The sequence below is a fragment of the Entelurus aequoreus genome, linkage group LG10 (assembly GCF_033978785.1).
Source record: "Entelurus aequoreus isolate RoL-2023_Sb linkage group LG10, RoL_Eaeq_v1.1, whole genome shotgun sequence".
Classification (NCBI taxonomy): Eukaryota; Metazoa; Chordata; class Actinopteri; order Syngnathiformes; family Syngnathidae; genus Entelurus; species Entelurus aequoreus.
This window is the reverse complement of record NC_084740.1, coordinates 43,595,957-43,656,904: the sequence shown is the minus strand read 5'-3', so window position 1 is coordinate 43,656,904 and position 60,948 is coordinate 43,595,957. Positions and strand designations below refer to the sequence as shown.

At 36.6% G+C, this 60,948-nt stretch overlaps 2 protein-coding genes across 3 annotated transcripts in view; one reads left to right on the top strand and one right to left on the bottom strand.

Moving 5' to 3' along the window:
• Positions 1–317: 317 nt before the first annotated feature.
• rasgrp4 (RAS guanyl releasing protein 4) lies at positions 318–43,107 on the bottom strand. 2 transcript variants are annotated; one of them, XM_062060912.1, is made up of 17 exons: positions 42,935–43,107; positions 31,566–31,741; positions 27,834–27,945; positions 27,667–27,729; positions 27,462–27,587; positions 25,894–26,035; positions 25,651–25,824; positions 25,069–25,185; positions 24,591–24,866; positions 24,432–24,512; positions 20,012–20,116; positions 19,815–19,924; positions 15,658–15,808; positions 15,557–15,587; positions 4,859–4,990; positions 4,599–4,777; positions 318–3,023 (listed from the first exon to the last, which is right to left on the bottom strand). In XM_062060912.1, exons 1-17 carry the CDS (start codon positions 42,949–42,951, stop codon positions 2,910–2,912), a joined length of 2,106 nt encoding a protein of 701 aa, XP_061916896.1. In that variant the 5' UTR covers positions 42,952–43,107; the 3' UTR covers positions 318–2,909. The 2 variants fall into 2 exon arrangements, with proteins under 2 accessions (XP_061916896.1, XP_061916895.1); XM_062060911.1 differs by lacking the exons at positions 27,834–27,945; positions 31,566–31,741; positions 42,935–43,107 and having other exon boundaries at positions 25,894–26,032; positions 27,667–27,724.
• Positions 43,108–49,103: 5,996 nt separating this feature from the next.
• ryr1b (ryanodine receptor 1b (skeletal)) overlaps positions 49,104–60,948 on the top strand; it is a 297,504-nt gene continuing 285,659 nt past the window's right edge. Inside the window, exons 1-2 of the mRNA XM_062060917.1 lie at positions 49,104–49,211; positions 51,587–51,660. Coding sequence (XP_061916901.1) covers positions 51,613–51,660 — 48 coding nt within the window. The 5' untranslated portion in view covers positions 49,104–49,211; positions 51,587–51,612. The remainder of the gene's footprint in view (positions 49,212–51,586; positions 51,661–60,948) is intronic.

Sequence of the window (60,948 nt, the reverse complement as noted above, 5' to 3'; positions counted from 1 at the left end):
CAGCTACTGTGTGTGCAAACCTGGTAAAGACCTATAGTAATCCTTTGACCTCTGTTATTGCCAACAAAGGTTATATTACAAAGTATTGAGTTGAATTTTTGTTATTGACCAAACTCTTATTTTCCACCATAATTTACAAATAAATTCTTTAAAAATCCTACAATGTGAATTCCGGGATTTTTTTTTCACATTCTGTCTCTCACAGTTTAAGTGTACCTATGATGAAAATTACAGATCTCTGTCATCATTTTAAGTGGGAGAACGTGCACAATTGGTGGCTGACTAAATACTTTTTTGCCCCACTGTATATACCATATTTTTCGGAGCATATAGGGCACAGGATTAAAAGGCGCACTGCCGTTGAGCGGGTCTATTCAGGTCTTTTTTTATACAAAAGGCTCACCGGATTCTCGGGTGCATTAAAGCTGTGTTTTTCAACCTTTTTTGATTTTTTTTTTTCCTCTGCCTGAACTTTTAACAAGGAGGATTACATACCGGTATCTAAAATAAAACAGTTTTCTAAACTGGACTTTCAATGGAAGCAGGAGGTAATAATTAAAGGAATATCTCCATCGAGACAGAGAGACTTTTAAAACGGAAGAAAGAAAAAAAGGAAGACTTCTATAAACAAGTTATTGATGCTTTTGGTCAGAAGGAGCTGCAAATGGACTCCATTTATAAGTACAGGTAAGACCATAATAACGTTTTTTTTATTAAATGTGCTTTTCGTGATGGTATGCTTACATCACACTCAAAGCGCACGCCTAAATTTACCACATTTCTTTTGGTAAACGCCGGAGTGAGAAGAGGTTTTAAAATAATTACTGCATGCACGGCCATCCTGCCGGTTTCCAGTAAACGCAGGAGTGACAGGAGGTTTTAAATTAATTAGCGCCCCTGCGGCTATTCAAGGAAATACGGTATTTACATTGTTGCTATCCTTCTTTGTGTGGACATTGTTGATTGTCGTGTCATGAACGGATGTACTTTCAAGAACGGATGTACTTTGTGGACGCTGTAAGTTTTTGCTGTCGTCCAACATTCTGTTTCTGTTTACTTTGTAGCCAGTTCAGTTTTACTTTCGGTTTGCATAGTCATTGCCTGTCCCTTTTCCCTTTTGTTCATTTTTGGTTTAAGCATTACATACCTTTTTACCTGCACGCTGCCTACCGCTGTGGTGTGCATATTGGGATCACAACAAACCATCCTCGTCCCACCCGACACATTCCGACTTTTACAAAGCAATGAACTACCTGCTGCCACCTACTGACATGGAGTATTACGTGGTTACCCTGCCCAGTTTTACACAGCACAACGGCACATTATTTGCAGATTATAATTATTGATTTGCAAAAAATATTTTTTGGACCAATTAGGTGAAGTTGCATAATTTCCCACGGCACACCAGACAATATTTCACGGCAACACTAGTTGAAAAGCACTGCGTTAAAGGAGTTATATTATGATTATTTTCTAAATGTAAAGGACTTCCTTGTGGTCTACATAACATGTAATGCTGGTTCTTTGCTCAAAATGTTGCATAGATGATGTTTCACACATCATCTTCAAGTCGCTTTCTGACAGTCTCTTCAGGATGCGCCGTTTTGTGGGCGCTCTTATTTACGTGCCTCCACTTGGACAGCATCATCTTTGTTGTAGCGGTGTAGCGTGCAAGGACGGGAGTGGAAGAAGTGTCCAAAGATGGAGCTAACTGTTTTAATGACATTCACACTTTACTTCAATCAATAACGGAGCAGCATCTCCTCATCCGTGGCTCACTAGTGCAACAACAACAACGCCCGGAATGTGTCCCGTGAAAAACCGTCCGATCGGAACTCTCTAATATCAAAAGTTTCTTAGGTGAATAATGTAAACTCACTACACCGGTATGTTTTAAAGCTTCCACGGCGAGGGTAGCGGGGGGTGTATATTGTAGCGTCCCGGAAGAGTTAGTGCTGCAAGGGGTTCTGGGTATTTGTTTATGTTGTGTTACGGTGCGGATGTTCTCCCGAAATGTGTTTGTCATTCTTGTTTGGTGTGGGTTCACATATTTGTAACAGTGTTAAAGTTGTTTATACGGCCACCCTCAGTGTGACCTGTATGGCTGTTGACCAAGTATGCCTTGCATTCACTTGTGTGTGTGAAAAGCCGTAGATATTATGTGACTGGGCCGGCGCGCAAAGGCAGTGCCTTTAAGGTTTATTGGCGCTCTGTACTTCTCTCTACGTCCGTGTACACAGCGGCCTTTTAAAAAGTCATACATTTTACTTTTTGAAACCGATATTTTCTGATATTACATTTTAAAGCATTTATCGGCCGATAATATCGGCAGTCCGATATTATCGGACATCTAATTTGTTTACATCCAAGCGCTCTACCTTGTGGTCAGTTAGCATATCCTCTACATGTGCAGCGCGGCATGTTTAGCTATTCCTCGTCCACCAGTGATAATGCTACTTGCACTTGACCATTTCACACACTTCAAAGGACTTACATGTTTTTTTTTAATTGGCATTGTTGTGCTTGAACACAATAACGCGAGTAAAAGTCACTTGAGGTGCTGAATTGGCTCTGAAATCCAAAGTTTGAAGGCAAAATTATTCGATTGAAGTTCCCATCGGACAAAAGTCAACTTCTTTAAGGAGCCTCGTGGACTTAGCTGCCAAACGTGTGAGTGGATGCCAACTCAGCTGCGGGTTTTAGTGTTCATTTCCCTCCATTGACTGGTCCTGGATCAGGAAAGCGCTCACCTGACCTCCCCAAGATTCTTAGCACCAGAAACTACGTGAGGAATGGAAAGAAAAGTCCCTCGCTGGAAACAGTCCCACGTGGACGCTTGCGGAGGAAAGGCCACAAGCGATTAAGGCGTCCTTTGACATCTGCAAAGTTTGTCCCTTTTTGAGGGCGGCTCAGTCTGGCTCCCGGCTCTTCTCCTTGCAGAGGTGCATCTCCTCCAGCTTCTCCTGCAGGAAGGAGACGGGCATGGAGCAGCCTCGACTCCTGGGAGAAGGCAACGTGTTGGCCTGCAACACACACCATTATTTTAGCATGCTTGATTTTTTGTTAATTTAGCAGGTAAACACAGCAGTCAAAGTGTCAAGTATTTTAGTATCTCACTAATGCTAACTGTAAGAATGCTATTATTAGTATTTTAGCATAGTACTGTAAGCATGCGAGTTTTTGGGGTTTTTTTAGCTCATTTTGCTATTTATTGTTACTTGACGCCATTTGGACAACGTGCTAACTGGTAGCATATATCTATTAGCATGCTAACATTATTATGCTAGCTTTTTTAAGCCATTTGTTTTAGGTATAGACCTCAGTCATGTTTTGGTACTTAATCCATGTTAATGTTAGCAGGCTAGCGATTTAAACACATTTTTCAAATCCACATTTCAGAGTAAAATATTTTGGTACTTGACGTGTTACAGTTAGAATTTTAGCATGCTTGAGTTTTTGTTAATTTAGCAGGTATACACATCAGTCAAAGTGTCAAGTATTTTAGTATCTCACTAATGCTAACTGTAAGAATGCTATTAGTATTTTAGCATAGTACTGTAAGCATGCAAGTTTTTTTTTTGTTTTTTTTTAGCTCATTTTGCTATTTATTGTTACTTGACACGCTATATGGACAACGTGCTAATTCATAGCATATATCTATTAGCGTGCTAACAAGCTATTTGTTTTAGGTATAGACCTCGGTCATGTTTTGGTACTTAATGCATGGTAATGTTAGTAGGCTAGCAATTTAAACACATTTTTCAAATCCACATTTCAGAGTAAAATATTTTGGTACTTGACGTGTTAAATTTAGCATTTTAGCATGCTACATTTTAAACTAATACAGCAGGTGTACACCTCCAGTCAAATTGTCAAGTATTTTAGTATTTCTCTAATGCTAACTGTAAGAATGCTATTATTAGCATTGTAGCATAGTACTGTTAGCATGCAATGTTGTTGTTTTTTAGCTCATTTTGCAAATATTGTTACTCGATGCTAACTGGTAGCATTTCAGTTCTACTTTGGCTCTTCAGCTTTCACACAGAATTTTTTATAGAAATTGCATTTTTTTGTTAATTTTAATACATAAATAAATACTGGTTTTGAAGGTGGAAACTACCAAAATGGCTGCCGCATCCTTTGATTTGTCAGTCTGTGGCCCCTCAGTGGAAAATTGTGTAAAAACCACCGCAAGTTTTTACCGTAAAATATCTCGTCAATTTTACAGTGTACAATTTGATGGATAACTTGCATTAACAAACATGTGTCAAGCAGATATTTAGGTATTTATTTTTGTTTTGACTAAAATAATTATTTGGAAATACAATAATATAGTATTTGGATACTATCAAAGTTTAAAAGGTATGTCATTTGTACATTATGTACATATTTTTTACTGTAAATATGGGGAAATGTATACAGTTAGTCATATGGCCCCATTTGTTGCGGTTTACCTGACACGTGAAACGTGACGAATTTGAGGGGTTGGATTATCCAATTAAAATGCGGTTTTTGGCAATTGCACAAAACACAAAGAGGTAATAAAAAAGGTAATGGTTAATAAAAGAAGGTCATATCCCATTAGATGTGGTCTTGACCTGTCCAGGAGCGCCGTGGTTGTAAATCCTGCGCTCCTTCTTCTCGGGCGTCCACACTCCAGGCTCCGTCTGAGTGGAACAGTCGGACAGCGGCGAGTCGGCGGTTCTCCCGATGGCCGCACCCTTGTTGTTCTCCCCATCGTTGCCGTGGGGGAAGACAAAGGCCTCCTCCTCAGAACCTGATGGACGCCAGACAACACCAGACCGTGAGCGCTTCACGCGCCATAGATGGAAGTTTGAAGACCGTGGGGTGGACTTACTCCACACCGTCCCCTTGGGCCGGGAGTCCGGGGCAGGCGTGCATGGACAGGAGCTGCTGTTGTTTTTGTGTTTCTTCACACACTCCATTCCCACCAGGTCCCTGCAGTGCTTGTGGCAGTTCATCCCGCAGTCTGATTGGACGAGGACGGGTCACATGACCAAAACAAACTCATGTTTACCAATACATCGTTCTAATAACAAAGTTGAAAAATTACAATACATAATTTTCTAAAATGGTGACATAATTTGACATAAAATATTAATGTCATCGATAAATGAATAAATAAAAATGATAGAGTGGAAAAGGTTTTGCGTGTCAAATCACTTCCGTGTTTTCAACCGCCAAAACTGGCAATTCTCGGACCAAATCTCGCGGGATTTTCGGTGTAAACAGAAAAAGGGAGAAAGGTGTCATGGCTGCTCGCCGGCTCTGTCACGCCAATATTCTTCCATCACAAAAACCTTCCCAACCCCCATTTACTTCCGGGGTCATTTCCGCTTACGTCAGTTCCTCTTACGTCATTGACAGCGATCGATAGCACTTCGTTTGACTCTTTTTTTATATTACAGCGTTAACAAAACGTCTGAATTATCAACAATAATGTTGATTTAAAGTACAGACATTTAACATTATATATTAATTAATATTACTGAAATGTTTCAACAATAATGTTGATTTAAAGTACAGACATTTAACAGTATTATATATTAATTAATATTAGTGAAATGGTTTCAACAATAATGTTGATTTAAAGTAGTACAGACATTTAACAGTATTATATATTAATTAATATTTTTTGCACGTTACCACGAAGACAGAAGTTCGCAGCAGCGGCCCTAACACTCCGCTTGAAATGTTGCGAAGCCTGCTGGTGTTTGACATAAGTCCCCTGGGACAGATAAAGACGAATATCATCCAGTGACACCACCATTTTCAGGAGATTTGGATTTATCGATCGCTGGCAATGACGTAAGAGGAAATGACGTAAGTAAGAGGAACTGACGTAGGCGGAAATGACCCCGGAAGTAAATGTGGGTTAGGAAGGTTTTTGTGATGGGAAGAAAATTGGCGTGACAGCTCCTCATCACCACTTCAAGATGGCGGCCGAATTTCTCGCGTCACAGCAGCCAATGCTGCGTCTACTTATAAGATGTCTATGTAGAACACGTCCCGAAGAATCGCCCGTAAATTCGGCTACATTTTTGTCCATCAACGCTAATATGAAGAGGTCGACTAAAATGTACATGTGACCCATATTGTTATTCCTCAAAACAAACTACTGTTACAAATACATCGTTCTAATAAAGTTGAAAAATTACATTACATCATTTTCTAAAATGGTGACATAATTTGACATTAAATATTATAATTTGACATAAAATATTAATGTAATCGATAAATGAATAAATAAAAATGATGCTGAGATAGGCTCCAGTGACCCCTTGCGACCACAAAAGGGACAAGCGGTAAAAAATGGATGGATGGAGTAAAAAAGGTTTTGCGTGTCCAATCACTTTCGTGTTTTCAACCGCCAAAACTGGCAATTCTCGGACCAAATCTCGCGGGATTTTCGGTGTAAACATAGAGTATGATCACGAAGGCGGAAGTAAACTAAGAGCGGTGGCTAAACACGTGAGAGTATCCAAATCTTCTTGGCGGTTGTGCATACACTGTTTTGTGACTGGATCGAGATGGAAGGGGATAGTGACAGGATGTATGAGGAAGGTATGGACGTGGATAGGACTAGAGGGGAGAAAGGAAAGAAGGGGAGCGGAGAGCATGAAGAAACGTCGAGTGCTAAAAGAGCCCATGAAGAAGATGAAGAAGTAGAAAAAAGGAAAAAGACTCTGGAAGATAATTATAGGATTATATATACATTTAAATCAAGTCAAGACATGAATGACATAAGTTTAATGACACTGGTTAAGGGGTTAAAGAAAGACATCGGAGAGGTGGAGATAGCGAAGGTGCTTAGGGACGGGCGACTTTTGATTAAATGCAAAAATGGAGAGCAAAAAAAGTAAAGCAATGCGGTTGCAAAAACTGTGCAATAAGATAATAAAGGAAAAAATCGAAGTGGGAGAACGAAAGGGGGCAAGAGGAGTAGTGACAGGAATTCCAAGAGGTGAAAATTTAGAAGAATTGAAAAGACAAATAAAAGGGGGAACTGTCAAGATGTTGACAAGAATGATGGCATATAGAAATGGAGAAAAGACGGAGAGCGAATCAGTATTAGTACTGTTTGTCGAGGAAGTCCTCCCGCAGAGAATCATGATTGGGTTTTTAAGCTTTTATGTTAGAGCTTACGTCCCACCCCCAGTACGCTGCTTCAAGTGCCAACGCTATGGGCACATAGCTAGTGTGTGTCATGCTAAGTTGAGATGTGGAAGGTGTGGAGGGGAGCATGAATATGGACAATGTGGAGATAATGATCTGGTCAAGTGTTGTAACTGTGGCGGGAATCACACAGCAGCGTATGGGGGATGTGTCATTAGGAAACAGGCAACAGAAGTACAGCAAATCAGAGTAGAAAGAAATATTACATACGCAGAGGCAGTTAAAGTAAGAAATCAAGAAAGTGCAGAACAAGATAGAAGTGAGAATAGTTCAGAACGAGACAGAAGTGGCAATAGTTCAAGTAATAAAAAACAAGAGGCAACAAATACAGGACTTTCTATGGACAAGCTAGTTGTGTTCCTGGCATATGTCATAAACTGTACAGAACAGGCAAGAAATAAAACTGAGAAGATGAAAATAATTGTCAAAGCAGCAGCAAAGTTCTTAAATGTAAAATAACTATCTTGGGAACAGGTGCAGAGTAGACGAGACAGAGTCATGTTACCACAATCCAACGCCATGTTAATTATTCAGTGGAATGCCAGAAGTTTAGTAGCAAAAGGACAGGAACTAAAGGGATATATTAATAATATGAAAAATAAACCACATATAATATGTATTCAAGAAACCTGGCTGAAGCCAAAATTGAGCTTTATAATAAAAGGATACGTAACAATACGTAAAGATAGGAATGATGGGCAAGGAGGAGGATGTGCCATATTTATTAAAGAAGACATGCATTATACAATATTAAAAGAAAAACAAGAACTAGAAATAGTAGGGGTAGAAGTATGGAATAATAAAGAAAGATACAAAGTGCTAAACTTCTATAATCCGTGCAAGAAATTACAAATTCATCAACTAGAAAAAATAGTCGAGCACTGGAGTGGCAATATCATTTGGTGTGGTGACTTTAATGCACATAGCACAATGTGGGGTGAAAGGGATGACTGGAATGGGGAAACATTGGAAGCATTTTTGGAGGAAAAAGAACTGGTGTGAATGATGGGTCGGGAACAAGATTAGATGTAGTTACGGGTAAAGAAACAGCAATAGATTTAACACTGGTGTCACAAGGGTTAGCAGGAAAGGTAGAGTGGGAAGTAAATAAAGACAGCACTATAGGAAGTGATCACTACCCAATCTTCATTCACATAAACATAAACCAAAGGACAGAAAGCACTAAAAAAGAAGGAAGATGGAAGTATAATCACGGTGATTGGGGACAATTTAGGGAAAGTACCGACATGACATTAAAGGAAGTGGATATAAATCAAGATATTGAACAACTAAATACAGATATTACAAAGTGCATAATAGAAGCAGCTAAAAAAAGCATACCAAGGAGTAGTATAGGGAAAAGAAGGAAGATAGTGCCGTGGTGGACACAAGCGTGCACAGACGCAATAAAAGAACGGAATAGAGCATTTAGAATATTGAGAAGAACACATAATTTCCAAGATATGATCTAATATAAAAGGCACCAAGCTAAAGTAAGGTACGTTATTAAAAAGACAAAAAAACACTATTGGAGAACGTTTTGTGAATCATTAAATAGAACTACTCCTTTAGGCCAAGTGTGGGGAATGATCAAGAAAATGTCAGGGATCAGAAGTGAACATAAAAATCATGTGATGAAAGATGGGACACGGTGTGTGGTAGAAAATAAAGAAAAAGCAGAACTTTTAGCAAAGACATTTGTTAAAGTGCACAGTAATGATCATTTTAGAAATGTAGAAAAACAAAAGAGAGAAGAAACAATTAGTTTAAATATTGGGGAAATGGTGGAAGACAATGATAATAGTTTAACCAACACTATAGATATGACATTTTCTTTGAATGAAATGGTTCGAATATTGAAAAAGGTTAAAAATACAACACCAGGAAAAGACCAGGTGAGTTATCAGATGATCAAAAACTTAAGCAGCATTGGCAAAGAAGTGGTCTTGAAATTATATAATAGGATATATGAAGAAGGGAAATTACCAGCAGAGTGGAAAGAAGCTGTAATAATTCCGAAATGCAAACCAGGGAAAGACCCGGAAGAGGCAGGTAATTATAGGCCGATAGCATTGACCTCAAATTTGGGTAAAGTAATGGAAAAAATGATTAATGAAAGACTAGTGTATTATTTAGAGTCAAAAGAAATAATAAAAAACTACCAAAGTGGATTTCGCAAAGCAAGAAACACAAAAGACCCAGCAGTGCAGCTGGAAGAGGAAATTAGAAAGGGACAAATAAATAAAGAAAGTATAATTGCAGTATTTTTTGATATAGAGAAAGCTTATGATATGTTGTGGAAACAGGGGTTGCTGATAAAACTAAATATAATTGGGATTAGAGGGAAAATGTATAGATGGATAAAAGACTTCTTAACAAGTAGAAAAATATTAGTAAAAATAGAGAATGAATACAGCAGAGTATATGAAGTGGAAAATGGGACCCCGCAAGGGAGTATAATAAGTCCAGTATTATTTTCAATAATGATAAATGAAGTTTTTAGTGAAGTGGAAGGGTTAGTGGATGTGGCACTGTTTGCTGATGATGGAGTGATGTGGAAGAGAGGTAGAAATACTAATCATATAGAAAAGAAGATTCAAAAAGCGGTAAATAAAGTTCAAGAATGGGGAACGGCGTGGGGTTTAAGATTCTCTGTTGGAAAGACAAAAGTCATACATTTTACAAAGAGGAAAGTACAAAACAAGATCCAAATTAAACTCTATGGAGAAAATATAGAAGAGGTACAAGTATTTAAATATTTGGGTATATGGTTTGATAAAAATATTAACTGGTCAACCCACATCAGCAAAATAGTGGAGAAAAGTAAAAAGGTGTTAAATGTAATGAGGGCTTTGAGGGGTAAAGACTGGGGGGCTGATAGGCAGACATTGAAAGCAATATACATCAGTTTAATACGATCTGTTATTGATTATGGATGCATTATTTATCAATCTGCTGCAAAAACATTATTTGGGAAAATAGACAGGATCCAATCACAGGCTTTAAGATTATGTTGTGGAGCTACTAAATCAACCCCAGTTGCAGCATTACAAGTAGAGATGAATGAAAAACCTTTAGATATGAGGAGAGATCAACTGTCAGTAGTTTATTGGGCAAACTTAAAAGGGTCCAAGCAAGGACATCCAACCCATCAAGTACTATTAAACTGCCAAGAAAAAGAGAAGAAAAAAATGAATAGTTTTGGGTGGATAATAGGAGACAGATGTAATAAAGTTCAAATTGATAATATTAAAGTTAGCCCTACAGTACCAATCCCCGCAATACCACCGTGGATGTATGAAAACCCAAATGTAAACATGCAATTACTAAAGAATAGAAATTTAAATAGTTACCAGATAGAACAATGGATTGAGGAAATGTTTTTAGACAACAACATGGTGTACACAGATGCATCAAAAACTATAAATAATAAGGTAGGAGCAGCAGCTGTTATTCCACAAGGAAACATAGTATTAAATAAAATAATTAGTGATAAATTATCTGTTTTTACGGGAGAATTGGTAGCAATTTATATGGCAATTAATTGGATAGAAGAAAATAAAGCAAGAAAAGCAGCCGTGTGCTCGGACTCCAGCAGTGCATTGACTAGCATAAAAAACATAGCGTCAGAAACAAGACAAGATTTAGTTTATGAAATAGTTCAGGCAGTCTACAGAATAAATAAAGCGGGAGGTGTGGTAACATTTCTTTGGGTTCCTGCTCATGTAGGAGTTGAGGGGAACGAATTAGCTGATAAGTACGCAAAACAAGCAAGCACTAAAACAGAAGTAAACATGGAGATTAAGCACAGTAAAGAAGAAGTGAAGAACATCATTAAGATAGAACACAATAAAAAGTGGCAGGATAATTGGAATAAGGAAACAAAAGGTAGAGAGTATTACAAAGTCCAGAGGAGAGCAGGTGTAATGAGAGGAGGCAATAGAAATAGGAAGGAAGAAGACATTATTACTAGAATGAGATTAGGACATACATATCTAAATAGTTCATTGAAATTGATGGGGAAACATGCTACAGGACTGTGTGATTCTTGCCAACAGATAGAAAATGTAAGACATGTTTTATACATTGTAGAAAATATAATAGAGAAAGGGAAATACTGGGAAATAAGTTAGCGAAAGAGAATATTAGGTTAGCAGTGGAAGATATATTAGGATTGCACTCAGAACACACAGGTTATAAAGCAATACACACATTTTTTAAAAACACTGGGTTAAATAAAATTATTTAGAGTAGGAATCCACCTCGATCCACACTCCATTACAGTAGGTGGCGGTAATGCTCACCACAAGGTTGCTTGCCAACCGCCATAAAATCACAAGAAGAAGAAGGTGTAAACATAAAAAGGGAGAAAGGTGTCATGGCGGAAGTAGAGGTAGGACACGTCCCAAAGAATCTCCCGTAAATTCGGCTACATTGTTGTTCATCAACGCTAATAGAGGTCGACTTAAATGTACATGTGACCCATATTGTTATTCCTCAAAACAAACTACTGTTTACAAATACAACGTTCTAATAAAGTTGAAAAATTACATTACATCATTTTCTAAAATGGTGACATCATTTGACATAAAATATTATGCATCGCTTCCAACGTCAATGTAATCGATAAATGAGTAAATAAAAATGATGGAGTAAAAAAGATTTTGCGTGTCGACTCACTTCCGTGTTTTCAACCGCCAAAACGGGCAATTCTCGGACCGAATCTCGCGGGATTTTCGGCGTAATGAGAAAAAGGGAGAAAGGTGTCATGGCGGAAGTAGAGGTACAACACCTCCCGAAACATCTCCCGTAAGTTAGGCTACATTTTTTAAATGTGCTTTTCTAGAAATAAGATTCATGTGAGTATGGTGTGATTAAATAAACAAACAACTTCAATTATGTAAACACGATTTGTCGACAGCTTCCGGCCGAGCAAAGAATCACAATAATATCGCTAATAGCTTTTTAGCTATCAAACGCTGTTAATCATTCTTGTCTTTACATGTTTGTCACAGCTAGTACACATAATGGTAAAAAAAACAACTGACAGTAAAAAAGGAGAAGTAGTGTTGGATGGTCAACACTTAAAGGGGAACTGCACTCTTGCAATGTTGCCTATCACAGTGTTTTTCAACCACTGCGCCGCGGCGTGAGATACAGTCTGGTGTGCCGTGGGAGATTATCTGATTTTACCTATTTGGGTTAAAAATATTTTTTGCTAACCAGTAATTATAGTCTGCAAACTATGTGTTGTTGTTAAGTGTCTGTGCTGTCTAGAGCTCGGCAAAGTAACCGTGTAATACTCTTCCATATTTGTAGATGTCGTAAACAGCGGGAGGCAGCGTGCAGGTAAAAAGATGTCTAATGCTCAAACCAAAAATAAACAAAAGGTGAGTACTCCTAAGAAAAGGCATTGAAGCTTAGGAAAGGCTATGCAGAATGAAACTAAGACTGAACTGGCTACAAAGTAAACAAAAACAGAATGCTGGACGACAGCAAAGACTTACTGTGGAGCAAAGACGGCGTCCACAATGTACATACGAACATGACATGACAATCAACAATGTCCCCACAAAGAAGGATGAAAACAACTGAAATGTCCTTGATTGCTAAAACAAAGTAGATGCGGGTAATATCGCTCAAAGGAAGACATGAAACTGCTACAGGAAAATACCAACAAAAGAGAAAAAGCCACTAAAATATGATGATTTCTGCTGGTGGTGTGCCTCCGGATTTTTCCAACGCAAAAAAATGTGCCTTGGCTCAAAAAAGGTTGAAAAACACTAGCCTATCATTCACAATCCTTATGTAAGACAAGTACACGAGTTTCTAAAAAATACAAAATAAAAAAAACATTCTAACTCGTAAATAAACCCTAGCAAAAGTCATCTAACAATGTCATTGTGTCTATATCGCCTTTAATGCCCTCTTTAAAAAATGCCCACAATACTCCATACACATGTCGTGACCTGAAGATGAACCAAGTATTAGCGATATTGTTATTTTATTGATTTTGTGCGTGGCATAGATTTGCCGTGCGCAGAGGACGCTTGAGCAGTGCACAATTGCACAGGCGCGCACCTTAGAGGGAACGTTGCTGCCAAGTATTTCTTTACAGAAATTAAAGGTAAAGCCGTGTGCTTAATTTGTGGTACACATGTTGCTGTGTTTAAAGAATATAATTAGAATCGCCACTACACGACGAAGCACGAGGAAAAATACTGTAATCTGTCTGATGAAGAGCGCACAAGGGAGGCTGATGCGTTAATGGGAAAATGGACATTTTTGCATTGTATTATACATCAGGAAGTGTTGTGTAAGACAGTGTTAAAAATAAAACCAGCAAAAGCAATCTGCTTTTGTATAAAGTTAAGTTAGGTTAAATGAAATTATTATTATTATTATTATTAATTATTATTATTTATTTTACGGTATATCAAAAATAATATTGAGCTAAATTTAATTGAAATATTGTCGATGTGGCCCCCGGTAAATATGAATTGCCCACCCCTGTTCTAGATGATAAATCGTGCCTCTCACCTGGATAGTAGAAGGTTGTGGACATAAAACAAGAAGTTAGTAGTTGTCGTTGAAGGGAAAAGCGAATGTAATGATGTGTTTGTGAAATTAATACGCCGCCTTATGCTTAAAATGTGCAAAATATGTAAATGTTACATGTAGGGATGTCCGATAATATCGGCCTGCCGATATTATCGGCCGATAAATGCTTTAAAATGTAATATCGGAAATTATCGGTATCGTTTTTTTTATTATCTGTATCTTTTTTATTATTAAATCAACATAAAAAACACAAGATACACTTACAATTAGTGCACCAACCCAAAAAACCTCCCTCCCCCCATTTCTTTCTGTTATCAATATTCTGGTTCCTACATTATATATCAATATATATCAATACAGTCTGCAAGGGATACAGTCCGTAAGCACACATGATTGTGCGTGCTGCTGCTCCACTAATAGTACTAACCTTTAACAGTTAATTTTACTCATTATTATTAATTACTAGTTTCTATGTAACTGTTTTTATATTGTTTTACTTTCTTTTTTATTCAAGAAAATGTTTTTAATTTAGTTATCTTATTTTATTATTAAAAAAAAAAAGTACCTTATCTTCACCATACATGGTTGTCCAAATTAGGCATAATAATGTGTTAATTCCACGACTGTATATATCGGTTGATATCGGTATCGGTTGATATCGGTATCGGTAATTAAAGAGTTGGACAATATCGGAATATCGGATATCGGCAAAAAGCCATTATCGGACATCCCTAGTTACATGTATAAATGATGTGGGGGGCCACATTAAATTATTTAGCGTGCCACTTAAAATAATGTGGCGGACCGTATGAAAGAATGGCGGGCCACATAAAATATAGTGGTAGACCACTTTCAATGATGTGGCGGGCTATATAAAATAATGTGGTGGACTACATTAAATGATGTGGCGGGCCATGTCAAATGTGGTGGACCACATAAAATAAAGTGGTGGACCATAAGAAATGTGGCGGGCCACATTAGATGATGTGGCGGGCAATGTAAAATAATGTGGTGGACCACATTGAATGACGCACGTAAAATGATGTTGTGGACCACATAAAAGATGGTCCGCCACATTATGGTAAAATAAGGTGGTGGACCACAAGAAATAATGTGGCTGGTTACATAAAATAATATGGTGGACCACATTAAATGATGAAGCGGGTCACATAAAATAATTTGGTGGACCATAAGAAATAATGTGGCGGGTTATATGAAATAATGTGGCGGGTCACATAAAATAAAGTGGTGGACTACATTAAATGATGTGGCGGGTCACATTAAATAACGCGGCGGACCACATTCAATGATTTGGCATGCCACTTAAAATAACGTGGCGTAGTTCAGTTCACAGGTTTGAGATCTGCGAGAGGCAGTAATGAGTCATTATTGTTTCTATTCATCTTCTATTACTTCATCAACAGTCCTTTCCTGGCAGCTAGTGATGTGAGTGGTCAGTAGACAATGTGCAGTGGCAGCTAGTGATGTGAGTGGTCAGTAGACAATGTGCAGTGGCAGCTAGTGATGTGAGTGGTCAGTAGACAATGTGCAGTGGCAGCTAGTGATGTGAGTGGTCAGTAGACAATGTGCAGTGGCAGCTAGTGATGTGAGTGGTCAGTAGACAATGTGCAGTGGCAGCTAGTGATGTGAGTGGTCAGTAGACAATGTGCAGTGGCAGCTAGTGATGTGAGTGGTCAGTAGACAATGTGCAGTGGCAGGTAGTGATGTGAGTGGTCAGTAGACAATGTGCAGTGGCAGCTAGTGATGTGAGTGGTCAGTAGACAATGTGGATGCTCACCTTTGCAGTGGTAGCCTTGCTTGCCCCACAGCTGCAACACACAGCACAACAAGTCATGTGACCGCGGCTCAGGCGCCAGCCAGGCAGACACGTGCACTCACAAAGCCCCTGCAAGGGTCGCAGAAGGTGGGCCTCTTGTAGGTGGTCTCCTGGAAGTTGTGGCCGTCGTTGAAGTTGTAGCCCAGCTTGGCGCACACCGACATCCCCCGCATGAAGTAGGACCTCATCTCCTGCCGGCTGATTTCACCCTGCCTGAGGGCCACAGGTGCAAGGTGTCATGCTAGGTAGTGATGTTGCCGTGTATGGCGTCCTGAGTTCAGCACGTAGTAGAATTGCGCGATAGAGACTTCAATTCTATGGCCAAAATATGGTGCTAATGGATGTTGACAGTGACGAGCAGTATTTAGCATCCCCGCTAGCGGCTAACATCCCTAATCAGTCACTAATCCATCCATAAGCTGTTCAGTGTTTCCCATAAACTGCCAAGATACCTGTGGCGGTGGGGGCGTGGCTATGAGCGTGGTCACATGACATCATTGAGTAATTTGCATAATTTACTACAATGATATGATTTTCTCTAAAAAGGCTCAAAAAATGTATACTTACTAATTAATAATAACAGTTTTGTTTTAAACATCCATCCATCCATTTTACAATATAATTACAACACTTTATGTACATATTTATATACAGATTTGAACAATAAGTTATTCACTGAAATATATTTATTAATTGTGGTTCTTACAAAAAATATATCTTATAAAAATATAAAAGCTAAAATGTCTCTTAAAGCTCTGCCCCTTTAATTAGTGCATACTAAATAATTTAACTTTAGCCTACTACTACAACCATATTATTTACCAGCAACATAAAGTGAAACAGAGGCAGAGGTGTCCTGCCACAGTCAGTAACAAATAAACAGAAAACAGTAGTGGTGGCAGATAGACACAAAGCTTCATCAAACATCTGATCCACTGAACAAAGAGCTCCAAAAATCTTGATCCTACACTTCTCTTTTGTAAAGTAAATCTGAACAGCCTATATGGGCATCTACATCAACTATATGATTTGCCTGAGAAGCTGGACAGGACAAAAAAAAAAAAAAAAAAAATTTTTTGTTGCGGCCTTAATTCTTTCGTGGCGGGCCACCACAAATAAATGAATGTGTGGGAAACACTGCTGTTTCTTACAAGTACAAAACCCAAAACCAGTGAAGTTGGCATGTTGTGTTAATGGTAAATAAAAACAAAATACATCCATCCATCCATTTTCTTCCGCTTATCTGAGGTGGGGTCGCGGGGGCAGCAGCCTAAGCAATGAAGCCCAGACTTCCCTCTCTCCAGCCACTACGTCCAGCTCCTCCCGGGGGATCCCGAGGCATTCCCAGGCCAGCCGGCAGACATAGTCTTCCCAACGTGTCCTGGGTATTTATTTGTTTACAATAAATATATCGATTATTGATGTTTACTAATCGATTTTATAATCGTCCATGTCCGAATTACAATGCATCTAAAATCGATTATTTCCCCACCTCTACCTACTACACATTAGAAGAGGATACAAGAAGCCATGCTAACCGCTAAACTAAAGCTCTTGAATGTAAACAAAGGTGGGCGAATCGATACAAATATCAACAAGTGCATTATTAGTATACGGTCGATAGTATGGTGATTAGATTGATCACTTTTATCATCACAAATTCTCACAAAAATATGATTTGGTATATAAAACCTTTGCAAAACCGGTTACAGGTTACAAAAGGTCCACTTGGCTGCTGACCTATGACTTACACCTCACCTACAACTTACACGCCTAAAAAGCATCATTTTATTTACAAACATCACAGAATGGTAGTCAATTTAATAAAATAAAAGAAACTATTGCACCGATAAATGTGAGGATTTTTGCATGTAATTGAGACACATTTTATAAAAATTTGACACAAAAATCACACACTCTACACTGCAAAAAGTTAGTGTTCAAAAACAAGAAAACGTTAGGGGTATTTTACTTGAACTAAGCAAAATTATCTGCCAATAGAACAAGAAAATTTGGCTTGTCAAGACTTTTCAAAACAAGTAAAATTAGCTAACTTCAATGGACCCAAAAATACATTAAAATAAGTATATTTTCACTAATAACAAGTGCACTTTTCTTTGTAGAAAAGACAAATATCAATCAATCAAATATGAGGCCTTTTTTCTCAATATGCTGAAAAATATTCTTAAATGTAGTAAATGCTAGTGCCATTATCTTGCGCTCCAAAAAATTTTTTTATTGTAATTTTGAAGAATGTATCTGAATGTGCATGGACTATTTCTGTTCAAAATTGTTAGAAATGTCACATGTTGAATGTTTAAATATTAACCGTGCTAACTGAGTATGGTACGTATTTTCTATTGTTTCATTGAAAATAAAACAGCAAAGTCCATTTGGCTGTCATCTGTTTTAAATATGAGACACAATTGTGTTAAAGTCATGATTTTGTATTTCATGCTTGAAATAAGAAATGATGACTTTGAAAAAGTAGTTTTATACTTGTGAGTGTTGATGACACAGCTTTGCAACAGTTGATATTCTAGTTTCAAGCATGTTTTACTCAATATAGCTCATCAAATCTCAGCAACAAGCTGTAATATCTTACTGAGATCATTTAGGACCAAAACACATAAAACAAGTAAAACACTCTAACATAAAATCTGCTTAGTGAGAAGAAGTATCTTATCAGACAGAAAATAAGCAAATATCACCCTTATTTGAGGTATTTAATCTTACTTAGATTTCACTTTTTGCAGTGTATAGTGGAGAAATAGGTGTAAAGGGAAAAAAATGGAATTAAGATGGAAAAACTGAATTGTATTGTTATTTAAATGTATTATTCTTGTACTTGTGTCATTTCTAATTTATATCCGTTTCTTCACTATATATAAAGTTGAGAATACTCATATTTTTAAACTATATTGAGTAATGGTGTAATTAATCGTGATTACAATATCAATCAAAAATTAAAGCTGCAAGCAGCGTTGGTCGGGTCCGCATTTTGGCTGGTGCTAGTCCTAGGTGTCCCAATACTTTTGTCCAGTGGTAGTCCTGTGTGAGACCTACATATAGGTTTTTGTTTCGTGTCTCTACGATATTCGTTCAGGGAGTTAGAGGAAGTTGTGTCTGTGTTTTTTTCCTAGGTGTTGCGGCACAGTGGTTGTTTTCTTTGAAGGCGCGTAAAATCACAGCAGCGGAGCAGCTTTAGTGCTGCGGGTCTTTGAAGGCTCGCAAAACCAAAACCGTACTACCGATCAAAACGCTTTCGTCAACTTTTAATCAGAAGGGTTCAATCTCTCTCCTGTAGTAGTTTGAAGCCGAAACGACAAACGCGCTCAGAGGAGATAATGTTTGATGTTTGGTGACCGGTTTTAACAAAAATTTAGTTTTCAAGGAGGAATAGCAAATTTCCTGTTGATTTTTGCTGAAGGATGTCAATCTATGAAATGTAGGTCTAGGTGAGACCTACGTAGAGGTTTTTAACCGGAAGTTACAAACAGTTTTGTCTGTGATTTCCTTTGAGAAGCAGTTTTGTCTCTGTTTTATTCAAAAATTGCGCTAGAGCGCAATTTTGAGTTTTGGGGTTCGGTTTTTGTTTTTAGATCGCAATTTCCACCAGTCCCGATGTGTGTGAGAAGTTTGGTGAGTTTTGAAGTATTTTAAAGGGGTCAAATCACAGGTCAAAGAGGCAAAAATGAGTGTTTTTAGTAATTTTTTGTGTTGAAGGGGAAATTGCCAATTTCCTGTTGGTTTTTGCCCGAGGATGTGAAATTATGAAATGTAGGTCTAAGTCAGACCTACATATAAGTTTTTGTTTCATGTCTCTACGACCTTCTAATGGGAGTTACAGGCAGTTTTCTTTCTAGTGTGCGCTAGAGCGCAATTTTGATTTTTGGGGTTAGGTTTTTTTACTAAAGTGGTTGGGGCACGTTTTTCTATGTGTGTGTCAAATTTGGTGAGTTTTGAAGCATGTTAAGGGGGGCAAAGTAGTGCGCAAAGCTGCGGAATAATAAACCTTACAATAACAATAGTGTCCTTTGTCCATGTATAAAGGACTCCCATTATTTTTGCCCTAATGGTCCAGTCTTAATATGGCAATACCGATTTCAGGCCATAGTGCGTACCTCGGGTCATATTTTGAGTACAGTAAGTATCCTAAAGGACTTTTTTGGCACACATTTGACATGATTGACAAGTGGTATCATGTGTGAGGCGTCACCTGTCAGTTTCATGCGTGCAGAAGGAGAAGGGGAAGTTGGCGGCGATCTTCTCAAAGTCTTCCAGCGAAATGAAGCCGTCCTGCTTGTGGTCGTAGTTCTTCATGATGGACTGAAGGGGGCGACAGAGCAAGCGCAGGCATGGGACCGGTTCTGCTTTGTCCTACCAGGTAATAGAGAAGTGAGAACCGCTACTCACATCCACCATCTGTTTGACGTGTTTGGATATGGTGTCGGGGTCCAGGCGATGCGTCACCCCTGACCCCCATTCTGCCACCACCGGCGCTTTCACTGGGGCGACGGGCTGCAGCGATCACAAGCCACCACACAAATGACACAGCTGCACCGCACTTTGATGTGGCAGAGTGACAGTTGTTCTCACGCAAGCGTGGAAATCACACGTTATTGCCACACATGCAGCGCTTTCAATTCATGCTCTCTTGTTTTGGACTGACTTACTGCTCGACAAAGACCGTTTGTAACCACCTTCTGCACAAAACTAGTCAAAATAGGAGCACCGTAGTCAAAGATCCTCTATATCAGTAGTTCTCAAAAATAAGTACCACTTCAGAAAACTCTTGGCTCCAAGTACCACTGTAATGACCAACATTGAAATACAGTAGCAAAGTAGACCTACATATTCATAAAAAAACTTGGCACAAGTTTTGTATAACAAGTATATTTCTGGCCACAGTTTGAAGAGTAATACTGCGTTTAAATTTTTAATTTTTAATTGTATTTAATTCATCTGCTGTTTCCAACGACTGACTGCAAAAATGCTAGTCAAAGATTGTCTAAGTGACAGGAGCGCAGGGCCGGCCCGTGGCATAGGCCGTATTAGCAAATGCTAAGGGCGCTGTCCATCAGGGGGCGCCACGCCAGTGCCACAAATGTTGGAGAAAAAAAAAAGAGGAAAAAAGTTGGTACTATTATTTCTAAATACAAAAAATAATCCCACGTTAATTAAAATGCAAAGTAAAGCCTATTTAATAGAAATATTATTTGTTACAACATTACGCCACCCGCCCCCCCCAAACGACCCCCCCCCCCCCCATCCCCCCCCCCAGTCCCCCCGCACGGTGCGCCCCCTCCCTTCCCGTATCATGACTCTTTTTGGACGTCACCACATCAAAAAATTAACACAAGATGTCAAAACGGCCAAAACTGTCAGATGCCCAGGGAAGAAAAAAGAGAAAAGAAGAGGAGAAACGAGAAAAAAGAAGAGGAGAAACGAGAAAAAGACAGAGGTAGCAGGTAGGTAACGTTAGCCTACATGAAATTATTTGTCTGTTACAGAATGTGATAGTAACCTGGCTTTTTAGCATTAAGCTAATGTTAGATGATTCGGCAATTGCTAATCAATAAATAGCTAGTCCTGTTTTGACGTCGGGTTAATATTGTGGAGGGGGCTAAATTGTTATGGAAAATAATAATGTAACGTTAGATAATTACAGTACTCCCACCTTACATTCCTCAGGGACATTTGTATTACATCTTTTAAGCAGGTGTTTTTTGTTGACATTGTTATTGCCTTCTGGTTAGCTAATGTTTGCCCTGCAGGTAATAGTCACTTTTCCACCCCTTTATATATTAGGTATAGTTGTAAGCCTAGTTGTTAAAGTGCACATTATTAATGTTAATTAAGCAATATCACATGAGAGGGAATGCTGTTTTTTAATTTAAGCACTGCTGTGATTCGGTTAAAGATAATCATAACATAACATTCTCATATAATATGTTAATTTGCTTTCTTTAAGTAAAAAAAAAAAGGTCAAAGACTAAGCTATTCGGTTTCTTGTGAGTCTATACACTTCACTGCCGATGTGGGGGGGCGCCACCTAAAATCTTGCCTAGGGCGCCAGATTGGTTAGGGCCAGGCCTGCAGGAGCGCTTTGCTATTTTTTTGGAATGTGTTGCAAAAATGCTCCTCAAAGTCCCTTAATATAACCACAAGGACCTACTGGAAAAGATCTTCTGTATGCTCTGCTGTTTTTAAGGATCTGCTCAAAACAAATCCATCATATGATGAGTGCTCTGCTGTTTTGTTTTGTTTTAGAATCTGCCACAAAACACCGCGTCAAAGATCGTGCATACTGTATAATAGAAGCACTCTTCAGCTACTGCAAAAACGCAAAACTTATTTTTACTGACGAAAAAAGCGTTGCTGTTTTTAAAGAGATACTGCAGAAATGTTTGTCAAATTTTCTCTATATGACAGGGAGCGTTGCTATTTTTTGGAATCTACTGCAAACATGCTTGTCAAAGATCCTCTATATGACAGGGATAATCGGCTGTTTGAAGGAAGAACTGCCAAAATGCAGATGAAAGATCCTCTATATAATGAGTGTCCTGCTGTTTTTAAGGATCTAGTCAAAACACCTATTAAGGATCCTTTATTTGATCTGCGTGCTGTGCTGTTTTTAAGAATCTACTGGGAAAACAGTAGTCAAAGATCCTCTATATCAGTGGTTCTCAAAAACAAGTACCACTTCAGAAAACTCTTGGCTCCAAGTACCACTGTAATGACCAACATTGAAATACAGTAACGTAGCAGGCCTACATATTCATTAAAAACTAGGCACATGTTTTATTTGACAAGTATATTTCATATTTTTGGCCACAGTTTGAAGAGTAACACTGCGTTTAAATTTTTTATTTAATTTAATTAATCTGCTGGAATCTACTGCAAACATGCTTGTCAAAGATCCTCTATATGACAGGGACAATCTGCTGTTTGAAGGAAGAACTGCCAAAATGCAGATCAAAGATCCTCTATATAATGAGTGTGCTGCTGTTTTTAAGGATCTAGTCAATTTTAATTTTCCTGAGGGAACTCTCCTGAAGGAATCAATAAAGTACTATCTATCTATCAAAAAAAAAAAATCACTTTTCAAGGATCCTTTATTTGAGCCGAGTGCGCTTCCTTGAAAAAAATCTGCTGTTTTTAAAGACCTCCTGCAAAAATCTTTAGTCAAAGATCATCTTTATGATGGGAGCACTCTGCTGTTTTTTTTAGGATCTACTGGTGAAACAATTGTCAAAGATCCTGTATATGACAGGAGCATTCTGCTGTTTTTAAGGACCTAGTGCTGAAAAGCTTGTCAAAGATTATTGATATACAGGAGTGCTTTGCTATTTTTGGGGGTCAAAGATTCTCTATATAATAAGAGCGTGCTGCTGTTTTTAAGGATATGGTCAAAACACTTTTCAAGGATCCTTTTTTTGATCTGATTTCTTTTCTTTAAGACAATCTGCCGTTAAAGACCTCCTGCAAAAATCTTTAGTCAAAGATCATCTGTATGATAGGATTTCAAAAATCTTGGACTAGCATTTCTGCACTATGTCCCTAAAAACAGCAGAGTGCTTCTATCATAGGAGCACTTTTTTTAGGATCTCCTGGGGAAACAATTGTCAAAGATCCTGTATATGACAGGAGCATTCTGCTGTTTTTAGGGACCTAGTGCAGAAATGCTAGTCCAAGATTTTTGAAATGACAGGAGTGTTTTGCTATTTTGGGGTGTCAAAGATCCTCTATATATTGAGAGTGTGCTGCTGTTTTTAAGGATCTGGTCATAAACACCTTTCAAGGATCCTTTATTTGATCCGAGTGCTGTGCTGTTCTTAAAATCTACTGGGGAAAACAATTGTCAAATATCCTGTATATGACAGGAGCAATCTGCTGTTTTTAAGGACCTAGTGCTGAAAAGCTTGTCAAAGATTCTTGATATGACAGGAGTACTTTGCTGGTTGTTGGAACCCTCTTTATGATAGGAGCACTCTGCTGTTTTTTTAGGATCTACTGGGGAAACAATTGCCAAAGATCCTGTATATTACAGGAGCATTCTGCTGTTTTTAGGTACCTAGTGCAGAAATGCTAGTCCAAGATTTTTGAAATGACAGGAGTGTTTTGCTATTTTGGGGTGTCAAAAATCCTCTATATATTGAGAGTGTGCTGCTGTTTTTAAGGATCTGGTCATAAACACCTTTCAAGGATCCTTTATTTGATCCGAGTGCCGTGCTGTTTTTAAAATCTACTGGGGAAAACATTTGTCAAAGATCCTGTATATGACAGGAGCAATCTGCTGTTTTTAAGGACCTAGTGCTGAAAAGCTTGTCAAATATTCTTGATATGACAGGAGTACTTTGCTGGTTATTGGAACGCTCTTTGTGATAGGAGCACTATGCTGTTTTTTTAGGATCTACTGGGGAAACAATTGCCAAAGATCCTGTATATTACAGGAGCATTCTGCTGTTTTTAAAGACCTAGTGCAGAAATGCTAGTCAAAGATTCTTGATATGACAGGAGTACTCTGCTGGTTATTGGAACCCTCTTTATGATAGGAGCACTCTGCTGTTTTTTTAGGATCTACTGGGGAAACAATTGCCAAAGATCCTGTATATTACAGGAGCATTCTGCTGTTTTTAAAGACCTGGTGCAGAAATGCTAGTCAAAGATTTTCGAAAAAACAGGAGTGTTTTGCTATTTTTGGGGGTCAAAATTCCTCTACATACACAGTAAGAGTACTGTAGTTTTTGTGCAGACCTAAGTCAGCCTGGCACTATAAAGTGCATGGATGATTGGAAGTATATGATGCATGTTGTATTGTTGCGTGACTGACCTGGATCCTGGGGTTCTTGGGTTCCTTGGTGTAAGAAAGTTCATAGATCTGGTCCTCGGTGTAGTAGAGATCTAGAGAGAGCTGAAGCATTAAAAGACATCATTGGAGGCGTCCCTGCGGCAGACTCCCGGCAGCGTGGGCGGGCGGGCGGGGTCCTACCGTCAGCAGGTGCAGGAGGTCCTTGTTGGCCTCGAAGGGCGGCGTGCGGCCGTGCAGAGCGAGCAGCTCGTTGATGTTGCAGTAGAGGTGCTGCAGCTTGCTCAGGTTGATCTTGTCCTCGTCCACGTAGTCGGGCAGCGCCTCGTTGAGGGAGATCAGGTCCTTGAGGTGCACGCCCAGGATGGGCACCTTGAAGCCAGCGCACTCGCTGTAGACCCGCCGGTAGTTGCTGTAGTTGCTGCGTGACGACAGCAGATCTGTCATCTCACTCAGGGCCTGGCAGGACCGTGGAGGACCAACAACATCATGACACAACAAGCACACGTTCTGTCTGCATCGTTGTGGATCATGCGACGGCGGTCTTTGGCGAGCACGGCAGGTGTACCCGGTTGTAGCTGGTTAGTTCAGTTGGAGCTTGCCAGAGAGAACAACCAAAACCGCCGGAGGTTTGCGTTGCCTGGGGAGAACCTTAGAATACCTTGGTGACGTCAGGAGGCAGCAGGTTGTACGTGTCTTTGAGGCGGGAGATGGAGCTGTGGCATAGGCCACCGGTGACGGCCATCAGCGTGTTGAAGTTCTGCAGACCTCGAAGTCTCTGAGCACAAACAAACAATGAACAAGCCAGCAAAGAAGCAAGCGAAGCAGGCTTGGGGTCTGGGTTTGGTTACTTGGTTTCACTTCTTAGTTTGGGTTAGTCTCTTGGTTTGAGTTCTTAGTTTGGGTTATTTGTTTGGTTTCTTAGTTTTGAGTTCCAAGTTTGGGTTATTTTTTTGGTTTCTTGGGTTGAGTTTTTAGTTTGGGTTAGTTGTCTGGTTTCTTGGTTTGAGTTCTTAGTTTGGGTTATTTGTTTGGTTTCTTGGTTTGAGTCCTTAGTTTGGGTTATTTGTCTGGTTTCTTGGTTTGTGTTGTTAGTTTGGTTTCTTGGTTTGGGTTATTTGTTTGGTTTCTTGGTCTGAGTTCTTAGTTTGGGTTATTTGTTTGGTTTCTTGGTTTGAGTTCTTAGTTTGTGTTTTTAGTTGGGTTTCTTGGTCTGGGTACCTATTTTGGGTTCTTGGTGTACCTGAGCCACATGGATGTACTTGGTGAAGACCTCTGCCCTCTGCTGGGCTGTGTGCCTGCTGAGGATCATCAGCTGGACCCACTGGGACACGCCGTTGCACATCATGACCGAGCGCTCCAGCGCCGGGTTGTCCCTCACCGAGCCTCGTACCACGTAGCTGCGGTAGTCCAGGAACTGACCGGCCAATCAGAGAGCGCACCTTGTCAACGGGACAAACGGTTAAACAGTCAACGCTGAGCTCACCGTAACATTGCAGAAGTTCTTAAACTCCAAGTAGCTGAGGTGCTCGGCCATCTCATCCGCCTCCATGTGGTCAAAGATGAGGGACACCTTCCTCTTCTTCACTGAGGGCGAAGGAGCCTGTGACACGTTGGCGTGAGGGCTTCTGGGAAAAACAAGGACAACGTTGTCATCCATCTTCTATTTGCTTATTTTGTTTAGGGTCACAAGGGAGCAGGAACCTATGCCAGCTGACTTTAAACAACAAAGTACATTTCGTCATTGTTAAATGCTTCTAACAGGCTTTTTTCAGTAAACATCAAAGGTGATGGTGTTTTGAAAATCTAATAAACCAACACATGCATTTGTCAAAAAACCGAAGCAACCGTAGTGTTTTTATGAACACCGAAGACAAGGTAGCTATCGACGAAGCTAACGTTCTAGTTCAAATCCAAGACAATATCTTGCACAAAGAACCTAAGTGCAGTTTTCCCAACACTGAAGACGATTTAGAAACTAGCTAAGCTAAGGTGAACATCTAACATAAACATCAAGTCTGCAGTCTCAAAGGAACCTAACGTATCGCGTTTTAAAAATCTAATAATTTAGTACCCAACGTATGCATTTGACGGAAAAAAAATATTTTCCCGACTCTTCAACGAACCCAACATATGTGTTTTTTTAAACACTGGAGACACTTTAGAAATCAAGTAGGTAATCTAAGGTATGTTCTCTCAAAGACAAGTCAGTCTATTAAAATAACATATGTGTTTGCTTCGCATCCAAGATCCTTTTTCGTTTCTAATTTTGAACGTGTTTTTTTCGTTATCAGAGATGATCAAGAGTCTTGAATGAACCTAACGTAACGCGTTTTTGTTCAGAATGAACCTAACGCAACGCGTTTTTGTTCAAATCAAAGCGTTAAGTGTGACATTACAGACAGTGGTTTTTGTTCAAATCAAAGACAATGAATGACGTGCGCACCTTAAGTCTATTCCGATACCTCAACCAAGCTAACGCACATGTTTTCACTAGTGTTTTGTAAACAATAAAGGCAAGTTAGCATTAAATTGACCTAACAATATTTGTAAACAATTGAGTAATATACAGTACGTAGGGATGGGTACAGAATTTGTTACTTTTAAAGGTACCAACCAATCCGTCTGTACTACTGAGTCCTGATTCTATCAAACAGCACCAGTCAAGCACTTGGCGTACAAACTGCCTCTAAGTAATGTTGTATTTTTATAATGCCAACAAACAAGTAAGGCTACGCTTTTCAAAAAGCGCTAGATCGATTGCTAATTTGCTGCTGATTAGCATTAGCGATTTTACATGAACACCTTGCAGGACTCAACAAAAGACAAAACTGGCACATTTAACTTAATGGCAAAGACTACTTCCCGACAAACTGAAAGGAATGAACCTAACGTAGTGTTTAGTGCAACGGTGGTTGAAGTCTTCAGTGACTAACACGTGACCAAGAGAGAACCCACACAAGAAGGAGACCTCCCCAAAGTGAGTGCGAGGCGACAACAGAATGTGGATTTAAAGGCGAGGCCTTGTGAAAGCCCAGAAGAGAAAAAGCTCACAAGCTGGAGGTGTCGATGAGATGCGTCTCCTCTCCGTCAGAGCGGACCAGCGCCCACAGGTCCCCCATGGTCTGCTCCAGGAGGGGGTCAGCCTCAAACACGGCAGGGAACTGGCCGATCCAGGTCCTTTTCAGCACGCGGGGAACAGAGCGTGTTTAGTAAGCACAGGCACGCCGGGAGAACTGGTTCTGTCAGTCAGACTCACCTGACCAGGTGGCAGACCTGACTCCGCCTCAGTCCTCTCTTGTCGGGCGGGCAGTCCTTGTACGTGAGAGACGAGTCAAGGAGCAGAATGTGGGTCAACTTTACAGTACTTGGCCGGAGATTGGGACAATGGCAGCTAACTCTGATTACAGGAGCAGGGCAGGATATGAGGCCAGGAGCTTCTGGGCGAAGGTCTGGGACGGGACCACCCAGCTGTGCATCATCAGGGTCATGTGGACCACCTGGGAGCCTCGCGGGTTGCATACCTTCCCCTCACAGTCTGTGGGTGCAACACAGGACCATTATGGATAAATAATTGCTTTTTGGATTGGGTGGAAGGATCATCAAGTAGGATTTATGCAGGAAATAAGCATTCATTATACATATACTGTATATACATATATATATACATCCACACTCATGAAATCATCACTTCAGCAGACCTCATATTTCAACTTTTTAAGGTCAAGGCCTTAAAGGAGGGCTCATATTTAATTTATATATATATATATATACAGTATATATATATATATATATATATATATATATATATATATATATATATATATATATATATATATATATATATATATATATATATATACATATGTATATATATATATATATACATATGTATATATATATATATATATATACATATGTATATATATATATACATATGTATATATATATACATATGTGTATATATATATACATATGTGTATATATATACATATGTATATATATATATACATATATATATATATATATACATATATATATATATGTATATATATATATATATTTTTTTTTTTAAATTTTTTTTTTATAGTCTTTGGTATGACTCGGCCGGGGTTTGAACTCACAACCTACCCATCTCAGGGCGGACACTCTTAACCACTAGGCCTTTTAAAAAAAAAAAAATGTTTTAAGCAGTACAATCACTAATTCAAGAAATTAAAGTCAGGCTTATGGGGCGTGACATAATTGACCCAGTTTTCCCAGTATGAAGTAAATTTCCCAATTTATAATTAATAAATACATTGTTTTGATATGATATTGAATAAATGTATAAATAAAACAAAACATGTAACCCATAAATAATATATAATCTTGTGTATAAACTGGGAACATGGTTTATTCAATAAATAAATAATGTATTGATTATTAATAATACATGAATGTGTTATAATTGAGTATTATTTATTTAATAATCTTGTTATAGATTATTGGTAAAGCAAATTTAAATGCCATGGTATAACAATTTAGATTTTAATTTCCCCCCACCCTCAAATATTTAGATATGTCAAGCAAAAATATATAATATTGTGTCTAAGTTTAATGATGTTTATTGTACTGCGGCGCTGGTGGAGAACAGCATTTCATTTTCTTGTGTATAAACTGGGAACATGGCAAACAAAGGAATCTGAATGTAAGGAATATTACTAATTGTAATTTGTTATATAATGTTTCAACAATATATCCTTTTTGAAGAAGGGATTTTGCATCCAGCAGTGAATAACGCATAGAAGTATATGTGACTAATCATGTACAGTACAAGTAGTTATTCACTTCCAATGCAAGCATTTTCATGTTTCCATTTTATTGCAACATTTTACTTGGACTGCTTTTTATATTTAAGTGGAAAAAAACAAGACAATGTTTAAAATAGAAGTTTTCATGACATCAAAGTTGTCTTAAATCAGTGCTTCTGTGTGTGGCGACATCATCAGGTGTAATTGGGAGTAAAATTATCCTTGATTTCGCTGTCAAAAAGAAAACAAAAAGCCTGTAGATTTTACGGTAAAAAACTGGAATTTTACTGTAAAAATAGGAGTTTTTCAATTTGTCACTTTATGGTTTGGTCAGGCTTTTTAGTTGTACAAAATGTTGCCGGCTCCTGAAAATTGTATACATTATTGATTAAGAATTATTTTCTTAATTGTTTAATTATATTTCTAAATAATTATTTGTTAGTTACTAAAATATTACTTTAAAACAAATGATACTATCTTATTATTAATTAATTATTATATTAATTAATTGCATTATGGTATCAGTTATATTAATCAATTAGTAACTCATTTATTACATTATGAATTATCATACAATTATGCTAATTGTACATTACTTAACTGCATCATTATGTTATCAATTGTATTTGTTCATTACTAAAATATTTGATGATTAATTATACTATCATAGTATTGATTGTTATATGAATTAATTGCAGTATCACTCAATTATATTAATTTTGTATTTGTTATTAAATTATTACATTATTAATTAATGTACAATTATGTTAGTTAATTGTATTTGATTTGCATTATTATTTTATCAATAATTACTCCAATAATTGTTTGTCAATACAATGCTTTCCGCCCGAGTGCAGCTCCTGCAACCCTGAAAGGGACAAGCGGTAGGAAATGGATGGATTATTTATTCACTAAAATATTACTTTATAAATAATTATTCTAACATTATTGCATTATGATATTATCAATGAATATACTACTATTAGATTATTTTTATTGACTAATACATCATGAATGATCATACAATTATGCTAATTGTTTATGAGTGAATTTCATCATCCATCCATCCATCAATTTTTTACCGCTTGTCCCTTTTGGAACTATTAAAATAATTTATATTTAATTATACTATCATAGTATTGATTGTTATATGAATTAATTGCAGTATAATATCACTCAATTGTATAATTTTTGTATTTGTTATTAAATTATTACATTATTAATTAATACACAAATATGTTAGTTAATTGTGTTTGAAATGCATTATTATTTTATCAATAATTATACTAATAATTGTTTGTCAATACCCCACCTGGGATAGGCTCCAGTCCCCCGCAGCCCTGAAAGGGACAAGCAGTAGAAAACGGATGGATTATTTATTCACTAAAATATTACTTTATAATTATTTATACTAACTTATTATTATTAATGAATTATACTATTATTAAATTATTTTTATTGACAAAATTATTCGTTATTAATTAATCATGCAATTATGATAATTGTTTATGGTTTAATTGAATTATTAACACATTTTAATTTCAATAAATCATAATTATGAGATACAAGTCATAAATATGAGATAAAAAAGTCGAAATTATGAAATAAAAAAGTTAATATTTTCCAATAAAAAGTCATAAATATGAAATAAAAGTTAAATATGAGATAAAAAGTTGAAATGATGAAATAAAAAACTTAAAATTTAGCAATAAAACGTCATAATTATGAGATAAAAGACAAATATTAGATAAGAAAATCCAAAGTGAGGTGGGCCACTTTAAAGGACGTAGCAGGCCACATTAAACATTGCAAATAATTATATTAATACATTTTAATTTCTAAATGTTTTCATAATTAATTATACTATTATATTAATAATACGATTAATTAATTTGTATGTTATCAATTGTTAATACATTATTTGTTAATTCCTAAATGATTTTATTATTTATTAATTATATCACTTATGATGTGAATTAATGGCATTGTCGTAGTTAACTGGTGATTATAGTGTTTTTAATCTTTATAGTAAGTATATTAGTAATGCTTTTTTCAACAAATGGACACAAAGTGTTTTACAGACACACACTCTTTCACATGCAACAATGTTTTGCACACACACACACACACACACACGTGGTGTTTTTAAACTTGAAACTAGCAGGAACTGAACTTTTGCACGTGTAAGATTTTTTTGTTTTTTTTTACATGAAAGGCGGGGAAACCTCAAAAGTCCCTTTTTAAGTTCACCGGCAGTTTGCTGGCGCCTGCTTGCTGTCACAAGTGTGATGTTTGCTTTCTGCAGCAACATTGCCATTGCATAAGAGCCCCGCCCCCCTCATTTACATAATGCGTGCAAACTGACCGAAGCAGTTGAGGCAGCGTAGTATGAGCTCATCCAGGCTGGCGGCGCTGGCGCTGGGCACGTTGGGGGGCCCCTGCAGGGCCCGGGCGATGTCCTGAGGACTGGGACACGTGTTCCGCCTCCTCTGGACCTGCTTCCTGCTCTGCGGCGTGTTGGGACTCTTGCAGTCGGGCTTCCTGACAGCGCAGAAGTAGAACACCATGTGGTTAGGTCAGCCCGTGCTCACAACTGATTTATTCTCTCAATGTTTACATAGGTCCCTTTATTAGGCACACCTGTCCCCTGTGTGACACTGAGAAGCCATCGTTCCTTCACATGATGTTGGTGGTAAGCTACATGTGTGGCCACACCTAGTAGTTATACTATAGTGTCAATTTATGAAATTATGTCATTAATTATTTATATTATTAATAAATTCCTAAATAATTACATTAATTATGTTAATAATTATATGAATGGTTTTATAGTATAAATTACACATATTACTATTTAATTACTCAATTATTACTTATACTATCCTAATAAAAACAAGAACTAATTCCACTATTAAATGATCAATAAATGTATCATTGATAAATCATTTAATTATTCAGTTATTACTTTATAATTAATTATACCATCATATAAATAATTATTTATGAACTGAATTAATTGTATCATGATATAATAATAAATGATGTGTTAATAGTTCCTATAGTATTTCATTATCAATTATTTTACGTTAATATTTAATTATATATGAATTATTGCATTATTATATTGACAATTCATTATATTATTACTACAATATTAATTGCAAAAGTACATAATTAATTATACTTTTATATAAATCATAACACAAATAATTAAATGTGTATGTTATCAACTATAATATTAATACATTATTTGTTCATTCCTAAATCATTACATTATTAATAGTACAATTATGTGAAATATTTTAGCAATTTTATTATTACTACATTTTTGTTGATTGCCAATTATTTAATTATACTATTACATTAACAACCATCCATCCATTTCCTACCGCTTGTCCCATTCGGGACCAGTTATAATACAAATAATGAAATTTTTATATTAATACATTATTTAATAATTCCTAAATAATTACAATATTAATAACTAGAAAAAATCTGCGGATCTTTTGATTGGCCTGTTATCTGTGCTGTGGACCTCTGGCCCAGGTTTGATTGAAGAAAAAGAAAAAAAACTAGCATAAATGTTAGCATGCTCACGTTAGATTGCTATAATAGGAGCAGTTAGCATTCTTGATTTTAGGTGTAAATGGTCAAAATGAGCTAAAATGCTAGCATGCTAATGTTTATTAGGCACACCTGTCCCTGATCATATCTATTTCGTGACACTGAGAAGCCATCATTCCTTTTTGATTGATTGATTGAAACTTTTATTAGTAGATTGCACAGTACAGTACACATTCCGTACAATTGACCACTAAATGGTAACACCCCAATAAGTTTTTCAACTTGTTTAAGTCGGGGTCCACGTAAATCAATTCATGGTACAAATATATACTATCATCATAATACAGTCATCACACAATTTAATCATCATAGTATATAAATTGAGTTATTTACATTATTTACAATCCGGGGGGTGGGATGAGGAGGGTTTGGTTGATATCAGCACTTCAGTCATCAACAATTGCATCATCAGAGAAATGGACATTGAAACAGTGTAGGTCTGACTTGGTAGGATATGTACAGCCAGCAGAGAACATAGTGAGTTCAGATAGCATAAGAACAAGTATGTACATTTGATTATTTACAATCTGGGGAGGTGGGATGTGGAAGGGAGGGTGTTAGTCAAGGGTTGAAGTTGCCTGGAGGTGTTCTTTTAGTGCGCTTTTGAAGGAGGATAGAGATGCCCTTTCTTTAACACCTGTTGGGAGTGCATTCCATATTGATGTGGCATAGAAGGAGAATGAGTTAAGACCTTTGTTAGATCGGAATCTGGGTTTAACGTGGTTAGTGGAGCTCCCCCTGGTGTTGTGGTTATGGCGGCCATTTACGTTAAGGAAGAAGTCACGCCAAAATGGTGGTAAGCTACATTTGTAGCCACAGTCACGCAAACACAGCTGCTATTTCGTGTTGATATAGTGCCCGTGTTCCTAATCTAGTGTCCACACGTCCTCTTACATGTGTCGGACATGTTCGAAAATGGTGTTCTGCACAAAATGTAGCAACATTGTGTGTGTGTGTGTGTGCAATGCTACCACGCTGTCGCCAATATTGTGACATTACCAGGAAACTGTGCGAGTTCAGAGAAGTGACGCCGAGTTCCCTGAATGGCCAGACCTACATCCCCTTCTCTTAACCTGTCTGTGTGTGTGTGTGTGTGTGTGTGTGTGTGGGTGTGTGTGTGTGGGTGTGTGTGTGTGTGTGTGTGAAGGGCCGCTTACACAGGCGTCTCACGCACAGTTACACAAGTACTGAACTATCACAACTTCCCAGTGTTATGGAAACAATCGTTATGGTTAAAGGCCTGTTTATTGACCACTACCTTGACTTTTATCGTCTGCGTCCCTTCAAAAAGTGTCAAAAGGCGCACAAAAAGGCACACCTTCCATCCTCACCAACTTTGTTTTGCACATCAAACATGCAAAATTGCAATCCACATAGAGTGTGATAATCTAATAACAACATGTCTATTGATCATGAGATGGATTGTACTCATTAAAATGCAACGTTTCAAAGATGACTTATAATGTGTATATATGTCCACCAGAGGGCGCTATCTGTTCCCATTCAAAGCATGCAGCAAAATGATTCACCGTTTACCTGATTTTTGCAAGGTTGACAGGGTTTGAAAACAACAAAATATGTTAAAGTGTGATGGGTGAAATGCAGAGAATAATTTGGCCACACCTCACGTACGTGTGTGTGTGTGTGTGTGTGTGTATGTGTGTGTGTGTGTGTGCGTGTGTGTGTGTGTGTGTGTGTGTGTGTGTGTGTGTGTGTGTGTGTGTGTGTGTGTGTGTGTGAGTGTGTGTGTGTGTGTGTGTGTGTGTGTGTGTGTGTGTGTGTGACAATCATTGCTACTTGAACTTTATATGGCAGACTCAAGTTGAGGGTCAAAAGTGTGTCATGTTAGCTGTAGGTATTGCGCAATGTCCCTAGCAAATAAACACATGCATAAAAAAGTCAATGTCAGCGATGATTTGTTATGAAACTAAATACAAACTCCTTTTTATTGAGGGCCACATTGCAATTGCAATCAAAGGGCCGCTTGAAAATATATATATATATATATACATGTTTAATAGCCTTGTTGCATTATTTGTATGGACTACTGTTTTGGATTATTCTTTATGTCAAATGAAGTGGCAGACAAGATACATTGATGTGGTGGGCCACATAATGGATATGTTGGGCCGCATAAAATAATTTGACGGACGAGAAAAAAATGATGTGGCGGGCTGTGACAGGCAACACAATATGATGTGGCGGGCTGCGTAAAATAATGTGACAGACAACATAATATGATGTGGCGGGCCGCATAAATAACGTGAAAGACAACATAAAATGATGTGGTGGGCGAGATAAAATAATGTGACAGACAACATAACATGATTTGGCGAGCCAAATAAAATAATGTGACAGACAACATAGTATGATGTGGCGGGCCGCGTAAAATAATGTGACAAACAACATAATATGATGTGGAGGGCCGCATAAATAATGTGACAGACAATATAATATGATGTTGCAGGCCACATTAAATAATGTGACACACAACATAACATGACTTGGCGGGCCACATTAAAATAATGTGACAGACAACATAATATGATGTGGCGGGCCACATTAAATAATGTGACAGACAACATAATATGATGTGGTGGGCCGCATAAATAATGTGACAGACAACATAAAATGATGTGGCAGGCTGGGATAAATAATGTGACAGACAACATAATATGACGTGGCGGGCCGAATAAAATAATGTGAAAGAGAACATAATATGATATGGTGGGCCACCTTAAATAATGTGACAGACAACATAATATGATGTGGCGGGCCGAATAAAATAATGTGGCAGACAACATAATATGATGTGGCGGGCCGAATAAAATAATGTGACAGACGACATAACATGACTTGGTGGGCCACATTAAATAACGTGACGGACAACATAAAATGGCGTGGCAGGCCACTTTAAATGATGTGACAGACAACATAAAATGGTGTGGCAGGCCACTTTAAATGATGTGACAGACAACATAAAATGGTGTGGCAGGCCACTTTAAATAATGTGACAGACAACATAATATGAAGTGGCGGGCCACGTAAAATGATGTGACAGACAACATAATATGATGTGGCGGGCCAAAATAAATCATGTGACAGACAACATAATATGATGTTGCAGGCCACATTAAATAATGTGACAGACAACATAATATGATGTGGCAGCCACATAAAATAATGTGACAGACAACCTTATGATAATGTGGTGGGCCACATAAATAATGTGACAGACAACATAATATGATGTTGCAGGCCACATTAAATAATGTGGCAGACAACATAATATGATGTGGCAGCCACATAAAATAATGTGACAGACAACATAATATAATGTGGTGGGCCACATAAATAATGTGACAGACAACATAATATGATGTTGCAGCCACATAAAATAATGTGACAGGCAGCATAATATGAAGTGGCGGGCCACATTAAATAGACAGACAAAAAAATTATGTGATAGACGACATAACATGACTTGGTGGGCCACATTAAATAACGTGACGGACAACATAAAATGGTGTGGCAGGCAACAATAAATAATGTGTCAGGCAACATAAAATGGTGTGGCAGGCCACTTCAATGGTGTCGTGGACCACATAAAGTAATGTGACAGACAAAATCAAATAAAGTGGCGGACCAGACGACATAACATGACTTGGTGGGCGACGTTAAATGAGGTGGCAGGACATATAAAATACCATGTAGGAATGATGTGGCGGGCCACACAAAAATAAACCAGATAAAATGATGTGGTGGGCTACGTGAAATGATTTGGTGGTTGGGCCAAATGAAATGACACGGTGTGCCGCATGAAATTAAATGGTGAATTATATGGTGGGCCACATGAAATGAGATGGTGGGCCACCTGAAATGAGATGGTGGGCCACTTGAAATGAGATGGTGAGCCACATGAAATGACATGGTGAGCCACATGAAAGGACATGGTGGGCCACTTGAAATGAGATGGTGAGCCACATGAAATGACATGGTGAGCCACATGAAATGAGATGGTGGGCCACATGAAATGATATGGTGGGCCACATGAAATGAGATGGTGGGCCACATGAAATGAGATGGTGAGCCACATGAAATGACATGGTGAGCCACATGAAATGAGATGGTGAGCCACATGACATGACATGGTGGGCCACATGAAATGAGATGGTGGGCCACCTTAAATGAGATGGTGGGCCACATGAAATGAGATGGTTGCCCCCAGGGTTTGAGTGTGAGAGAGCCAGTCACGTCCTCTCAAACATTGATGATAAGATTGTGTCAAATCATTTGGTCACAAATAGTAAATATTTCAATAAGTACAATAATTATATTATATTACTACATTAAATGATATTATATTTTATTATTATATTATATTATATTATCTTTCTCCTGTTGTATGTTGATCAACTGTAAGCATTTTTTTCTTCTCTGTGTCAACAAAATCATTTCATTTGTAACCCCCCCCCCCTGCTTACCCCCCCCCCCCCATACCCCGCACTGTCTGATGATGTAGACTTGTTGTCCGTGTGTGTGTTGATGTTGTGTGTGTGTTGTGTTTGTGTGTGTCTGTGTTGATATTGTGTGTGTGTGTGTGTGCGTGCGTGCGTGTGTGTGTGTGTGTGTGTGTGTGTGTGTGTGTGTGTGTGTGTGTGTGTGTGTGTGTGTGTGCACAACAAAAGTGGTCTTTCCTCTTTCTTGGTCTTGACTCTATTGGAGTCACAAAGCTGCTTCCCCCTTTTCTTTCCCCTTTGGACCCCCCTCTCCCCACCACCAGTGCCCCCCCCCCCCCCCCACGTTCCCAGCCAGACCCATAATTCCCCCCCCCCTCCTCCCCCCGCTTCCACAGGCCAGAGGATATGCAAATTCCTCTCTTTCTTCCCTTAATTGATTAATTGAAGTCCTGTTGAAGGGTGAGATTGTGTGCCCCCCCCCTCTCTTCTCAGCCTTTCATCACACACCTTCTGGCCTGGCACAGACACAACATATTTCATATTTCATATTTACACTACACTACTTCCTCTTAATTGTGTTGACTCATGAAATGATTACTTCTTTATAGTAATAGTTCATCAACAATCATATGATCAATGTTATTCATATGACATTATTGTATTAATAATAAACTCATCATTCATTCATAACTCACAATTATATTATAAATATGATATTAATACATTATTTGTTGATTCTTAAGTCATAACATTGTTGATTAATTATACTGTTATATCAATAGCTATATGAATTAATTGCTTTATTACATTATCAAGTATTCATATGTTAAATATTTGTTGATTACTAATGTATCACTTCATAATAATTATACTATAAATTGATGATTATGATATTAATTAACTGCATTATTATTCTTTCTAATAATTTTATTATTAAACAATGTCTTAATTGCAAAAATATTACGTTATTATTAACTATACTATCATATTAATAATTATTAAACTAATTGCATCTTGAATTACATGATTAATGAATTATTAGTTACTGAATTATTGATTTTTTAATTAATCATGCAATTGTGTTAATTATATATGAGTGAATTGCATTATTATATAAGCAATTCATTATGTTATTAATACATGTGTTTATTCCTAAATGTTTACTTTGATTCAACTATTAAATTAATAGTTATAAAATTAAGTAATCCTATTATTATGATAGTATTTTATGATCAATTATTTTTTATTTACTAAATTATTACATTATTAGTGTTAACAATTCTTTCCATTTGAATGAATTGTATTCTTATAACTAGGGATGTCCGATAATGGCTTTTTGCCGATATCCGATATGCCGATATTGTCCAACTCTTTAATTACCGATACCGATATCAACCGATACCGATATCAACCGATATATACAGTCGTGGAATTAACACATTATTATGCCTAATTTGGACAACCAGGTATGGTGAAGATAAGATACTTTTTAAAAAAATGAATCAAATAAAATAGCATAAATAAATTAAAAACATTTTCTTGAATAAAAAAGAAAGTAAAACAATATAAAAACAGTTACATAGAAACTAGTAATTAATGAAAATTTGTAAAATTAACTGTTAAAGGTTAGTATTATTAGTGGAGCAGCAGCACGCACAATCATGTGTGCTTACGGACTGTATCCCTTGCAGACTGTATTGATATATATTGATATATAATGTAGGAACCAGAATATTAATAACAGAAAGAAACAACCCTTTTGTGTGAATGAGTGTGAATGGGGGAGGGAGTTTTTTTGGGTTGGTGCACTAATTGTAAGTGTATCTTGTGTTTTTTATGTGGATTTAATTTTAAAACAAAAAAAACAAAAAACAACCGATACTGATAATAAAAAACTGATACCGATAATTTCCGATATTACATTTTAACGCATTTATCGGCCGATAATATCGGCAGACCGATATTATCGGACATCTCTACTTATAACAGCAATTAGTACCAATAATAAATTATTATTGATAATCACACTATTCAATATACTATTATATAATAATTCAATATGATGTGCATTATTATTATGAAATCATTATATTGTTACTATTAATACATTATGTTGATGACTAAATGATCACATTATTAGAAAAAGACACTATTAAATTAACAATTAACTATGGTAGAAAGAGAGATAATGATTAATGATGTAGAAAAGCAGTGAAGTTGTCAAGTTGTGTAAATGCTAAATAAAAAGAGAATACAACAAATCCTTTTCAACTTATATTCAATTGAATAGACTGCAAAGACAAGATATTTCATGTTCACACTGAGAAACTTTGTTCTTTTTTGCAAATATTAGCTCATTTGGAAATGGATGCCTGCAACATGTTTCAAAAAAAGCTGGCACAAGTGGCAAAAAAGAGTGATAAAGTTGAGGAATGCTCATCAAAGACTTATTTGGAACATCCCACGGGTGAACAGGCTAATTGGGAACAGGGTTGAACCGTGAAAATGCTCAGTCATTCACCAACAAGGACGGGGCGAGGGTCACCACTTTGTCAACAAATGCCTGAGCAAATTGTCCAACAGTTTAAGAACCAACGAGCTATTGCAAGGAATTTAGATCCGGGCTGCGGAGCTGGTGCTGAGCGGCAGCTTTACAGTGTCTTGGATGAATGAGCAGGTATCGGACACCTCGGTCTCCTTGGACGCATCCTGGCTCATCCATGCGGACTACACACCGAGAGTTGGTGGGCGGCCGAGAGTGGAGTCGGCTTTCTTGGTTGCTTTGTTGGGTCTTCTCCTGTCTCTGGCCATGCTCCCCCCCCCCCACCCCAGCAGAGGATGGCGTGGAACACCGCAGAGGCCACCACAGTGTATATGTTTATTTAAATTGTTGTTGTTTTACTTTAGTGGCTGTGTGTGGAAGTGTCTGGTTGCATCAGCTCTGCTCTTTTAATGTCCTTTGACGTTTCCCTCTTACACACATGTTTATGTGGGCTATGGCTATGAGGTTTTTTTCCCTTGGCCCAGGCATAGACTAAATAATTATTTTTCTCTCTTAATTTACCCTTGGGGAGTATTAAAGTATTTATGATTCTGATTCTGTGATACCATCAAAAGGTTCAGAGAATCTGGAGAAATCCCTGCACGTAAGCAGCAATGCCGAAAACCGACATTGAGTGCCAGTGACCTTCGATCCCTCAGGCGGTACTGCATCAAAAAGTGACATCAGTGTGTAAAGGATATCACCACATGGGCTCAGGAACACTTCAGAAACCCACTGTCAGTAACTGCAGTTGGTCGCTACATCTGTAAGTGCAAGTTAAAACTCTACTATGCAAAGCCCAAAGCCATTTATCAACAACACCCAGAAACGCTTCGCTGGGCCTGAGCTCATCTAAGATGGACTGATGCAAAGTGGAAAAGTGTTCAGTGGTCTGACGAGTCCACATTTCAAATTGTTTTTGGAAACTGTGGACGTCGTGTCCTCCGGACCAAAGAGGAAAAGAAGCATCTGGATTGTTCTATGCGCAAAGTGTAAAAGTCAACATGTGTGTATTAGTGTCCAAGACATGGGTAACTTGCACATCTGTGAAGGTGCCCTTAATGCTGAAAGGTACATACAGCTTTTGGAGCAACAGTATCATGGACGCCCCTGCTTATTACAGCAAGAAAATGCCAAGCCACGTGTTACAACAGCGTGGCTTTGTGGTAAAAGAGTGCGGGTACTAGACTGGCCTGCCTGTAGTCCAGACCTGTCTCCCATTGAAAATGTGTGGCGCAATATGAAGGCTAAAATATGAGAAGGGAGACTGTTGAACAACTTAAGCTGTACATCAAGCAAGAATGGGAAAGAATTCCACTTCAAAAATGTGTCTCCTCAGTTCCCAAACCTTTACTGAGTGTTGTTAAAAGGAAAGGCCATGTAACACAGTGGTAAACATGCCCCTGTGACAACTTTTTTGCAATGTGTTGCTGCCATTAAATTGTAAGTTCATGATTATTTGCAAAAAAAAAAAAAAGTTGTTTCTCAGTGTGAACATGAAATATCTTGTCTTTGCAGTCTATTCAATTGAATTTAAGTCGAAAAGGATTTGCAACTTATATTATAAATTATATATATAAATGTGTGCGTATATATATATATATATATATATATATATATATATATATATATATATATATATATACAGTATATATATATATATATATATATATATATATATATATATATATATATATATATATATATATATATATATATATATACATATATATATATATATATATATATATATATATATATATATATATATATATATATATATATATACATATATATATATATATATATATATATACATATACAGTATATATATATATATATATATATATATATATATATATATATATATATATATATATACATATATATATATATATATATATATATATATATATATATATATATATATATATACATATACAGTATATATATATATATATATATATATATATATATATATATATATATATATATATATATATATATATATATATATATATATATATATATATATATATATATATATATATATATACATACACACACACACACACAAAAGGCTGATTCTGCAAAGTGTGATATTCCCTGACCTTTAACCTTGCAGGAAAATGAAAACTCCAAATGTTGCAATTTTACCATATTAAATATGACATTTTATCATATTAAATATTACAGTTGATCATATTAAATATAAATTTTCATAATATTAAATATTACATTTTATTATATGAAATATTATAGTTTATCATATTAAATAGTATCATATTAAATATAACATTTTTTCATATTAAATATTATAGTTTATCATATTAAATATAACATTTTATTATATTAAAACTATTACATGTTACCATATTGAATAGTACATTTTATCATATTAAATCTTACAGTTTATCATAATAAATATTAAATTTTATCATATTAAATCTTACAGTTTAGTTTATCATAATAAATATTACATTTTATCATATTAAATCGTATCGTATTGAATATTACATTATATATTAAATATAACATTTTATCATATTAAATATTACAGTTTATCATATTAAATATAATTTTTTATCATATAAAATGTTACATTTCATCATATTCAATATTAAACGTCAGTCCATCACATAGAAGGATTTTGAGACGAATCAGCAGATTTGAGCACACAAATAAGTTCCTAATCATGTATGAAGATGTCATTTCTTGGTCATTGGGACATCAGAGACTTCAAAAGTAATCCACTACTTTAGTTACATGTAATATAATTACTTCCACTGTGAAGGTGAGCAAGTGTTGAACCTGCTCATATTATCACATGTCTGATTAATGACCTGTGACTGTGTGTGTGCGTGTGTGTGTGTGTGTGTGTGTGTGTGTGTGTGTGTGTGTGTGTGTGTGTGTGTGTGTGTGTGTGTGTGTGTATGTGTGTGTTTCCACCACAAGACAAATCAGTGACGTGCAGCAACAACTTTGTATTTCTTGGACTAAAGGCGCTGCTGGTGACCTCTGACCTTAAAGGTGACACATGCACACACACACACACGCACACACACGCACACACACGCACGCACACACACACACACAGTCGTCCCTTACCTTTTGGTCCTGTTCATGGCCGTGCTTTCTCCTCCTCCTCCTCCCGGGGCGTCCACACGGGCATCTGAGCGTCCTCACAGCTCCATGCGTGACCCCTCCCCCTCCCGCTCCTCGCCATCCACTTGAGGGTGGCACACCCAGGACGTGAGCGAGTGGAGGAAAAGCCTCTAGTCGCTGCTACGCAAACAAGTGTGCATCTTAGATGGAGGAACTGCTCTGACTGACTGATAGGGGAACTTGCATCAGTGTGTGTGTGTGTGTGTGTGTGTGTGTGTGTGTGTGTGTTTGTGTGTGTGTGTGTGTGAGTGGGCGGGGGGAGGCCATGGTGGTACAAGAAGGAGGCGGCAGTAAACATTTGTTGTCCACCAGTAAGAGTAGGAATCATCCCAGCGAGCTTAGTTCCACAAAAATGTGCTTTTTGAACTCTTCAGTCTGATAAAAGACATCAGAGATGGGACTTATGCTTCCTGTCCTGCGCTCTTATTTTGGTGGCACTTCCTGTTGTGTTGGTGTTTTGTCCTGACCACGTCACATCTTTCTCTGATCCACGCACCTTCTTTCTATTGAACCATTCTTGGTCTGCAACATTCCATTGAAGACATTTTTATGTGACTCATATAGCGCTTTTCTCTAGTGGCTCAAAGTGCTTTACATAGCGAAAGCCATGATCCCAGTTCCATTGAGAACAGTGTGGGTGGCACTGGGCGCAGGTGTCTTGCTCAAGGACACAACGGCAGTGGCTCGGATGGCGGAGGCGGGGATCGAACCTGGAACCCTCAAGTTGCTGGCCAACCGAAAAAAATAAAATAATCTGTCTATGCCTGGGCCAACATGTGTGTAAGAGGGAAACAACAAAGGACATTAAAAGAGCAGAGCTGATACAACCAGACACTTCTACACAAAAAGTAAAACAAAAAAAGGTATACACTGTGGTGGCCTCTGCGATGTTCCACTCCATCGTCTGCTGGGGTGGGGGGAGCATGGCCAGAGACAGGAGCAGACCCAACAAAGCAACCAAAAAAAAGTTTCACAAAGAATCGATTCATATCTAGATCATGATTCTTATTCAACCTGATTCCAAATCGATTCCTCATTTTAAAAATTGATTTAAAATTAAATAAGAACCAATTTTTAAAAAGACATTTTTAGGCCATCTCCATTAAGAGAACACAAAAAAAAATCCATTCACATCCGAAACGTGATTCTTTTTTCATCGCGGTTCTAAATTGAGTCATGATTTTCAAAATCCATTTCAGAAAAGTAAGTTCTTTTTTAAAAAAATTTTAAATTTTTTATTAAAAACAATTTTTTAAAAGACGTTTTTAGGCCGTCTCCATTAGGGGAGCACAAACAAATTGATTCACATCTGAATCACGATTCTTAATTATCCAGATTCTAAATCAATTCATATTCTTCAAAAATTTAATTTAAAAAAAAAAATTAAAAAAATTATTATATATATTTTTTTATTAATCGGAATACATTTTTAAAAAGACGTTTTTAAAAGCACAAAAAATAAATTCACATCCAAAACGCAATTCTTATTCATCCCGATTTTAAATCGATTCATTTAAAAAAAAAAAAAAATTAAATAAAATAATTTAAAAAATAAAAACAATAATTTTAAAAGACGTTTTTACTTTCACAAAATAATAATAATAATAATACCTGGGATTTATATAGCGCTTTTCTAAGTACCCAAAGTCGCTTTACATGTTAAAAACCCATCATTCATTCACACCTGGTGGTGGTAAGCTACTTTCGTAGCCACAGCTGCCCTGGGGTAGACTGACGGAAGCGTGGCTGCCAATTTGCGCCTACGGCCCCTCCGACCACCACCTATCATTCATTCACCGGTGTGAGCGGCACCGGGGGCAAGGGTGAAGTGTCCTGCCCAAGGACACAACGGCATGGTAAGAGGCGGGGAGCGAACCTGCAACCCTCAGGTTTCTGACACGGGCGCTCTACCCACTACGCCATGCCGCCCCTCAAAAAATTGATTCATATCCTAATCGCGATGCAATACTCAACTCGATTTCCAAATCCATTCCTAATTTTAATAAATAAATAAATAAATAATATATATATACATATATATACATGTATATATATATATATATATATATATATATATATATATATATATATATATATATATATATATATATATATATATATATATGTATATATATATATATATATATGTATATATATATATACATATATATATATATATACATATATATATGTATATATATATGTATATGTATGTATATATACAGGTATATATCCATCCATCCATCTTCTTCCGCTTTACATATATATATGTATATATATATATATATATGTATATATAAATATATACATGTATATATATATATATATATATATATATATATATATATGTATGTATATATACAGGTATATATATATATATATGTATATATAAATATATATATATTTATATGTATATATATATATATATATATATATATATATATATATATATATATATATATATATATATATTAAATATATATATATATATATATAAAAAAATAAATATTAAAAAATAAATAAATAAGTAAATACATTTTATATATAATTAATTAATTAATGTACTTTTTTTTAATATATATTATTTATTTACTTATTTTTAATCAGAACCAATTTTTAAAAATACGTTTATAGGCCTTCTCCACTAGGGAGCACAAAAAAGTAGTTTTACACCTGTACGTTGTACTTGTGTTGTAGAATATTGGTTGGAAAATGACCAAAATTCGATGATCAAATCAACGTCAGAACCCGACATTGATTAAACGTCGTCAAAAAGCATGTTGTTTCAACGTTGTATTTGACTTGCTCAACGTCAGGACCTCATTCAACAAGTTCTCAATGTTTTTTCAATGTCTTGTGCCTGCTGGTTTTGACCCTCCATTGTGCGTGACCTGTGACCTTTGACCCAGCTCGTCTGCCTGCCATGAACCAGGAAGTAAATAGCAACTAGCTTGGTTTGTGGAGGTGTCTACTCGCCCGCGACTTACCAAGTTCTACAACAAGCCTCCGTTTCAATGCACCTCCAGGCGGATCTATCAGAGATCCCCCACATCCAGTCTGCGATCCCCATCTTTCATGTCCCCCCTATGTCATGTGTGAGGGTGGCTCACAGGGCGCTCAGTGTTTGCAGGGCTGAATGTGGCCGTGCAGCTGGAGGGTCGGGGGTCTCAATGGCGTCCTTGTTTGCACAGCCCGCCAGGAGGAAGCAGCGACCATACAGGGGCATTAATGCACCCCGAGTGTGCAGAGGCGGCCTCTTTTGCTGCAGGAAGCTGGCTGGCACAGAGGGCGATGCGGCTGTGAGAAGCAGGGCGAAGGTGCGCGGCAGAGCCAGGCGTCTGACGGTCCGTGCATGCAAAGTTGGGTGCGTGTTGCAGCGTGCATGCATGACCCCGGAGCCAACATTTAGAGTGACTGCAATGGGGCAATTTTGCAGTCATCTTAAGCAACAGGAAGAGATGTAATCAGCACTGCTGGTAAATCCAATGATTGTATTGAAAAAAAAGATGTTTTTTGTTTTTTTTATGAATACAAAATCCAACATGAATTCATCATGTATTTCTAATGTATATACTTGTTCTTATGCTATCTGAACTCACTATGTTCTCTGCTCGCTGTACATATCCTACCAAGTCACACCTACACTGTTTCAATGTCCATTTCTCTGATGATGCAATTGTTGATGACTGAAGTGCTGATATCAACCAAACCCTCCTCATCCCACCCCCCGGATTGTAAATAATGTAAATAATTCAATGTATATACTCTGATGATTAACTTGTGTGATGACTGTATTATGCTGATAGTATATATTTGTACCATGAATTGATTTACGTGGACAAGACTTAAACAAGTTGAAAAATGTTACCATTTAGTGGTCAATTGTACGGAATATGTACTGCACTGTGCAATCTACTAATAGAAGTTTCAATCAATCAATCAAAAACATTTATTGGGTTTTAAAAACTATTACTATTAGTGTGCGCTTTGTGTCTTGTATATTGTCGTATTGGAAGAATTGAAGTTATTTTAAATTAGCCCAGTTTTCTATTTATTTACATACATATACATATGTTATTTTAATATTAAGTTGTTCTTTCTCTCATGTTTACTTTAACACTGAATTTACCATGAATTGATTAACGTAGACCCCGACTTAAACAAGTTGAAAAACTTATTGGGGTGTTACCATTTAGTGGTCAATTGTACAGAATATGTACTGTACTGTGCAATCTACTAATGTGTGAGGGCGGACCTACGTCACTTCCGCCTACCAATCCCCTAGCAACCGGGAATTCGTTGAAAACAAACCAGCTCACAGCGAACACAGCATTCACAGAAAAAGCATTTAACGAGCGTTGTGGCTTGGAAGTCGGCGTTAAATCCTTCATTTACGCATTTTACTTATTCGCATATCGTGTGAAAAAACGAAAATGTATTATTTGCGTCAGACTCGTCTCAGTGAACTTTAAAGCTTCTCAGGCTTAGCTTAGCTTGCTAGTTAGCTTAGCCTGCGCGCTACTAAGAAAGAGACGCAGAAGTTATCAACAACAAGATCAAGTGTTAGTGTATAAAATATTGAGAGATTTGAGGGCTACGTGTATTGTTTAAGTACAACTGTTCTTTGGCCGCCCTGGCTTACGTTTTCCCGGTGGTGTCCATCTTAACGCTGCCTTTGGTATCCTCTCGTTGTCCGGTTTTCGAAAATAGCTAGCTAGGCTATAGACTATATAGTATATACCGCATGTTATTTTTGTACAACAACAACTTCAGCTGTCGAACGTTATAAGGTACAAATTCAACAAGTACAACATTAGCACGGACGGTATAGCCAAGTTGTGGTTAAGAAGGTGGATTTTTGTTCCTTATATTTACCAGAAACGAAGTGATCCGAACACACGACCCGGGACTTTGGGGGACTCCAGTGAGAACCGTCCTCGTTTTCCCGGTGTAAAGTTGCGAGCCATTTGTCTCGTCTCTGTGGGCTTTTATCGCGCTTTGGCAGAACAAAATACAACCTTTGTTTTCCCTGTTTCCAGTTGTGGTTAGCACAACCGAAAACAATACAGTTTTTCGGCATTTTGGAGGCAGAATGACGGGTTTAACCAGCGTAGGTCGACAGGTTAAAGAGTAATGGCAACGGTTTGTTTTCAACGCCAGTCTGGTTGCTATGGCTCGAAGAACCCGTATGTAGCTCAGTTGCCCGGATGTCGGCCCTCACCCATAGGAAGAATTGAAGTTATTTTAAATTAGCCCAGTTTTCTATTTATTTACATACATATAAATGTTTTTTTTATTATTAAGTTGAATTGATTAACGTGGACCCCGACTTAAACAAGTTGAAAAACTTATTGGGGTGTTACCATTTAGTGGTCAATTGTACGGAATATGTACTGTACTGTGCAATCTACTAATACAAGCTTCAATCAATCCAAAAAAAAAAACAGGTTTTGTTTGTACGAGGATTGTATTTAATTTGATTTATGTCATGTAAATTGCTCACTTGGTGTCAAATCGTATTTTAATAAATGTATTTGTACATTGTGAATGTTCAATTCAACACAAACAGAAACGTGTATATCTTTCATTTCCGGTGTAGACCGGAAATACAACCGAAACCCCGAAAATGGCCGCCTTTCCTCGCCGGAAAAAAAAAGACAGTTCGCTCCAAAATGTCATTTAATCATTAGATGTTGGTCATGACTTTGGCGGGTGGACTTAAAGAAAGACTGCCCCGTGTTATGCGTGGGTCTAAGATTCGTTGTCTGGCTCGTGACACGTCTTTCAGCTTTTACTGGCTAACTAACTGTCTAAGCTAGGTGCGTTAGCTTCAAAATGACGCCCGGCTAGTTGTTTAAGTGTCCAAACACATTTGGACATCCACTATCTTCTCTCAGCGAGGCGCTTGTTGCTTCTCGCCTCCGGTTGTCAACACAATGTCGCCACACTGCGGCCTCGCAAAGCAAATGCATGGAGGAAGGCGCAGATGCCGCGTCATGATTGGGGGGAGAGCCAAGCTAATGGACTACACCTCCCAGAATGCCTTTCGGCTCCGCCTCGGCGGCTTGCCACCTACAAAGCAGCCGCCTCCTCTCCGTGTTACCGGCTGGTGCGCGCTGTGTGTGCCGAGGAGCAGCGTCCCCTAAACGCCTTCCTGCTGCGGACTGCTGCAGTGGGAGAGGAAGGACAGGATGGAGGAAGCCAGGTGGATGCCGAGCAGGTAAGAGCGTGTGCGGGCTTTGCCAAGCTTATGTGTAACCATCTTCATGGTGGTCAGTGGGTAATGACACCCTCCTGGACATAGTGTGATGGTGGCTGCTATCTTCTAGATCACTGGTCCCCAACCACCGGGCCGCGGCCCGGTACCGGTCCGTGGATCGATTGGTACCGGGCCGCACAAGAAAAAAAAAAGAAAAAAAATAATTTTTAATTTTTTTTATTAAATCAACATAAAAAAACACAAGACACACTTACAATTAGTGCACCAACCCAAAAAAACTCCCTCCCCCATTTACTCTCATTCACACTCATTCGCACAAAAGGGTTGTTGCTTTCTGTTATTAATATTTCTGGTTTTGATTGATTGATTGATGGAAACTTTTATTAGTAGATTGCACAGTGACGTACACTACCGTTCAAAAGTTTGGGGTCACATTGAAATGTCCTTTTTTTTTAAGGAAAATCACTGTACATTTCAATGAAGATAACTTTAAACTAGTCTTAACTTTAAAGAAATACACTCTATTAGGGCTGCAACAACTAATCGATTAAAATCGATTATAAAAATAGTTGCCGATTAATTTAGTCATCGATTCGTTGGATCTATGCTATGCGCATGCGCAGAGGCTTTAAAAAAAAATTGTTTTATTTTTTATTTTTTATTTTTTTTAAAATAAATCTTTATTTATTAACTGCAACATTTACAAACAGCTGAGAAACAATAATCAAAATAAGTATGGTGCCAGTATGCTGTTTTTTTTCAATAAAATACTGGAAAGGATAGAAATGTAGTTTGTCTCTTTTATCCGATTATTAATCGATTAATCGAAGTAATAATCGACATATTAATCGATTATCAAATTAATTGTTAGTTGCAGCCCTACACTCTATACATTGCTAATGTGGTAAATTACTATTCTAGCTGCAAATGTCTGGTTTTTGGTGCAATATCTACATAGGTGTATAGAGGCCCATTTCCAGCAACTATCACTCCAGTGTTCTAATGGTACAATGTGTTTGCTCATTGGCTCAGAAGGCTAATTGATTATTAGAAAACCCTTGTGCAATCATGTTCACACATTTGAAAACAGTTTAGCTCGTTACAAAAGCTACAAAACTGACCTTCTTTTGAGTGGATTGAGTTTCTGGAGCATCACACTTGTGGGGTCAATTAAACGCTCAAAATGGCCAGAAAAAGAGAACTTTCATCTGAAACTCGACAGTCTATTCTTGTTCTTAGAAATGAAGGCTATTCCACAAAATTGTTTGGGTGACCCCAAACTTTTGAACGGTAGTGTACATATTCCGTACAATTGACCACTAAATGGTAACACCCCAATAAGTTTTTCAACTTGTTTAAGTCGGGTTCCACTCATTCATGATACAGATATATACTATTTTCATAATACAGTCATCACACAAGTTAATCATCAGAGTATATACATTGTATTATTTACAATCCGGGGTGTGGGATATGGAGGGGGGGCGGGGGGTTAGGTTTGGTTGGTAGGTATCAACATTTCAGTCATCAACAATTGCATCATCAGAGAAATGGACATTGAAACCGTGTAGGACTGACTTGGTAGGATATGTACATCAAGTAGTGGACACAGAGAGAGGGATCAGAAAGTATAAGAAAAAGTGTCTACATTTAATTATTTACATTTGATTATTTACAATCCGAAGATGTATGATGAGGAAGGGAGGGTGTTAGTTTAGGGTTGAAGTTGCCTGGAGGTGTTCTTTTAGTGCGGTTTTGAAGGAGGATAGAGATGCCCTTTCTTTTACACCTGTTGGGAGCGCATTCCATATTGATGTGGCATAGAAAGAGAATGAGTTAAGACCTTTGTTAGATCGGAATCTGAGTTCCTACATTATATATCAATATAGATCAATGCAGTCTGTAGGAATACAGTCCGTAAGCACACATGTTTGTGATTTTTAAAAAATCTCCAGAAAGCCACTAGAGCGGCGCCAAAGAGTTGGTCTTACCGACACAGTCATATTGTACTGAGCAGCCAGTACAAGTTCCATTTCTGGTGGGTAATTGATTGTTGATGAATTGAAGTGCCTGAAAATGCAAAGTGGACTGCAATACTTGCTGCAACCAGCAGAGGCGCTAATTTGCCATCCATGTCATCCCTTCTGAGTCTTCACCCCTCAGTCCTTTTATAGCCTGGCCCTCCTCCCATCTTTGCTCCGCCCCTCCCCTACCCGAGGTGGTGGATGCACTGTCGGTGGAAGGGTAGTCGGCGTGGGAGGGGGCACTGCGAGAGTCCACAGGACGGGTGCTGTCACAGTCTGAGAGCGAGGGAGAAGGGAGGAGGTCAAAGTAAGTTGCAGAGAAAACTCAAGGATCTTGTCTTCTGTCTGGAGGTGCTGCCAGTAACGCCCGCTGAAGGATGGCGGAAGGCGGCGAGGGAGAGGAGGAGATCCAGTTCCTGCGGACGGTGAGTCCTGCTTACTTTTTCTTCATGTCAATGTTGTTGAGGTGGCCAGGACCTACGGAAGGGTCTGGTTCATGGGATGTTTAGCACCAACTTCATGGTGGGTTCCTTCCTGGTCCCTGCAACACAATCAGGGCCCCAACACGTTAATTCCTTCTCAACTTGGCACCTGATTGCCAGCGACACGCACGTACGCGTGCACGCGCAGACGGACAGGGCCCGGTGCGCACCGCCGTCTATTTTTATCCCGGGAAAGGAGAACCCCGGGCGGGCTTGAGGAGTCGGAGCTGGCCGCCCGCAGGAGACAGCTGCTGCCGGGAGACGGCATGGCAAGAGTGGACACGCCCCCTTCCAGCTTAAGACCTCAAACTGATTGCAAGCGGAGATGTTTCTCTCAGATCTTTCCAGGTCTTGCTCACCAGACCAGAACTTCACTAGTCGATACCTAGGATTTTCCACAATCCTCTCTACTTATCTGATCCAAAAAAACAGATTCTTAAAAATACGCGACTTGACAGAAAAGTGGGGATGCGTCAATCGATTTTCATTTAAAAAGTACGTGATCGCTAATGCCGATGAATTAACGGCAATCAACCTCTGGCTGACACTTTATTTTTAGCTTGACTAGCTAGTGGCTAGCTCCATACACAGAGTGGAGACACTCCCCTAGGTTAATAATAATCCCCTCCATTAAGGAAAACAAACCGCCTTTCCTAGTACCTTCGGTATCATTTTCAAGTAGCATTATCACCGGAGGACAAGGCTAAACATGTTACGCTAAGCCGGAGCGGGCATGTTTGCTGAGCTAACTAGTAGAGGTGGGAATTATTGATGCATCTTTGATTTTTGTACATTTCTTTTGGTTTCACTAAATACACATTCATCACTTGCAACTTTTAAACAGTGCATTTGCAATAAGAAACAGTTGAATTAATTCCCATTGCATCTTTTAAATGAATGGAAATGTGTGCAAAACTGGAACATACACTACCGTTCAAAATTTTGGGGTCACATTGAAATGTCCTTATTTTTGAAGGAAAAGCACTGTACTTTTGAATGAAGATAACTTTAAACTAGTCTTAACTTTAAAGAAATACACTCTATACATTGCTAATGTGGTAAATGACTATTCTAGCTGCCAATGTCTGGTTTTTGGTGCAATATCTACATAGGTGTATAGAGGCCCATTTCCAGCAACTATCACTCCAGTGTTCTAATGGTACAATGTGTTTGCTCATTGGCTCAGAAGGCTAATTGATGATTAGAAAACCCTTGTGCAATCATGTTCACACATCTGAAAACAGTTTAGCTCGTTACAGAAGCTACAAAACTGACCTTCCTTTGAGCAGATTGAGTTTCTGGAGCATCACATTTGTGGGGTCCATTAAACACTCAAAATGGCCAGAAAAAGAGAACTTTCATCTGAAACTCGACAGTCTATTCTTGTTCTTAGAAATGAAGGCTATTCCACAAAATTGTTTGGGTGACCCCAAACTTTTGAACGGTAGTGTAAGTGCCGCAAAATAGGCACTTTTTAGAATTGTCTGCATTCTTTTATTTACAATCCGTAAACAGTCAATGATTGACTAACCTGATCTTACAATCGCCCAGGTCCGAGTTGCGGTGCGTAGAAAAATCAATTTATTTCCCCCATCCTTACGAGCTAGCAGCTCAGCTGGATTGAAAAAAGGGACAAAATAAGTTATTCGTAAAGTTTACAAAGTGTAGCAGCATTACAGCAGAAAGTAATCAGTCTGGAACAGTACGTAGATTATTTTGAGTAAGAGAGAGAATAACATAAGTGTTGTCGCAGCCACAGGACACGTACAGAGGGCGGATCCATCCATAAATCCATAAATACTTTTGATCGATACGATTAGGTCGATATTTGTTTTCTTCATGTCTACAAATTCAGAGAATCGTTCCTTGGACGCAGGATTTCAATGAGCAATAGATAGTTTCTGGTTTTGTTTACGTGTTGTGCACTCTTGACGTTTTGTACAAACAATTGTATGTAAACGTAGAGAATAAACAACTGGTTCAAATATTGTGTTGATATCGTTAGACTAGCAATAGCACTCAACATAAATAAAAAGAAAAATGTACAGTTACTACATGTCATCGGTATCGGTGGATCTCACTCATGGATGCTCGGTATCAGATTCGACAACATGAAACCCTGATGGGAATATTTCTGTGGAAAAGTATTTGAAAGGGTCCAGTATTTAAAGGGGAACTACACTTTTCACAATCATTAGGAAAGACAAGATATATTTTTTCATGCATTCTAACTCGTAAATAAAAGGGAGGTCCTCTACTTCCCCCATAAAACCCAATTAAAAACATTAAAAAGTGCCAACAATACCCCATTTACATTTGGTGACTTGAATATTAACAAGTATTAGTAATATTGTTATTAGAAGTGCTAACGCAGATCAACGATTTATAGCTTCTGTGCCAATGTTGACATCATCGACTGATCAGCTGCTTCCTCGCTCGTCAAACTTTATTGTTGATCATAAATCATGCCTCTCACCTGGATAGTAGAATGCTGAGGACGTATTCCGACAAGTTGGTGCACTTTGACAGCCAATTTACACCCGGAATGGCGAGAACGACACGAAAAGACCCGTTTCTTGGCAAGGACTTTGAGTCGTTCTTCATCTAAACGAGGGCTGCAACTAACGATTAATTTGATAATCGATTAATCTGTCGATTATTACTTCGATTAATAATCAGATAAAAGAGACAAACTACATTTCTATCCTATCCAGTATTTTATTGAAAAAAAACCAGCATACTGGCACCATACTTATTTTGATTATTGTTTCTCAGCTCTTTGTACATGTTGCATTTTATAAATAAAGGTTTATTTACCGTAAAAAAAAAAAAAAATTTTTTTTTTTAAAAGCCTCTGCGCATGCGCATAGCATAGATCCAACGAATCGATGACTAAATTAATCGGCAACTATTTTTATAATCGATTTTAATCGATTTAATCGATTAGTTGTTGCAGCCCTAATCTAAACGGGAATTTATGAACATTCTAGCACTCTGCATCCTAATGACAGCAGAGCTTGTGCAGTAAGTGAGGTTTTATTATGTTTGTCTGCTCTCATGAGGTCTGCAGTGAGGAATAATCAGTGATGAAGAAAAAAAGGAACCTAGTAATGCGTTTTTGTCATTAATGCTTAAAATGATCAAAATACGTAAATATTAAATGTTATTATACATGTTTCTACGTTACATACAGTATATACTTACATCATGTATATATTACATGTTATTATGAATGTTACTACATGACATATATACTTACATCATGTATATATTACATGTTATTATGAATGTTACTACATGCCATATATACTTACATCATGTATATATTACATGTTATTATGAATGTTACTACATGACATATATACTTACATCATGTATATATTACATGTTGTTATAAATGTTACTACATGACATATATACTTACATCATGTATATATTACATGTTATTATAAATGTTACTACATGACATATATACTTACATCATGTATATATTACATGTTATTATAAATGTTACTACATGACATATATACTTACATCATGTATATATTACATGTTATTATAAATGTTACTACATGACATATATACTTACATCATGTACATATTACATGTTATTATGAATGTTACTACATTACATATATACTTACATCATGTATATATTACATGTTATTATGAATGTTACTACATGACATATATACTTACATCATGTATATATTACATGTTATTATGAATGTTACTTACTACATGACATATATACTTACATCATGTATATATTACATGTTATTATAAATGTTACTACATGACATATATACTTACATCATGTATATATTACATGTTATTATGAATGTTACTACATGACATATATACTTACATCATGTATATATTACATGTTATTATGAATGTTACTACATGACATATATACTTACATCATGTATATATTACATGTTATTATGAATGTTACTACATGACATATATACTTACATCATGTATATATTACATGTTATTATGAATGTTACTACATGACATGTATACTTACATCATGTATATATTACATGTTATTATGAATGTTACTACATTACATATATACTTACATCATGTATATATTACATGTTATTATGAATGTTACTACATGACATATATACTTACATCATGTACATATTACATGTTATTATGAATGTTACTACATTACATATATACTTACATCATGTATATATTACATGTTATTATGAATGTTACTACATGACATATATACTTACATCATGTATATATTACATGTTATTATGAATGTTACTACATGACATGTATACTTACATCATGTATATATTACATGTTATTATGAATGTTACTACATTACATGTATACTTACATCATGTATATATTACATGTTATTATGAATGTTACTACATGACATATATACTTACATCATGTATATATTACATGTTATTATGAATGTTACTACATGACATATATACTTACATCATGTATATATTACATGTTATTATGAATGTTACTACATGACATATATACTTACATCACGTATATATTACATGTTATTATGAATGTAACTACATGACATATATACTTACATCATGTATATATTACATGTTCTTATGAATGTTACTACATGACATATATACTTACATCATGTATATATTACATGTTCTTATGAATGTTACTACATTACATATATACTTACATCATGTATATATTACATGTTATTATGAATGTTACTACATTACATATATACTTACATCATGTATATATTACATGTTATTATGAATGTTACTACATTACATATATACTTACATCATGTACATAATATATTACATGTTATTATGAATGTTACTACATGACATATATACTTACATCATGTATATATTACATGTTATTATGAATGTTACTACATGACATATATACTTACATCATGTATATATTACATGTTATTATGAATGTTACTACATGACATATATACTTACATCATGTATATATTACATGTTCTTATGAATGTTACTACATGACATATATACTTACATCATGTATATATTACATGTTATTATGAATGTTACTACATTACATATATACTTACATCATGTATATATTACATGTTATTATGAATGTTACTACATTACATATATACTTACATCATGTACATAATATATTACATGTTATTATGAATGTTACTACATTACATATATACTTACATCATGTATATATTACATGTTATTATGAATGTTACTACATGACATATATACTTACATCATGTATATATTACATGTTATTATGAATGTTACTACATGACATATATACTTACATCATGTGTATATATTACATTTTATTATGAATGTTACTACATTACATATATACTTACATCATGTATATATTACATGTTATTATGAATGTTACTACATGACATGTATACTTACATCATGTATATATTACATGTTATTATGAATGTTACTACATTACATATATACTTACATCATGTATATATTACATGTTATTATGAATGTTACTACATGACATATATACTTACATCATGTACATATTACATGTTTTTATGAATGTTACTACATTACATATATACTTACATCATGTATATATTACATGTTATTATGAATGTTACTACATGACATATATACTTACATCATGTATATATTACATGTTATTATGAATGTTACTACATGACATATATACTTACATCATGTATATATTACATGTTCTTATGAATGTTACTACATGACATATATACTTACATCATGTATATATTACATGTTATTATGAATGTTACTACATTACATATATACTTACATCATGTATATATTACATGTTATTATGAATGTTACTACATTACATATATACTTACATCATGTACATAATATATTACATGTTATTATGAATGTTACTACATGACATATATACTTACATCATGTATATATTACATGTTATTATGAATGTTACTACATGACATATATACTTACATCATGTATATATTACATGTTATTATGAATGTTACTACATGACATATATACTTACATCATGTATATATTACATTTTATTATGAATGTTACTACATTACATATATACTTACATCATGTATATATTACATGTTATTATGAATGTTACTACATGACATATATACTTAGATCATGTATATATTACATGTTATTATGAATGTTACTACATTACATACATACTTACATCATGTACAGTATATATTACATGTTATTATGAATGTTACTACATGACATATATACTTACATCATGTATATATTACATGTTATTATGAATGTTACTACATGACATATATACTTACATCATGTATATATTACATGTTATTATGAATGTTACTACATGACATATATACTTACATCATGTATATATTACATGTTATTATGAATGTTACTACATGACATATATACTTACATCATGTATATATTACATGTTATTATGAATGTTACTACATGACATATATACTTACATCATGTATATATTACATGTTATTATGAATGTTACTACATGACATATATACTTACATCATGTATATATTACATGTTATTATGAATGTTACTACATGACATATATACTTACTTCATGTATATATTACATGTTATTATGAATGTTACTGAATGACACATATACTTACATCATGTATATATTACATGTTCTTATGAATGTTACTACATGACATATATACTTACATCATGTATATATTACATGTTATTATGAATGTTACTACATTACATATATACTTACATCATGTATATATAACATGTTATTATGAATGTTACTACATTACATATATACTTACATCATGTACATAATATATTACATGTTATTATGAATGTTACTACATGACATATATACTTACATCATGTATATATTACATGTTATTATGAATGTTACTACATGACATCTATACTTACATCATGTATATATCACATGTTATTATGAATGTTACTACATGACATCTATACTTACATCATGTATATATTACATGTTATTATGAATGTTACTACATGACATATATACTTACATCATGTATATATTACATTTTATTATGAATGTTACTACATTACATATATACTTACATCATGTATATATTACATTTTATTATGAATGTTACTACATTACATATATACTTACATCATGTATATATTACATGTTATTATGAATGTTACTACATGACATATATACTTAGATCATGTATATATTACATGTTATTATGAATGTTACTACATGACATATATACTTACATCATGTATATATTACATTTTATTATGAATGTTACTACATTACATATATACTTACATCATGTATATATTACATGTTATTATGAATGTTACTACATTACATATATACTTACATCATGTATATATTACATGTTATTATGAATGTTACTACATTACATATATACTTACATCATGTACAGTATATATTACATGTTATTATGAATGTTACTACATGACATATATACTTACATCATGTATATATTACATTTTATTATGAATGTTACTACATTACATATATACTTACATCATGTATATATTACATGTTATTATGAATGTTACTACATGACATATATACTTACATCATGTATATATTACATGTTATTATGAATGTTACTACATGACATATATACTTACATCAAGTACATAAAACACTAATGGACATTGTTTTAAGGGCTTTATAGGCAGAATAGAGAGGCTCCCTTTGGCTCTATTGTAAGCAGACTTTTGATCACATTTATTTACTATTTAGAATGCATTAAAAAAAAAAACTCCGTCATGTCTTTCATAATGATTGTGAACCATTGGCAAAATTTCATAAAAAAGTGCAGTTCCTCTTTAAGATCAGCGAGCAGCAACATAATTTAAATATCAGTATCAGCTGCCAAGAGGTGAGTATACATTGAAGAAATAACCTGCCAGTACATCAACGCAGACAATTAATATTATATCTGATTAATATTATGTTAAATAACAACAATAGTCAAGTATTTTACATTCTAAAAAGAACAGCAGTGGCGTCAAGTATATAAAGCAAACAATATTGTTGTCAATATTCTTTCAATATGGTGGTCGTGTGACGTCATTAGTAATGAAATAGGCTCAAACTTATATTTAAAGACACATCGTTATGTTTTTATTCCTTTTTTATGTCAACATTTCAGACATTTCTCATTACTTTATACCTTTTTGCTCTATTTTTTTTAATTTTTGCTAGTTTTTTTGTGTGTGTGTGTGTATTTCTCCAATTTCTCAATTTCCCCGGGCCAGACTTTGCCTTCTTGGTGAAAGGATAAACGCAGTGGTGTGCAAAGTGTTGCCAAATGACAGAAGAGCATCTCTAAGATGTGTTTTGGACGTGAGAAAGGTTGGCTTGCACGCTTTTCTGCTTAATGCACACTCCCTGGGCTTGTGGTGGCGGATCTGCGCTCTAATTCCAGTACTTTCAAAACGTTATATTGTTGGGGCATAAAGTTGTTGACATTTGTAAATACGCAAATCTGGCAACAGAAGAGGAAGATTTGGTTTGGCAGATTATTGCGCACCTGATTGGATTTTAGATTGCAAATGTCCACTTGGGGACAAAACAAATTACTTGAGTAGTGACTCTGCCCGGTCCACTGGCCTGTGGTGGGCTCCAGCAGACTCGCTCAGGATGAAAGTACAGCACGGCTCTATGTGAATTATTAATAAGCGCAGTGCTTCAGTGACACGGTGGGGGGGTGAGGGGTCAGGGGTCAGGGGTGGACTCCTCATGAGACTAAAAGGGTTTGCTTGGATGAAAGGCTCACAGGTGTTGTCAATGTGATAATTGGAGGGGGGTGATGGAAGACCTTTTGAAATAACCCAAGTCGACACAACTATGTTCCATGAAGAAATACACTTGGGGGGAGTTCCCTTTCTTGCATTATATACAATACAGGCATGAGGAAAGGTACATATTTGTAATTTGGGATGGGTATGGTTTCACCTTTTAACCGATACAGTAACAATTCCTGGTACCTGGGAATCGATACCAGTACTCAACTGTACCAATTTTTGGTACTTTTGTGTGTATTAATAAACAAAATGGTTTTGATTAGGGATGTCCGATAATGGCTTTTTGCCGATATGCCGATATTGTCCAACTCTTTAATTACCGATACCGATATCAACCGATACCGATATCAACCGATATATACAGTCGTGGAATTAACACATTATTATGCCTAATTTGGACAACCAGGTA

Excerpts from the sequence above, each read along its gene's own strand:
- rasgrp4 (XM_062060912.1), bottom strand. Across the intron at positions 26,036-27,461 it reads CTCATCGACACCTCCAGCTT|AAGCCCTCACGCCAACGTGT; the intron begins GTGAGCTTTTTC and ends TGTTTTTCCCAG. Across the intron at positions 20,117-24,431 it reads CCAAGAACCCCAGGATCCAG|CCCGTCGCCCCAGTGAAAGC; the intron begins GTCAGTCACGCA and ends TGATCGCTGCAG.